At 46.9% G+C, this 64699-nt stretch overlaps 2 protein-coding genes across 3 annotated transcripts; one reads left to right on the top strand and one right to left on the bottom strand.

Moving 5' to 3' along the window:
• Positions 1-4100: 4100 nt before the first annotated feature.
• On the top strand, positions 4101-9162 carry LOC134564453 (adrenodoxin-like). The gene is made up of 4 exons (XM_063423313.1): positions 4101-4487; positions 7581-7705; positions 8125-8254; positions 8499-9162. The coding sequence occupies exons 1-4, from the start codon at positions 4312-4314 to the stop codon at positions 8617-8619; spliced, it is 552 nt and encodes a 183-aa protein (XP_063279383.1). The 5' UTR covers positions 4101-4311; the 3' UTR covers positions 8620-9162.
• Positions 9163-19906: 10744 nt separating this feature from the next.
• On the bottom strand, positions 19907-50788 carry LOC134563846 (rho GTPase-activating protein 20-like). Of its 2 annotated transcripts, none has more exons than XM_063422195.1 (15): positions 50634-50788; positions 36654-36736; positions 34226-34396; positions 33549-33698; positions 32979-33020; positions 32179-32263; positions 31217-31294; positions 30988-31054; positions 29496-29684; positions 27895-28070; positions 27215-27376; positions 26085-26194; positions 24915-25104; positions 24209-24326; positions 19907-23647 (listed from the first exon to the last, which is right to left on the bottom strand). In XM_063422195.1, exons 2-15 carry the CDS (start codon positions 36731-36733, stop codon positions 21915-21917), a joined length of 3351 nt encoding a protein of 1116 aa, XP_063278265.1. In that variant the 5' UTR covers positions 36734-36736; positions 50634-50788; the 3' UTR covers positions 19907-21914. The 2 variants fall into 2 exon arrangements, with proteins under 2 accessions (XP_063278265.1, XP_063278266.1); XM_063422196.1 differs by having other exon boundaries at positions 50638-50786.
• Between the last annotated feature and the right edge of the window lie 13911 nt (positions 50789-64699).

The following is a 64699-nucleotide window of genomic DNA, read 5'->3' as shown; positions in this document are numbered from 1 at the left end:
GCATATTCATATGGAAATTGATGCCACATGTGATGTTAAGGTCTCCCTTGCAGAAAAATAACTTCTGTAAAAAAATCCCCCATCCCTGGAAGTGTTTGAGTCCAGGCTGGATGAGGCCCTGATCAACCTGGTCTGGTGGGTGGCATCGTTGCCCATGGTTAGAGGATTTGAACTAGGTGGTCTTTATCCCTTCCAACCCAAAGCACTCTGTAAAAAAAGGTATGGGCCTCAGTGTATGAAATGCCAGGCTGAGGCTGGCTTTTGTCTTGCAGGTGTGCAGTTTGTGGACAAGGGAGTAGTTTCCTGTGTCTGAACAATGCCTAAGTGAGTATCTAGCTCCAGGTGATGGGTGTCGAAACATTACTAGCAATTCCAAGATGGAGCTTTTCAGGACAAGTGTCAGGATGAGGGGTATAGTGAAAACCAGAAGAAAGAATGAGGAGATATTAGAGAAAAAGTAGTGCTGAAAATGCAAAAAGTAATACTGGATGCTTGTGGAAGTTACTATACCTTCAGCTTCTGGTCAGAATGCACTTGCTCAGAGCAGAAGTTAATACACATCATTCTGGTGAGCAGAGCTAATTTAAAAATTACAAGCCCCCATGATTGCTACATCCTTTAACGAAATGCAGGCTGGGATTGGTCTTGAGTCAACAAGACTGACTGAAGGGGGTGTGAAGTAAACTGCTCTTGAGCTAGGGGGTTATAGTGAAGGCTGTCTACCCACATGCAGCAGTATTGCACTCCCATCCATCTTTGAAGCATCCTTGACTGGATGCTTGAAGGAGAAGCATGTGCAAATGAAGGTCTTGGCTGGGGCACTGTAACTTCTTAGTGGCCTTCACCCAGCCAGGCAGCAGCTGCATTGTCAGAAGTGGCTGCTGTCCAGAAGCCCTGATGTGAATTCATTGTGCTTTCTTGTTGCAATGTCAGCCCACATATGATGGCATGTCTGCCCTCCTGCTTCCAGTGGTGAGAATATGGTTCTTGCTCCTTTTGTTTGTGTCATTCTCAGAGGGTTGCTGAACATCTAGGGAAGATTAGAATGGGGCAGTCTTGTTTGGGAGATGTAGAAACTGAGGCGCATTTACAGTCTTGTCCCCAAGCCCCAGCCTCTGACGCAGTATCTGTGACTTGAGCTCACGTGATGTGCACATTTTGTCCTGGATCTGTGTTCAGTGCATCTCTTTAGAGGCAGAAGAAGCACTCTATGTCTGGGCTTGTAGGCTTGCAAAAAGTCAAACCAGTAGGAGTTGTTCTATTTGCTTTGATTAACAACTTGCTCTGAAACAGGAAAGGTGGTTAATGGTTTTTTAAAATGACAGTGAGAAAGGTGAATTTTAGTTTTGTTCAGTACTTTAGTTCTGTGTCCCTACAGGGGTATTATACATATCTGCTTCCCTATAGGGGTATTTGTGAGGCAGTGGGCTTGGTAGGAGGGGAGGGGTAAGCTGTTCTCACTTTTCCAAGTCACAAAGGCTGCCTTCCGGAAATCTTCATTATTCCTGGGTCTGTTTGCCTTCTGCTCTGACTACAGTACCTGAGACTTCCACCATAGGAACAGCATGAGCTTGCCTCTATCCTCACCTGAACAGCAGTGACTGAGCAGGGCAGTGACTGAGCCAGGGCAGCTTTTCTTGCTGGCAAGAAACTCTAACAGTGGTCAGAGGAGCTGGGTTTGGTATCTCAAAAATCCAAGTATGCTTCTCAGCTTACTTTGGCCTTTGCAGCCCTCCACAGGGCTGCAAAGGTGTTGTATAACTTCTGGTTGGATAACTTCCTTGTGCAGAAATCAGGGCTGAGGTGGAGTTAACAGCAGCTCAAAGGTGTTTTGGATATTAGCATGAGAGCCCCTAGACTGGGGGGAGGGAGGACCACATTGTTTGGTGTGTGGTATAGAAGACATTGGACAATGTATTTCAAGCTAGAAAATCCCTTCCTTACCAGCATGTGCCAACACATGACTGGATGTGTGGGCATAGCTACTGCACTGACAGAGTGTGGCCTGCTGGCAAGAAGCTGGGGAGGTGGGGGACAATGTGCCTGTGCACTGTTGGGAAGTTGGTTTCTACCAAACCAGATGCCACTCTATTTGAAACAGAGCTAAGGGTTCTCTTCAGCTCTGTCTGGGCTGCTCATAAAATATGTGCTGACCTGTGAAGCAAAATTTTGAGGTTCTTGGGGTTTTTTTCAAAGCAATAGTATTTTTTCTTAGTTGGTTTAGTTGGTTGTTTGGTTTGGGTTTTTTGTTGGCTGATTTGTTTTCTTGTGGGATGGGTGGTTATTTGCAAAGCTTTCTATTTTTGTGGCCCTGGCTAAATGACCAATGATTTACTCTGGAAAGGAGATCTTGTTTCTGCCCTTTCTCAGTATTTCTAAAACCTTAAAACAGAATAATCCAAAATCTGATTCTCTCCTGCCCCAGCAGAATCATTCTGCTTTCACCAGGGAGCAGTTGTCCCCTTTGCTGCACCTCATCTCCCTGACTTCCCTCTCTGCATTGGCCTCTCTTCCGTCAGGTGACATTGACCTGTCACTTGCTGTGCTCTGAGTTCCTGGCAGGGAGAAGAGCCAGTGCCAGACAAACACACAAATGTCCTTGCTATGGAAATTGCTGCGCATATATCTAATGTATCACTCTCAACTCAAGGTTTACCGGAGAGATAAGATGCTTTGTGGTTTATATGTGCTGTGGCCCCTCTCCTTGTGTCTCTCATGGCAAGCCTTGCTTTCTTTCCATGGAATTGGCTGAGAGACAGAACTGGGCTGTCTTCTGCCTCTCTGTAGTGCCTGAAAAGCAAAGACAGAACTGGCCAGAGTCTCTCAGCTGCAGAGGCTGCACAGAGTGGTTTTAAGTTTGGGGGTGAGATGGAGCTCAAGAATGTGGCTTTGAAGTCTGAAGCGTTCTGGGCAGCTTGTAGGAGAGAGCAAACTGCCTGGAAAAGTTGACCTGAGAATTTTTTAGTTTGTTTTTAATCCTTTATGCATTGCCCATGAATTTGTCTCCACTGGAGCTGTCTGAGGGGTGGTTTTGAATGCTTCAACACTTGCCTTTGAACTGAAGAATACATTTCTCTCCTGGTTTATGGAAAATACTTACATTCCTTAATGTCTTTGATGCTTTTTTCAGAAAGTTTCCAACCCTTTCCAACCCTTCCAACCTGAAAGCTTTGGGTGGAAAATTTTCATTGTGGGGCAAAAAGCCAAAACTTTCTGGTTATCTTCAGAACTATGAATCCACTGTGTGTGTGTATGTGTTGAGGCAGACATTTTCTATCTTACGCTGTAGTTTTTCCCCTGTACAGATTGATTAGAGAGTCCGGTATCAACAATTTTGGTTATACTGGCTACCAATATGTTACTGCATTTAAAACACTTGATTAAAGCAGACATCCTGCCAAATGGTGAGCTGTTAATTTGGTGCAAGGAACCATTCAGGCTCTTGAGGTGAGAGCTGTTCCCTAACTCCACAGAAATGAGGAACTGAAACTGTCTTTGCTGTTGTATTTTTTGGCCCTCAGGTTCATAGTGATTTACTCTGTAGAGGAGGGTAGACTAAACCAGTGACCGTGTTTCTGGGAATAAATGAAGAGTTTTCTTTTGCAAGGCTTCAAAGCTTAGAAGCATGAAATGAATGACAGTTATCTGCACCTTTATGGTACTTTTCAGAAGAGAGTTTAGCAAATGAGCTAAGTGTGGCTGTTTCTCAGCATCATCAAGTGAAATAAGTGAATATTCACATTTCAGAGATGGGAGCCTGCTGTATTGGGTAAGGCAATGATGTAGCTGGATGCCATCTTGTCAAGAGCAGAATTCATGTGTCTTGCTTTCATTCCATTGCTGTAGGAACTGTGTGCACCCCTCCTCAAGGCAGCAGTCATCGGCACTCCTGCTTCTCTGTTCTTCCAGCCTTCAACTTGCAACTCCTTGTATGACTAGACATCACAGTGATTATTTCTCCTGAAATTGAATTTAGTTCTGGCTCCTAAAAGGGAAGCCTGTAAGGAGAACAAAGTGAGCATTGCTCGGAAACTGGCATGTGGAGGTGATTTTTCACATCTTCCTGTGCTTCAGCCAATTCCCATGCCCTGATGAGCTGGACTGCAGCAAGACCCAAGCACAATCCCTTTGTCCATCATTCCTTCCTGCTTCCCCTCCCTCCTCCCTCCCTCCACCCCCAGGGAGGCTGTCCTAATCTTTTTTTTTTTTTTCCCCCCCATCCTCCCCAGCTGTACGTATAAGTCCTTGATCAAGTTGTCCTTGCATCAAAGGACAGCTCAGGGGGCACGGAGTGGAGCCCACAGCAGCAGGATGGCTCACAGCATCTTGGGGCTCATGCAGCCCTTGCGGAGGGGACTGAACGCGAGCAAAATTCGCCTCATTTTCCTCTGTGGTGGGACTGAGCAGCACCACAGCCCAGCAAAGGGGTGGTCAGAAAGAGGCTTCAGCTCCACACATGGGTTCCAGGATGCCCCTGGGGAATCAAGGTGAGTCAAATGCTATCCAAAGGGACGGGCATGCACCTCAGCCTTGCCCCATGACAGGAAGAGGAGAGAGGCCAGCGAAGCCATGGCCCGTGGATGTGGGGAACAAGACGACCACCTTAGGTGAGCAGATGCTGATGAGAGGAAGATGGTGCCAGGACACAGCCTGAGAGGTGCTGCTTCCTGCCCCTGGAGCTGTGGGGACCTGTCAGAGGTGCTAGTCCTGCCTCCAGAGTTGTGGGGGGGCACAGCTAGTGGTTGGGAGCCACCAGCTCACGAGGGTGACAAAGAGGCACAAGAGTCCTCGGGCCTCTTTCCACGGCAGGACCCACTGCATGCTCCCTGCCAGCCTTTCCTCTCTCTGCTTTAGGGATAGTTCAGGGAGAGATGGTAAAATAAATGCAATTTGTGTATCTCCTAGACTAGTATGATCTGGGTCACAGTTTAATCTGCTAGGCATTGAGAGACAGTTCCAACCAACATCACAGAAAATACAATAAACTATTTTGCTATCTGACCTTAAAGAAAAGTCACAGTGATAACCCTGCTTGGTGGGATTTATGAAGACTCACTATCAATGGGACTTCTTTCTAATTGGTTTGTTGCTTATGAAATTATCTCTGGAAGTACTTTGTAGGCTTCTTGCTGGTTTGTATGGCCTTGGAAAGTATCTTTTAGGGAAAACATTGATGGGGGAAGAACTACTTTCCTGAAATCTCCTTCAACTCCTGTGTCACAAAAGGTTTGAGATTTTATTTTTTAAAAGGTAATAATCAATTGGCATACACTGAATTTGCAAATTTGCAGTACTGAGTTTATCACATCTTGGTAAAATCTTTCCAAACCTCTAATCATGTATCCTGTGACAGAAATGCCATTGTAAAATAGTTCAGACTAAATGAAGCAATAGTCTAACCAATTTTAGTGTGGGGTTTTTTTGTTTTGTTTTGTTTTTGTTTCTGTTTTTTTGTTTTTAATCCTGGTTCAAAATACTTAAACAATATGTGAAAGGATTTTTTTCATTGTTTCAAAAACACCAATAAACAAGTACAAAAGTAAATAAAATAAAAAGCTGCAGACTTTGTTTCCAGCTTTGGGTACCCAAAAGCAAGAGTCTTTCAGAGGAGACTTGAGCCTGGGACTGCTTTGAGTGATATAAAGACAATGAGACCAGTATGCAAGTCAGTCTGTTACTGAACTGAACAGTGAAAACAGGGAGTCATCAGGCTGGGTTTATACCCCCAACAGAGGGACCAATCCTGAGAACACAGCCAAATATCTTAAATGTTCCCTTCAGCCAGCATAGAGGGAAGCTGCTTGAAGGTGCTCTCTGCACCATGGTCAGGAATGGTTGGCACTGTCCATGCGCTTGAGAAGAGTGAACTCTGCAGCCAGGAGTATCCAGAGTCATGCAGGGTGTCTCACAATAGCATCTGTCCTTCCTTGTACCTAACTGGATACCCTGTGTCTGTCCCTGGCTGCAGCTTGTCTGCCTTGGGGGTCACATAACTGGTAGCAACAGCCAAAGCAAGGTTGGAACTCAGAGGAACTGCAGGGAACTGGATTTGTGGGAGGTTGGTGCAGAGATCCTCCTGCAACTAATGTTGGCTAAAGCTCTAGGTGCCTCAAGGATAACAAGAATTAAGTTTTCTGACAATAAATGTGTGGACAGGTTTGGGGATTTTTGGATCCAACAGTCTCTGCAGCCATCTTCCATTATCCAGCTAAAAAATCCATTCAGCTGCAGCACTAAATGGAATTCTATCACTTTACCATTTCTATTGTGTAACAAATTATTTCACCCAAAAAATAAACCAAGTATTGCCTGGAAATATGCCTATTTGACATAGAAGTGGAATAAATCACTCTGATCCATTGAAAAGGACGAGGATTGTTTTATTTTGTTCTGACATTTGAAGACTAGTCTTTAAATTGCGTATTTATGAGGAAATATCTGTAGGTGTCTTTATGAAGGGAACTGTGGTCTATGTTTGTCAGCCTGATGGAAGACAAGCTTCTGCCACTGGAGAATGCCCTGGCATTCTCATTTGTGATCATGGGCACTTGGGCAGTGCCACACCAAGAGTTACTGGGCAAAAGCCCTAACCACTTCCAGGGTGCTGCCTTCTTTCAGTGCAGGAGGTGGGACCTTTGGGTAACTGGGGCCTCATATATATATCTAAGTGAGCATTTGGTATGTAAACGATGAAAAAAACAGTGCTTGCTCATGTGCTTCCTCTGGCAAATATAAGAATCTCAGAATATACTGTGTTGGTGAGAAATCCTGAACACTGCTGTCAGGGTAGCAGCCTTCCCCAGATTGGTGTGAGAGCCTGGTTAGGAGGAGATGAACTGGATGCTGTTTCCCACTCATTTGTAGATGCCCTTTCTGCAAGTTAGCATTAAGAGAAGCTGATGGCCATGTTCCTAACTCTCAGCCAGATTAAATCTTGCAGGCTGTCAAAATAACTAGCAATTTTTCCTGAGCATGGATCACATCAGCTCAGAGGAAGTTATTCAGCCCAATAGCTCTGTAAGCTGGGCCTGGGCATGTCTTGCTGCAGAAAGGCTCTTTGTGATGGAGTAAAGGAAAGGAGAGGGCACTGCACGGAAGAAAAAACAGCAGAAAAGGAACAATCATCAAGTAATCCCCTTGGGAAGGGAAGGGGAAGCAAAACATGAATGATAACAGCCCTTCTTGCTGGATTAGTATATGATCCTGAGCACTTTGCTTGTTGTTGCATCACTCTACTCAGGAATAACATCCCAGGCCTGGGACTTGCATGCTCCCTCTGCCACCCAGCCCAAGCAGGGGCAGCACATGCAGAGAACACACACTAGTTTGTGCACAGACAGACATTTATTCTGTGGGCTCTTTGATAAAGTGGGAAGTATTTTGCAGCAACTCAGATTTGCCTGCTATGAGAACTGGTAATTTGAAATTTTTCTTGTATGCATGGCATAATCCTTCAAAAAAAGTGTTTGCGTGCACATTTCCCCCTAAGTGCCATGCCTCTAGCACTCAGCCAAAAGACCTCATTTGTGGATCTGCAGAAAAGGGTGGACTCCTCTGATTTTTGCAAATTTGTCTTACAGCTCTGAGGATCGGGTGACAGTGCATTTTATAAATCGGGATGGAGAGCGACTTACGACCACAGCCAAAGAAGGGGAGAGTTTGCTGGATGTGGTAGTCAATCACAACTTGGCCATTGATGGATTTGGTAGGTGTTGCAGCAGGATATGCACATGTGCTGTTAGGGCCAGTGGGTACTTGGGAATAGTGCAACAGTACATATGCCACTGTGTTCTGCCAAGACCATAAACACACTTCCCTTCCCCACCAGCTGCCTGCTGGAAGGCTCACATGCTGAGATGGCAATTTAACCTCACCACTGGCGCTCCAGCAGCCTCTGTTAGTGCTTTTGGCTGCATAGAGCTGATGTGAAAACTTGAAAACTGATGGTGATTCTCCCAGAGAAGAGGCAGTCTGGAAATGGCACATCCATCTGTTGTGTTTCCTAGCAGCTCTTTTGACACACTCCAGATCTGTTAAAGGGCCTTTTCTCACACTGTTCCTAGAGATGGTCTCTTTCACCCCTATTTTTCCTGATTTTCTCTCATTCTCTTGTTTCTCCACCAGGTGCCTGTGAAGGAACATTAGCCTGCTCTACCTGTCACCTTATCTTTGACAAAGACACCTTCCAAAAGCTTGATGCCATCTCAGATGAAGAGCTAGACATGCTGGACTTGGCATATGGACTCACTGACACGTAAGATCACAGCAGATCCTCAAGCCTCTGAGGCAGACTCTCACCATGTGGCACCTCTTTCCAAGGGGATGGGGCTTGTTCTGTGTTACAGTTGTGCCTTGAGAGCTGCTTTCTCTTGAGGCGCAGCAGATCTTTAATAGGAACTTTAGTGAAAACCCATGCTGAACAGACACCCCAGTGTGGGTGGGGAGTTTCTCCCTTTAGTTTGGGAACAGAGGAGCCTCACTTCATGTTTTCTTCTCAGATCACGCCTTGGCTGCCAGGTGTGCGTTAAGAAGTCGATGGATGGTGTGACAGTGAGGGTCCCCATGGATGTGTCGGACATGAGGAAGCAGCTGGAGGTTGGAAAGCAAAGCAAACAGTAACTGGAAACGACTGCTGCACAGCTTACATCCTCATTTAGGCGTGTCAGGGTACTTAGCTTTTGGTTAACACTATTGTTTTTTGTGGCTGGCCTCCAGTAGGTCATAAAAGTCTGATTCAGTATAAAAATTCATATTTGGCAAATCTCTTATTTAAACAAGACATCATGTTTAATAGGGTCTCTGGTACGTATTCTAAGTGCTTAAATGCTCTGCTGAATGCAACTGGATTATAGTGTATGGCTTTATATTTCCCTGGGTGGGTGTCAGTAAATATCTCTGCTGTATGAGACTTGCGTTCTCCTTTGAAATTCAAGAATTCTGCTATTCTGAGTAACTGCTGAGAATTTTGCAAGGCTTGGCTCTTTAAATGTGGAGCAGACTTTTCCAGTTTGGGAAACTTAAGAAGAGATTGCTGTTTGCAAGTCAGTGTACTGATGGGCTTGGTAATGTAGGTGACTTGAGTTTGGTCAGCAAGAGCATACTGAAGACATTTGTGTGCTGACAATTCCTGTTAGCAGAAACCACTTCTACAAACTTGAGGTGTTTCGGGTCCCTGAATTGTTCTGTGCTGGGAGCAGCCACTTTCTCTAAATGTTAAATTTTCTCATTGCTGTACTATCCCACATGTCAAATAAAATTCTAATAATGAGCCTTTTAGACCTACAAGATGCACTGTTCTGGTACCATGAGCCTGGCTGGAATAGAATGAGTTGGATGGAAATTTGGTTGGCTGCATTAAGTACAGCACTGCCAGCTGAGCAAAGGAGGCGATTGTCCTGCTGTACTCCGAACTGGTGGGGCCTCACCTGGAATACTGTGTGCAGTTTTGGGCACTGAATATAAAAAACCCATTATTCTGTTAGAGAGGGTCCAGAGCAGGACTGTGAGGATGATGAAAGGTCTGGAGTGGAAGCCTTATGAGGGGTGCCTGAGGTCACTTGGTCTGTGCAGCCTGGAGAAGAGGAGACAGAGGTCGGACCTCATTGGGCTCTTCAACATCTTCACAAGGGGAAACAGAGGGGCGGGTACCAATCTCTTCACTCTCATGACCAGTGACAGGACTTGAGAAACTGGCATGAAGCTGAGTCAGAGTTTAGGTTAGATCTCAGGAAAAGGCTCTTCACCCAGAGTGTGGTTGGACGCTGGAACAGACTCCCCAAGGTAGCAGCACCCAGCCTGTCTGAGTTAAGAATCGTTTGGATAAAACTCCTGGGCACAATTATGGGCTTCTTGGCATGTCCTGCACAGGGCCTGCAGCTGGACTCGACGATCCTGAAGGGCCCCTTCCAGCTCGGGGTATTCTGTGATTTGTGGGATTTCAGTGCGCCCTTGCGGCCTAGGCCGCGGGGGCTGCTCTGGCGGTGCCGTGGCGCCAGGGGGCGCTCGCGGGGCGGCGGCGGCTGCCAGCAGGAGGAGGAGCAGGAGGAGGAGGAGGCAGCAGTGGCGGCGGGGCACGGCGCTGTGCCCGTCCTTCCTCCCTCCGCTCGTCCTGACCGGTGCCTGGGACTGTCTCGGGGAGCCACAATTGCCATTTGTGTCTGACGGTCTCTGTGCACCTCCGTGTCTTCCTACTGCTGGCACTAGCCCTGCCACGCCCACGTGGCCTGGTGTCCCTGTGAGCACAGGCACAGGTGATGAGTGACACTCTGTGAATCCTCTCAATAGGCTTTGTCTTCCTCTCTGATCCTTCGTGCAAAGATCGGTACAAATGTTTATCCATGTCAGGATTTTATCCTTAGCAGAAGGGTACGTGCAGGAGGGATTTCCTGGCATGGGCCAGAACCATGTGCTGTAGGAGGTGATGCAGCAGGGTGGATTTTTGCAGGGTCACAGCCCTCTTCGGGTACCACGGATGTGGTGATATGTATTAAGGCTTCAGGCTTGTGACTGGCATGTGAAAGGGTAGCCCGTTTCTTTGTCATATATCAGAAAAGTCTTCCAGCCTGTGTCTGTTTCTCCCAGTCCTCTTCTCCTCCAACTTGTCCCAGGTTTACTGTAAAAAAGACAAAGAGAATAAGTCTGGATTAAATGAAAGCAGTTGAGCCATTGCCTTCGGCAGCACTTCAAGTCTCTCCCCGTCCTGATGCCACCACTTGCAAAGCTAAGGTGATCTGGAGCTTTGCAGTCCCACTCCTCAGCCCCCACCTTGTTGTGGGCTTGCAGCTGGACCCCAGGCTGCTGCTGGAAGATGCTGGCTCTCTGCACACATCCAGGCAGGATGGCAAGGGAGGGAGCAGCTTCTGGCCTGGCAGGGTTCCTCCTCAGAGTGTAGATGACCTCTGAAGAAAGATTTTCTAGGATAAACTGTGAGCGTTGAAATGCAGGGAGTCAAAGTAGACCATGCTACTCTGGTGGGGCTGTCTGTCCCTCGAAGGTGCCATGGGATAATGGAGAGACCTCTGCACAAAGGAGCTACCTGCAAAGGATGAGGGAGAGTAAGTCTTGTAAGACTGGCTTTCCTGACAGTTGAAACACCAGAAATAGAACTGGAAAGTTTAAAGTAAACTACATCTGCCTCAGGCACTTCCATCACATTTCTGTCGGCCTGCAGGATAAGGAAAGAAATAACATATCCTGAGCAGAAATAAGATGAGGCTGAACTGCATGAGTCTTTTCTCTTCAAGGCAGATGAGCTGGACTTGTTTAGCCTTGGTCTAAATTGGGAGCAGGCGCTGAAGGCTCCTCACTTCCTGGATGGTGACCATGTAATACGACTTCCCAAGAGCCTGTATCCAGTGGAGCACTGAGCAGGGCTTTCAGTATGAGACAGGCCAGTGTGGTCTAAATGATCTGAAAAAGGGCAGAGAAAGAAGGGAAACCCATCTGCATCTAGGGCTATACATTAAGGGAAAATGTGTCCTTTCTGGGGCAGAAAGCCAACTTGTGTCTGTGTATTTGTTATTTTCACGAGCAAGCTGGGGGCTGTGGAACATTTTCAAGGTTGGTCTCTGAGTTGTATTATTGTCTGGCTCATGGAAAAGGAGGGCTGCAAATATTCAAGCCTAGAATTCTGTGTATTCTAGGCCTAGAATACACAGAATGTATAAGCCTAGAATTCAATTCTAGAACTGTGCTACATTTTGTAGGATTTTGTTTTGTTTAAAATAAAGAAAAATGCTATAATACAAAGGTGAGTTAGATCAGCTACCCAGGGAACTGTGCCCACATTAGGCAGCCTAAGATGAGGCAAGGAAATCTGTGTGGTTTTCCCTGCCTCTTCCAGTGCTTCTATGAACGAATCTCTTTCTAAGTTCCTTGTTATCCTTTTAGGTGATGCAAATGGTGAGGTCTTATTCTGCATCTGGTTCAGGTCTTCTTTGTTTGACCTGAGCCCAGCCACTGAGTATACAATCTGTTTGTATGTTTAGAATACAGAATCATCTCCCTCCCAAGAATAGGCAGACTTTTCTGATAATATTTAGTGCTGTTTCACTTCTTGAAAAGACAGGAGTGATGCCTGGGACTGCTGTGCTGTCAGAAAGCTTCTTGCCAGCGTGGCCAGCCTGGCAGAACTTGGGCTGGGAGGTTCCGTCGGTGTGCTCACAGAGAGCCAACGGGCTCTGTCACCGCTGGCCCAGACACAGCGACAGAGTGGTATGGGGTCAGTCTGCAGGCTCACAGGCAGCACTGACTCCCGTGGGTTCTTTGCCTGGCAGGGGCTTATGCGAGCGATGGAGATCCGACGGGCAGTGGGAAGAAAGGAGGAAACAATTTCAGACGAACAGAGGGTTTATTGCAAACACCTCCTCAGCCCGAAACTGCTCCGGGGGGAGAGGGATGCCGGGGGTTTTTGTCCGAAGGATTCGGAGGGGGGACAAAGGGGGTGGCCAGCCGCTGCCAGCCAACCGGGGCAGGTTGCCAGGGGATACAGGTGTAATAGAACATCGCTTGGACTAATCAGGGGAAAAATAGGAGGGATTTACAAAGGCGGGAGACATGACAGGCAGCTAACCGTGTGCCGCATGGCAGGTGCCGGAGTCATGTGAGTTAAACAAAGGAACAATCGAGGGGTGGGATACAGGGAACCCAACAAGTACAAAAGTATAGAAAGCCTAACCGATTAAATTAACACACTGCCACATCTCCCCGTTTTCTTTTTACTAAAAGAACAGAAGTGAGGGGGGTCCGGCAGATGCTCAGAGTCCAGGTAACATTTGGCGAATCGAGGTGGTTGAGCTGGCCACTAATCGTCTGCGAGGCTTTCACAGTCACTTTCTTCTTCAAGCTCCTTTTTAAGCTCCTTCAGCTCGTCTTCAGGAGCTGTGACCTTGGCGAGCCGAGCAGCAGCCGGAGAGGGGGTAGATGTGGAACTTAAAACTAACTTAATTAACGATCTCCTGATTAGTCCGAAAGCAAGACAAACAATTAAAATAATAAACAAAATCAACAGACATGTTTTTAAAATGGACCCGGCCCATCCAGATAAACCCCAACCTTTAAGAATGTAAAGAGCACGGTCGGGAGGCTTAGCATCTTGGGTCCGGGTCTGAAAAACAAAACTGGGGGGCCAAAAATTATTAATTTGGGTCACAGAAATAGGTAAAGGACAGGTCATGGTCCCATTCCCACAGGATGGGAAGAGAGGGTCTGGAGGAGACTCGCCTTCGACGGCGGAATGCCGCCGAAGCCACCTGCGGGACGCTGTCGTCACGCTCCCTCTTCCTTTTAATGAATGGTTTTACCCATTTGGCAGGTATCCATTTGATCCCAGTAGGCGTGAGGACACGGGCGTACCCACGCCCCCACGTCACCAGGTCAAACGGACCCTCCATCTTCCCTGACTCAGGCAATCTCACCAGCACCGGGGGCTTGGGATCGAACTGCCACTCCTTGTTGCACCTAAAGTGTATGGTAATGGGCGGATTGGGATTTTCAAAGGAACAATTTAGAAAATTGATGACATAAAGGGCTCGGGCCAATCTGATTGCCGGCGGTTCCACCTTTAATACCTGTTGCTGTTGTTTAAGGACCCTCTTGATCTCTTGGTGTGTCCTCTCTACGATTGCTTGGCCTGTGGGGGAGTGGGGGATGCCTGTCTTGTGCTCCACTCCCCATTGCTGCAGGAAGCCAGCAAATTCCTTGGATTTGTACGCAGGGCCGTTGTCTGTTTTGATCCCCTTAGGGATGCCCATGAATGAGAAGGCCTGAACAAAGTGTTGGATAACATGTTGGGCCCTCTCACCTGCGTGCGCAGAGGCATAGACAGCGCCAGAGAAGGTATCGACGGAGACGTGAACGTACTTCAGTCTCCCAAATGATGGAATGTGGGTGACATCTGTCTGCCAGAGTTCACAGCTCTCCAACCCGCGAGGGTTGACTCCGGCATGCAGGGTAGGCACAGCGTGGGACTGACAGGAAGGACACGAGCCAACAATCGCCTTAGCTTGTTGACGTGTGAGGTTAAAACGTCTAGCTAAGCTAGGCGCGTTCTGATGGAACAGCTGATGGCTGAGCTTGGCCTGCTCAAAAACGTCAGGCAACGGGGCTATCGCTATAGGGGCAGCAAGAGCGTCAGCCCTCCTGTTACCCTCAGCAATAAACCCAGGCAATTCAGTGTGCGACCTGGTATGCATTACATAAAACGGTTGCTCTCGGTGGGAGACAATTTTGACCAATTTCGAGAGCTGCTCATACAGAGCTGTGTTGGACACCTCTTGTAAAATTGCCTGATCTGCTCTAGATACCACCCCCGCTACGTATGCGGAGTCGGTTACAACATTGAGAGGTCCAGAGAATCTCTCAAGTGCTCTGACGACAGCAGCCAACTCGGCTATTTGAGGTGAACCCTCAACTACTTTAATATCTGCCTCCCACTGCCGAGTTTCAGGGTCCTCCCAAGTCATCACTGACTTATGAGAACTCCCGGACGCGTCAGTAAAAACTGTCATCGCATCGAGAGGTCTCCTGCTCTGGACACTCTTTAAAGCCAATTTAAATGTTACGTCCAAATTAAATAGTTTGTGGGCCGGCCGATGAATTGAAATTTGGCCCGTAAAGGAATCTAGAGCAAATTGAAGTGCTTCATTTTCCTGAAGCAGGTGTTCCAACATGGGTTTGGTCATTTGGCCTGTTGACAATCCAATTGGCATGTGAATACATTCGAAGTCGCACCCTGCCAAATCTTTCATCCGCGTTCTTGCTTTGCGGACGAGCTCAGCCATAAGCTCTTGTGGCTGTGTCATTCTTTTGGGCCGATGGTGGCTGAGAAAGACCCACTCTATAATAAGAAGAGGGTCCTTTCTACCTTGGCCCTTGGTGTTGTGTGCTGATGTTTTTGCACCCGTGTCCCATTGAAAAATGATCCCATGTAGATGTGGCAGCTTACCCAGAATGATGAACCGAAAGGGAAGCTCGGGATCGCATCTGTGTGCCTGTCGTGATGTCATTGCCTGCTGGACCTTCTCCAATGCTGCTTTTGCCTCTGCGGTAAGCACCCTAGGAGAACTGAGCTCCCCTCCCCCTTTCAATAAATTGAAAAGAGGGGCTAGATCCTCGGTGGTCAGACCTAGCCAGGGCCTTACCCAATTCAAGGCACCGCAAAGCTGATGGGCGTCCGCAAGGGTACGGACATTTGTCCGAATTTCCAATTTTTGAGGCACAATGGTCCTCTTACCAATCTCCAGGCCCAGGTACTTCCAGGGTGGCATCATTTGGATCTTATCTTTTTGCAGCTCGAACCCTGCAGCAGCTAACGAATTGGTTACAAGGTCAAGCGCTCGCGTAAGTTCATCTTCGGTCGGCGCGCAAACGAGGATGTCATCCATATAGTGGTGGATGACAACCCCCTCCGTGGCTGCGCGCACAGGGGACAGCAAGGAAGAGACGTACTGCTGACACATCACCGGGGAGGCTTTCAACCCTTGCAGGAGCACCCTCCAGTGATACCTCTTCCTCGGGGCCGCCCGGTTGATGGAAGGAACCGAGAATGCGAAACGCGGGGCATCATCCGGGTGTAGAGGAATTTGGAAAAAGCAATCTTTTATGTCAATTACAGCCAGATTCCAATTTCGTGGCAGCATGGTTGGGAAAGGCATCCCAGGTTGGAGAGACCCCATATCTTCAATTACTTCGTTAATTTGGCGGAGGTCGTGGAGGAGGCGCCATCGTTTTTTGTCACTCTTTCGAATGACAAAAACGGGGGAGTTCCATGGAGAATTGGTCTCCACGATGTGACCTTTAGCTAATTGCTCCTCCACGAGCTCCTCAAGCGCCTGTAATTTCTCTTTTGTTAGCGGCCACTGCTCAACCCAGACTGGTTTATCTGTCGTCCAATTCAGTTTGAGGGTCGGGTGCTTCTCAGCAGCCGCTGCCTGAAAATTTTGCGAGGGGTCGGGAATTTCGATTGTGACCCCCCACTAAGCCATGAGGTCTCTTCCAAGCAGGGTTTCCTTGTAATCTAAAACAGAAGGACGGATGGCAGCCAATTGTCCTTTTGGCCCCGTAATTTTTACCATGTTTCTCGACTGTTTTGCGGATTGGAACCCTCCTACACCTTGGATCTGCCCGTCCACGTCCTCCAGGGGCCAGTGCGACGGCCATTCCGCGGTCGGAATAATCGTCACATCTGCCTCTGTGTGAAAAAGCAGATCTTTATCTATTGATTCATCTCCCAGAGTGAGCGTACATCGCACCAAGGGCTTACGGGTGGAAATGTGATGTACAGCATTTACAGTAAAGGTAAGATGTTCTGGGTCACCATAAGGAATTGCTTGTGCGATGACCTGGCCCTCGGGTAAAAATGTGGGCGGATGAGTGCAGCGCAGCCAGAGAATGAGGGCCCTGGGGTTATTGTGAAGTGTCCCCGGGACTACCTCAATCTCCTGCGGAGTGTATTTGCAATCACCGACGACGATGAACTTACCTTCGCCGGTCATTGGCCACTGATGTAACTTCTTTGGGTCTATGGTCACAAAATGGAAGTCCCTATCCGTCAGGTACAATGGTCTGGTGAGATGCAACCTGTAGGGTTCAAAAAAGGAAGAGGTAGTGAGAATAGGTTTTGCTATATCATGTTCAGGTGTTCTTGAGTCTGGTGTAGAATGTCCATCCAATTGACCCCCTTTGGAGTTCCCTGCCCCGTCCACCCGATTGGGGTCGTCGCGCTGGGTGGACCCGCGCTCCCCTTTCAGTTTTTTTGCTGTGCCTGGGATGGCACCGGTGTTCCTGGAGATGTATTTTGAGTCCTCTGTAGTAAAGGTTTCTTAGGGCAGTTGGCAGTCCAGTGTCCTTCCTCCTTGCAGAAGAAGCAGTGACCAGGGCAATTGCCGAAGGAGGGTCGCCGCCGAGGCGGACGATGTCGAGGCTGTTGGGATGATTCTGCAGCACGCACAGCCTTGGGCGGAAAGGTTGCCTGGGAGGGTGGTGGTGGGTTCCTCCGGGCAAGGAAGGGCACCTTCATCTGGCACACCTGGAGCATGGACTGGAGAGTGCGGGGCAGATCTGGGGGAAGACTCAAAATTGCCTGTTTACACAGGTCGTTAGCATTAACGAAAACAAGCTCCCCTATGATACCTTCCCGTGCACTTTCTGTTTTAACTTGAACTTCCACTGCTCTGGTGAGCCGCTCTACAAAGGCAACAAATGATTCAGAAGGTCCCTGCCTAATGGTGGTATAGGGTGGTGATGGTGTGTCTGGCTGCAAACAAAAGAAAGCCTTGCAGGCTATATTTTTTATAATTGAAAGGACTGCTGAGGGTATTAAGGCTGCCTGGGACTCAGGGGAAACATAGGAACCTTCACCAGCAAGCAGCTCAAGAGAGAGGGGATTGCCCTGTTCATCGATGGCTGGAAAGGGCAACTGAGGCATTGCTTCTCGCAGGGCCTGTTTAAATGCTGCATCCCAGAGCTTAAACTCTGTGCCATTCATCAGGCAAGAGAAAAGCTGCCGGAGGTCTGCTGGAACAACATGGACACCTGCGAGATCAGCAGTGAGGAGGCCACGGAAGTAGGGACTCTCCCTGCCATATTCCTTGTGCGCCTTGCATAAATCCCGAATGATGCTTTGGGAAAAAGCATGCCAATTGGGTTTTGGTGTGTCACCACCATGTGTTCTGCGGTAGGTGACAGGCGCAGCAGAGAGAGTGACCCCCGGCTCACCCTCGCTCATTTCTTCCGGTTCCCAACCATGGGAACCAGAAGAGAGGGCGTGGGAAAATTGCTGGCAAGATGGCGTCCTTCTGGGGCGGGGAGATGGACTCGGCCCTGCCTCAGGGGCGTGTCGAGGGGCAGGGTGAGTGGGCGGGACCTTTGGGGAGGAGGGAGGGGTCCGGGAAGGGGCTATGGGAGGGGCGGAGGGAGGAGCTGAGGGAAGGAAGGGGTTGGAGGGAAGAAAGGGGTTCAGGGGATGGGGGAAGGGTGGCGGCCACGTGGAGGAGTGGGCGCCATTAGGTGGGTCACCGCCGCCATTTTGTGGCCAGTGTGACGCGTTTAAATTAAACTGAACCTTGGGTTTGAAATTCGGGGAAGCAGGGGGAAGGAAAGGTCCTCGGTCAGCTTGGCCACAGCCTTCCGAGGGGTCCCCAGCAGTCTGTCCCAGGCTACTGGGGCTCGGGGGCCGGGAATTTTTCGGAGAGTCTGGGCGGACAACTCTCTGAGTTGCTGCTTTCTTCAAATTTCCCTTTCTCGGGGCAGAGGGGCTGGGATTGGGTTGAAGGGAAACCGGGGCTAGCTGGGGTTCCTGAGAGCTTTTCTGCACTCCCTTTTTTGTCGCTGCCGTCTTTAATTGCAAAATTAAAAAGGCTAATTTCTGTGTGTTCTTTTCCCCGGCGTTACCTAATTGTAACAGTTTCTTTTCCGCCAGCTCCCAAAACCGGGAGCTGTGTACCATCAGCGGGGACGCCGTCGGGTAGTGCAGGAAAAGCCATCGGACCAGCTTTTTTAAACAATCCTTAGAGAACTTAACTTTATTAACTTCTAATAACGCAACACAACTGTAAAACACTCCTTTCTGGGAAGCAGACAGAGAAGCACCCATTCTGCCTGCGTGATTTCTGGAGCTAGCAAACGAAAGACGCAACGAAAAAAAAACCTGCCGCCGCGCGCGTTTTAAAACCGCTGTTTCACGCGCCCGTCCGCTCTGCAAAAAGCCAGCGCACGCGGCGAAACCGAAACTGGCTGGCCGGCGAAAACCCGCGCCTGCCGGCAGCCGCGCTGTGCAAGCTCGCGCTTGCGCACAAAAATAAAAGCTTTAAATCAACCGAGGGAACGAAAAACCGCCGGGGGGGGTGAGCCCGGGACAGGGGCCAAAAAACCCAAATCCCGGGGGCCGCGCGACCTCAGCCAGGGGGGTGCTGTCCCCCACAGGCTGCCAGAAAGGGAAACGCCGTTCCCACTGACCCGCCCCGCGGACTAGGGGGGTCTGCTTACTTACGAACCCCTGGCGTGGTGCTCCAAAGCTGCTCCAGAAGATCCACCGCCGGAGAAGGACCGTCTTCCGGGACGCGGCGGAGACGGCTGCCCTCCTCTTCCCCGGGGAGCGATCCCTCGCGGAGGGCGCTCAAACCCGGGCCGATGTGACGTCCAGGGATTATTTCAGGTGAGCTCAGCTCCTTGCTGAGACGCACCAATCCTGCCCGTGGGCTCCGTAAAGGCGCTGAAAGCCCCTTTCCAGTGCCCCACGTTGGGCGCCACACCTCCGTTGGTGTGCTCACAGAGAGCCAACGGGCTCTGTCACCGCTGGCCCAGACACAGCGACAGAGTGGTATGGGGTCAGTCTGCAGGCTCACAAGCAGTACTGACTCCCGTGGGTTCTTTGCCTGGCAGGGGCTTATGCGAGCGATGGAGATCCGACGGGCAGTGGGAAGAAAGGAGGAAACAATTTCAGACGAACAGAGGGTTTATTGCAAACACCTCCTCAGCCCGAAACTGCTCCGGGGGGAGAGGGGTGCCGGGGGTTTTTGTCCGAAGGATTCGGAGGGGGGACAAAGGGGGTGGCCAGCCGCTGCCAGCCAACCGGGGCAGGTTGCCAGGGGATACAGGTGTAATAGAACATCGCTTGGACTAATCAGGGGAAAAATAGGAGGGATTTACAAAGGCGGGAGACATGACAGGCAGCTAACCGTGTGCCGCATGGCAGGTGCCGGAGTCATGTGAGTTAAACAAAGGAACAATTGAGGGGTGGGATACAGGGAACCCAACAAGTACGAAAGTATAGAAAGCCTAACCGATTAAATTAACACACTGCCACAGGAGGTGAGTGTGTTTCACAGCAGTTCAGTGCAAATGCCACCACCCTGACACGAGGGAGAGGGGAACAAGAGCAAGGGAACAAAAGGTGACAACACCACAATGACAACTTTTGTGTCTTTTATTAAAACAGTTACAACTGTAGCTCTGGAAAAAAAAGACTGTGGATGCTTTGTTGCTGTTCACGTGTGAGGAAAATTATAGTGTTGGTGGAGTCGTGTTATGATTATATACACCTTTCATTATACAAGGTGATCTGGGACAGAGAGTGCCACATCTGAGAGTTAAACACCCTTTGTCTAACAAAACTAACTGTATACACCTTGGAAAGTGGGCTCTGGGCTTCTCCCTGTTTCCCTTGCCCCAGTATTTGATGATCTGAATTTGGACTGCTGGGCCAGGTTCCTGCCACTGACCCTCACAGGCACCTGGCAGATAAGTGGAGGGATCTGACACTGGAGAGTTTACAGAGGTGGTGTTCCCCTCTGTGCAAGGACTGGACCATGGCACCTGTCATGCAGCTCCAGCTCTGGCTATTTGCAGACACTCAGCAAATACTTGCAGGGATACTTATTCCACAAGCACAACCTTTCAGCCATTAGGATTCATATATTTCTCTTTTCCTTCACCCATTCACTGTTCACTGAGTAAAAGGATTGTCTCTCTTACAGATACACCATAGAAAACTCTCATGTAACTTTCAAATGAACCATCCCAAACCTTTTAACCTTTGAGACTTTTCCCTCTGTTTTCTTAAAACAAACTGTCAAACAACAAACTGATGTGGGCTCTCAGCATCTTTTTAGAGCTCAGCTGGCAGTCACAACCCTCTAACAAGCCCCATTACACCTGTGGCACTTCTGAGCATGGCTTTGAGGGATGCTTCAGGAGTTCACTGGCTGCATCTCTTTGGTGGTCCTTACCAGCAGCCTGCTTAGTGCATCCCTGCCTGGAATTCCCCAGACTTAATTCTGCTGGAGCGCACAGGGCCACATACTCTGCTGAGTGGGAACCTGGTGTTTCTCTGAGCCAGCATCGGTGATGAAGCCTGCACAGTTTCAGTGTATGGACTGACAACTTTCTGGCCAGATGTGACTTTGCTTCAGCACCTACGCCACAACATTCCTGACAACTTCCACGACTCCTTGACCTCCTGCTAAAACCAAGCCCCGCTCAAGCCCCTCTCAGCATGATGAGGAATTTGGTCAGTTGCCTCATCCACACTGCCTCTAGAAAGGGCCATCAGCATTGACAGAAAATTTTCAGCATTCGTTAGGACTGAAACTCCTGGCTACTGAGCTACTCCCAGAGGACATAAAACAACATTCACAGCCCTGTCAAAGTGACATTACTAAAATCCTTTATAGCATCTATGTCTCTGTCAAATGCTAACTTTGGGGAAGGTATGAGAAGAAAGAATCATTGCTTAATTAATTCCAGAAAAATGCAATCTTTGGCTTAAAATGTTACACATGCTGTTTGTCAGAGAATGCTGGACTTTGGACTCCGGGCTCCAGCTGCTGACTTTGGAACCCAGCCTCAACCAATAATGGATGTGGGCTGTGAGCTAGACCAGAGCAGACAACAGAGTGAAGCAGCAGTGATTTCTGGAATGAAGGTGAAGGATTTTCTTTGGATGAATGGTTGTGATGAACAGTGTATAATGGTGGGTTTTGTGCAAGTGTAAAGATTTTTAACTAATTTCTATGGAGCATTAACTATCCCTGTTATCCAGTCATTCATGCACATCAGCAGTTGACTGGAGAAAATAAAGCAATGTTTCTCTTTTTCTGCTGTTAAAAAAAAATGGAGTCAGGCCCTGCACAGGTCAGCTAATTCAAGGACAGGGAGGGTCTGGTGGTATTCACTCCACTCCACATCGAGCCAGTGAAGTCTCTTCCATCAGAAAAGGGCATAAAGAAAACACAAGATCAGCCCACACCTCCCACAAAAAATATTGATCCCCATCATTAGATACACATTAGTGTCACTTTACATCAGTTGCCCCATGCAGCCTCCTAAATTCTTCACAGCCTGATCATATATTACAGAATATTTTCTGTTGCATATACACACACACACAAAAAATTAGTTCCTCCACATCGATCGCCTTAGACAAATGTCTCTTCTGCAAACACTGCTGTGTCACGCTCCTCTGTGGCCACCTCTGCCAGAGGCTGGCTCCTGAGCCACTCCACCCTGCTCCGGAGGAGTTCCTTCTCCACTGCTTCCACCTCTGCTGTGGGACAGGGTGTGGTTTCATCGTGCTTAAAATAGTCCCTGATGGTGTTTCGGATCGAGTCAGGGAGGACGATGCGGATGGTGTGGCTGAATGTGTCAAAGCCCTTGCTCTGTGTTGGCGCCTGCGCCATTTCCACTGGTTGTCTCTCCAGCTCCTTGGGAGCAGAGGCACTTTGGGAGCTCACTCTGTGCTCGGCCTGCACTGGTGGCATGGTCGGTTCGTGGTGGTAGCGCCTGGAGCTGGACTGCAGGACCAGGGGGGTGTTCTGCCCATAGAAAACTGTCTGGGGGATGTGGACTCTCACAGTCTGCAAGCTCTTGGATAGGCTCTGGTCTCTGCTGCTGCTGAGTGAGTCTCTGCTGCTGGTGTTTGTCACAGATTTCTCTTCTCCCTCTTGAGACCCCCAAGAGCTTTCTTTATTTGGGGCCACATAAAAGGTTATCTTGGTGCGCTTCAGTCTTTCCTGGCTCAGAGGGCAGTTATCAATGCCTCTGATTTCTACGTTCTTCACTGTCTTCTCTCTGTGCTGCTGGTGGCTGGCCGGTGGGGATGTCTCACTGGATGGGCTGGCAGCTGGGTACTCAGGGCTTTGCTCAAACTCTTTGGTATAATCCTGGCTCCTGAGCCCTGGGCCAGGGCACCCTGAACAACTTAGCTGTCTCTCTTCTTCTTCCCAGTCGATGTCAGTGAATGGGCTTCCCATGGCAGCTCTGCTAACACATGGAAAACGTTTCTGCTCTCCAGAGCGACTGCTCTCTCCAGCCTTGGGTTCATCGTCATGAAAACTGTCTGGACTGCACAGATGTAAAGGCACAGGAGGTGTGAAGGATTTGTGCCACTCTTTTTGGAACCTCTTGGCAGCTGTGGGAGACACAGCATGAAGCCTGGCAGAAGTGCCAAACATGAATGGGAGGGATGAGACATCTGTGGGGCTAATGGCTGATGACTCTGAGCAGTAGGAGAAAGCACTGTCTAAGGAGCTGAGTGAGGAGGCAGACGGGGAGGTGGTGGTAGAGGACAGGCTGGAGAAGCTGGACCTGTTGGACAGACTGGACTTCTGAAGGCTGAGCTGCTTCACCCTGGAGGTGGTCTGAGGTGCTTGCCACAAATTCTGTCTGCCCTTATTAACCCCAGGGTTTAGGCCTTCATCAATCAGCTTCTGGCTCTCCATCTGCAGCTGCCTGAGCCTGTGGATGTAGTCGGTGTGGCTGCTCATGATGGTGGCATCACAGCTGGACTGGCGGGCCACTGGCTCGTGGCTCTGTGCGGGCAGCTGGGAGCTAAGGCAGACGCTGGGCTCTGAGGAGCACCGGTCCCTGGCTGGGCTGAGCGAGCGTATGGAGCCAATGGAACAGAAGGAGCCATCCTCCTCCAGCAGCTCATAGCTGTCTGCACTGGCGTTGGTCTGGGCTTTGCTTTGGTAGCAGGCTGTGATCTCACTGAACAAGTCCCAGTCTTCCTGATCCCCATCAAGTAACAAGCTGCTGGGTGCTTCAAAAAAGGCGTCTGTTTCAGATTCCAGGTGGTGCTTTGGCCCTTCTGGATCACAAGTGGAAAACTCCAGCTCATCAGAGGAATCATCATGCTGAGCCAAGCCTATGTCTGGGGCAGAGGTCACAAATTAATTTGTTGCCATATATGTAATACCTCACAACCAAAACAGGGAAATTATATCAAGCTCATGAAAAAAACAAAGACGATCTATTATTCTCACAGGAAATAATAAAAAAAATCTGGCTTGATGACCAGTTTTCACCACTGGCCTGTATTCAAAGGATAGATAACAGACAAGTCCATCTCTGTCCATACAAACCAGGTGGTTTAGCTTTACACAACTAACCTGGAAAATAAAAATGCTGCTGGGACATGGCAATGATAAGGCTACACTAAATTCATGCAATGGCTAGAGTAGGTTTGACAGCAGCCACAGAGAAAGACAGCCATCCCTGGGGACACATTGGAGTTTCTGCACCTCAGCCCTCTGCTTTCTGCTTTGCTATCTTTTCCTGCCTATGCTTGACAGGCAAAGGGAAAACCAAACCAAACTATTTTTCAATGCTGTTCCTTAGAAGAAACATGAAGGCAAAGCAAACTCTTTTGTCTGAGGACTTTACCCATTAAAAGATTTAAATATTTCCGGAAGATTTACTACCATCAACTTACCCAGAGATTCTGCTGAGTTTTTGGACTTCTTTTTGGCAGGTCTTTGGAACAAGGAAGCAATATCACCCCCAAAAATCTCTCCTGAATTTTCAATCAGAAACTGCACTAACAAGGCCACCTGGCAAAGACAGGAATCCACAGATTTAGTTTCATGAAAACAGAGAATGTAAAATCATACCCAGATCATTCCCATTTTTTTTTACGAAGACGTAATTTCCTTGAGAAGCTGTTAATGATGTGGCAGTGCATCTGTATGAACACCTGAGGCAAGAATGTGAACTATGTGAACTGGTACTGTGAGCCAGGTGTAGCACATTCTATAGCTTTCCTCACTATTGCTTACACCTTATAAACTACAAGCAAGCATTCCTCCTTCCTGATGCACTGTTGTGCTCTTTGCTTACTTTGTCCCAGATGAGAGGGCAGTGCCCAACTTCAGCTGCTCCAATTTTCTTGCACTTGCTTGACCATATAAGAAGTTCATCTGGTGAAGCAATCACTGCTTCCCTTTTTACCCTGGACAGTCTGAGGAGCTAAACCCCTCCCAGCATGGGCAAAGCTTTCACAGAGGAAAGGATGGGGCCTGGATGCCACTCAGCCAGTGCAGTGACTGGCCTTGTGCCTTCCTTTAGACTACAAAAGGCAGTGTCCATAAAAATCAGCGAAAGGGGAACACAGAGGTGAGGCCAAACCCATGGAAGATTACCTTCTTTGTAGACCGGCTTTCCTCTTCAGGCCCAGTGGGACTCGGTAGCCAGAGCATATTGGGTGCTATGCACAGAGCCAGGTTAAAGGCATTCATCTGGTTCACTCCAGAATTCTGCTCAATGTGATGGAGGACTCCAAAGAGGTGTCTGAGTAAGATGAGGTTGGCCTCTGGAAGCTGGTTGACGAGACTATTCAGAAAGTGGGAAAAAAGGAGAACAGTGCTGTTCACAAACATCTGCTCTTTGAATTCCAGAAGTTGCATCTCAAAGCTTTTTCCCCCTCTTGCCCCTTTGTACCCAGCCTGAGACATCCACATTTGATAATAAGGTATAACAATAGTAATAATAATAACAATAATAGGAATAAGAATAATAATCTGTTTCACTCCCCTCGACCAACTCATGTGAGAGCCACAACTCTGCATTCAAATTCCCCACCTGCTCTGGTCACAGAGCTGGAGGGACAAGGGACTTAGGTTCAGAGCATGTGGGAGGGAGCCCACAATGCCTTGACTAAATAGGGACCACCCAGAGGAGACAGGAGACAGCTCCAGGCCAGCAGCACGCCAGGCCACACCACTGCTGTGTCATGTGCTATGGAGAACACGGATAAAGAAGACCCAGGCTAAATTATAAGGTTCAAAAACTTAGGTGAGCCATGGTTGAATAAACAGGATATCCAACAGGAGGCTGATAAACTGCTCATGCTCAGGGCAGCAGTTTCAGGGCAGTAAAGCTGTTTTCAAGGCCCAAGTCTCCACCTTGACAGGGCTTGTTTCTTCTATCTGCCAATATGGTGATCAGCCTCATTTTGTGCACATAAGAATAAAGTTACTGTCCTTAAAGCTCTAATTCTGCTACCATAGATGCATTCTTGGTGGCTGAATTATTATGCTTTTTCAGTTTACTTGTTCTGGCAATTTGAAGCAATCATCAGAAGAGAATTTTAAAATTACTTTTTAGGGGTCAGAAATGTTAAGGATGTTCAAAAAAGACCATTGAAATGAAAATTTTCTGATCTGGCAATTACTGGCAATCTGTAATAGCTCCTCCACTGTGGCCTGGAGCATTGCCAGTAGTCTCCCAGAAAATGAAGGCTATTCTATTCCTAGGGCCATATGATCTCCCTTTTCCCACCAAAAGAAACTTCTACAAAGGCTTTTACAAACCTTTTGATAGCTTCAATCTTATGTGCCCGATTTTCTGTGTCCACAGCTTCCATCCACAGTCCGTGCATGTCTGAGGATAGAACACTGTCAGGTATATTTCGGAGAAAATCCTGAATTAAATATATATATGCAGAGCAGTGTGGTCAGTTTGGAATTCCTGGTTTCAGTTTCACAATGCATATAGTCACTGTTTATTCATATTAATCACAAGATAAAACAAGACACTACACAAACGTGTTTATTCTCCCCACCCATGCCCACCAAGCTCTCTTTCTCAGGCTCTTCTGTGGCAGAACTGCAGGATGAACAGGCAAACCCTCCTGTTTCGCCCCTTCTCCAGAGCAGGGCTGACCTCCAGTCCCACAGAGGACTCAGCCCTGAGGCTCTGCACAGATCTCTCTGAAACAATTCTCAGCTAGGAGGACTGCTGGTTTTTCTTGGGGAGCTATTCAACAGCTCAATGTATGTCTTGTGTTGGGAAGTGCCTGAATATCAGACAATTGCCAGTACAAAATACAGGCTTTTCCTTACTGAAACCCGGATCTTATCACAAACTTCATCCCCCACCACAACCCCTGTGCTTGGATGTAGCAGCTGCTTTCCCTTGTGCTTGCTGGCTGATCAGAGGGTGAAGACTGGGGGTCCGGAGAGCACAGGTCAGCTCCTGTTTTGGGGGTTGCAGAGCAGCTGCCCTCAAATAGCACAAGTCCTCCCAAACTTTCTGCAGCCTCTTCCTTGCATTCAGAAACAACAAAGAACACCTGTGCTGCTGCCACCAAAGAGTTTTATGCATATGCCAGTACAACATCTGTCATGTTATTTCATGGCCACCTTGCAGGTGGACACCACTGTATTTCCTGCTGAGGGTGGTTTGGTACAGGGAGGTGCCAAAGGAAGCTCCTGAGGGAGGCTGAGGAAGTCCTGAGGTGCTGCACATGCGTGCATGGGAAAACCAGGGTCACTGTGTTGGGCAGGTACCTCTGTGTACCCAAACACACCAAGCCGTCAGGTAAAACTGTTCCTTGATGGAAAATGCTTTCTGTTCCCCTGAAATCATCCCTACCCAAAAAGACTCATTGCTTCCTGAAAGAAGCAATGCCCAGACAGCTGAGTTACTTGGCCAAACATACCGTGATGACAGCTGCAGCCACAAAGACTGACTCTCCATCCACCTGAACATCATCTCCAGAATTCAGCTTCTCTTTCAATTCCTTGCAAGTCTTGGCATTGGCAGAACGTCTGAAAATGCCCCTAGTAGAGGGACCTTCGTGGTACAAGAGGAGCAGCATATCCTACGAGAAAACCCAGGTGTACTTTAGAGCCTAATACTTTACTCTCTTGTTAGTGTATATTGTAGATCATGTGTTGTAACATAATTCGCAGAAGACCAAGTCAGTAATGGGAAGAAAACAATACAAGAGATTTATCCGGATCTAACCAGGGACAAGAACCTGACAGCCAAGCTGCAGATACAGTTTATGTGGGCATGCTTATCCCATGACAAGTGTGAGCCCAGGGACTCTTGTAATGAGTGAGTTCTATGCTACATAGCAAGGTAGGATCATTGCCCCTTGTCAGCTGGTGATGACCTGGAGACACTCATTGAAACAGGACAGACATCTGTGAATGAAGTGACAGGGATTACCCAGGAGGGAGTTGTTCCCACCCTTGTTACTGAGCTGAGTCTGGATCACAAGTAAATGATGGTCCTCTTCCCCATTCAGTCCTCATAAATGCTGCAAGTGGCTTTAAATTTTGGGCAAAACACATCAAGTTTATGTCAAGACAAGCAGTCCAGGCTGCTGCTTACCATGATTGGCTTAGGAAGGATTCCGTCAGGACAGACAGAGGACAGGGACAGGCCAAAGAGTTTCCGTGGTGTGGTAGGTGACTGTGAAGGAGGGCTGCCCGTGGGGGTGCTGGTGCTGCGGCGCAGGGCCCAGTCAATCAAGGACTTCTTTCTCTTGGTGTGTTTCTGTAGTGACTCTGGAAGAAAACACAGACCTTCGTTACACAACTGGCTGTCCTCCTGCTGGACAGTGAGTGATCTACAGTGGAGGCAGAGTTCCCAGCAAAACAAGCACTTTCTACCCCCACCTGTTTATTAAATGCATTCTTATGGGGATGGTTAGACAATATACAGCAGTGAAACCACTCATTCATCTCTCAACCATCAGCAAACTCTCAATCACCATTCTTCAAGGAACCTTGCTGTCTCTGCAGTGCAAGGGTGACTTGACTCTTGTGACCAGTGATAGGCCTTGAGAAAATGACATGAAGCTGAGTCAGGGGAGGTTTAGGCTAATCTCAGGAAAAGGTTTTTCACCCAGAGAGTGGCTGAACACTGGAACAGACTCCCAAGGGCAGTGGTCACAGCATCAAGGCTTCCTGAGTTCAAGAAGTGTACGGACAATGCTCTAAGCGGATGGTGGGGTTATGGGTACAGGGCCAGGACTCGATGACGCTGATGGTTCTCTTCCAGCTCAGCATTTCGTATGGTTCTGATGCAATGACTTGCAGTTGAAGACTAACGAAGGACTGAAAGCTAAGTCTTGTGAAAAATGTAGAATGTTAATTCATGTTCGTATAGTTAATGAAATATATTGAAACCTATAAAACTGTATATATATATGTTGTATGAAAGTATAAGTTTCAGGATACCTTGTAACATTTTGTTAAACCAAAATATGAAAAGGCAGGCACCACCCCAAGAGCTCACATTCAGAAATAGACAAAAGGTTTATGGGAAAACCGGCAGTCTCCTTAAGCACCGGGAGGAGATCCATCAAGATAAGGCGGCAGAAACATCAAAACCCCAGCTGACACCCTCACCGAACATCAAGCATCATCATCCATATCTCAGACCATTAATCAGCCAGGAAATCTGCTGAAACCAGAAATTAACACCTTACCGGAGAGAGGGGACTCTTTTCAGCTGAGCCGGAGACACCCATGAATTTGAATAGCTAGCTTGGACACAAAGGGGGAAAATGAGGGAATATGGCCAAGGGCAGAATAAAGTGTATGAAAACCAAGCCCCGAACTGGGCAAATTTGTGAACCTAGGGGGAGGCAGCAGACGGCCATGTTCTGTGTCTCAAGGTTCACCCTTGGCATTTTCCCGGGTAAAAATTGTCAAGTATCTCCGCTGTTAGTGGGTTTACCAAAATTCTGTAATTCGATATTTTGATTAATAAATCAAAATTATTTAATTGGAATATTGTATTAGTATTTATAACAGTCTGAACATTTGCACAGAGAAATTTCATCTCTCTGCAATCTTTTCCTCTTCACATTACATTCAGGTATGAGAGCAACTCTGGGATATGTGTATGATTCCAGAAGAGTTCAGCACTGCACTGGAGAGCAATGAAGTCTCTGTCTGGTTTTACCACACTCCTGCAGCCCCTACCTCTCCTCAGCTGCATTGGAGCTTGGAGTCTGGGTTTCAGGACAAACTGACACTGTTTTTCCTTTGGGAGCTGAGCAAGGAAAGAAGCCTCTGTCCCATCAGCCAGGAGAGTGTTGTTGTTGGTTCTTTGTTGTTGGTCAGCAGAGTCACGGAGACAGCTCAAGGCGATGCTGAAGGGATGCTCGTGCCCTGTTGAGGAGAGTTGTGTAAAGAGCAAGCAAAGATGCAGAGTTATGGTAAAAATTCTTATTGTGATTGCAAAATTCTAGCTTTGGTTATCTCCATGATCAATACCTAGAACTTAACAGACAAAATTCAGTGGTTTATTTTGAAATGTTTCTTCTGTTTCTGAAATCAGCCCTGCAGATCTGTGGCACTCTCCTCCATTGTGATTGTCCTAAAGGCCCTCATATACCCACCTACCCTCCCTCAAGCCTGAGGAGTTTCTATAACCTAAACACACATTGTTAAAAAGGAAAGTTTTCAAATAAAGAGTCTGCAAAGGCATTGATGCAAGTGGCCACAAGGGCTTGTGAGGTCAGTTTAGTATTGGATTAAGGTAGCAGTTCAGAAGATAACAACCCTTATGCAGCAAACTGGATTTTCAGTGAGATACAACATTTTGTGTGGAAAGCAGTTTCATTATTTGTGAACTGAAATGAAAACTTGTGAAATATTTGTGAAATGCAACGAAAACTAAGTACCAAACAAGAAGGATAAACACGTTAGCTTCCTAACTAGTGGCTTATAAGTCAGCAATAGATAATCTAAAAATCTGCTTATTTCAATTGCCAAAGTGCTTTCCTCTAGATCTAACAGACTCTTGCTGAATGACCACCTGACTGCAGCAATTGGTTTGGTTATGACAGAGCCCAAAGACAAAGGGCCTGGGACGTGCCAGGAGATGCTCTGTCTGACAGAGATCAGTGGACGCCTCTATCAGAGACAGTGAAGATAGGCTGAGGCTGCCCCTGACCTCCTGTTCTGTCCATGAGGAGATGTCTGCAAAGCTGAGCAGGAGAGGATGACCAGCCTCCAAGCCTGTAGCCCTGCAAGCTCATATCAGCAGTCAGAGGGATTGAATTAGGCTTTGAGGCATGTCCTACCCCTATATCCCATCTGCTACAAAGAAGGTACATCTTGGGCCAGCCTGAAGATCTCCCATTTATTTGGAGCATCTGCTGAAAAGTGTGATGGGCTCCCACCCAGAAATGCAGATATTTGCTTGGAAGAGGGAGGTAAGTGTGAAGATTTTCAGATATCACCATGCTTTGTTAAATGTGGGTGCTGAGACATAAAAGCCAAGTGACATCTCACAGCAACTTGATGTCACATCTTACATCAGCAAGTGTTGCTACCATTGTTTTTTAAGTGAAGAGTGCAATGTTTATGATATGTTTCTGCCACACATGCTAATATAATTTATCAGTTGTTCCTCTGGTGCCAGCACCATTAAGCACTAAAATAATGCTCAGTATGGGGGGGCTCTTACCAATGAGAGGGTAAGCAGGCTCATCTTTCCCTGAGACCACCCAGAGGTGGTGTTCACTGGTTCTGCCCTGTTGGGTGAGGAACAGAGAAGAGAAGAGAAAAATGCTAGTTAACATTGCCCTCCACTCAGAAAGCAACAGACAGCAAATCTACACTTATCCACACCCACACTATCCTGTGAACCAGATGTTGCCAGCATCCTTAGCTAAGATCTGTCACCTGCCACTTACAGGGAGCCCAAGCTGTAGAAGGGTCTTCTTCATCACACTCTCTGCAGTTTCCACATTGGACACGCTGACTGCAGTAGTCTAGAAAGGCAAACAGAGAAAATGCAGGAAGCTCAGACAAAGATGAGAAGTTTGGTTGCAGTTTCTTGTAAGCTTTGAAATCTGGGGAAAATGTCACATCTCTGTCTCATGACTGTCTTTACTAAATATTCATGGTCGGATGAGCTGTACAAATTTGAACTACACCAAAAAGGATGGTGGCCATACAAAGTGAAAGCTATTCTCCACTACTTCTGTAGTGGGTCTATTGTACCATCCAAAGATTTCATCCAGCAGAAATCACAGGAGGTGTGTGGTGCTCAGATGCTGTGTTTGATCCCATCAATGTTTGGCTGATTACAGTGCCACTGTCTCTCAAAAGGGTGATCATGGAACATGGCAATGCTCATCAACCACGAGTGTCAGGGGTCACTCTTTGAGGGAAGAATACCCAGGAGGCAAATGTGACCCACCAAGCTTGGCACGAAGCCAAGAAATGAGTGCTGGACTGGGACACATTCCAGTAAATTAGTTCAGGTCAGCACACCAGTGACACCATGATCAATATTCTCAATTCATAGCACTGGAAATAGGAATTGACTGTGGCACTCAGCCACAAACTGTCATGAATTTTGAAGTGCAGCAAAAGTAAAAGAGAAAATAAGTCAGACATGAAGAATAATCTTAAAAAATAAGTGCTATTTGGTAAGGATCTGGCTACCTCCTCATTTCTAAAGGCAAGACTCTCCAAGTGTGCTTCCAAGTGAGAAGGATGCAGATACTCAGATGTACACCTTCTAAATCTTTTTAGCTGGGACTTACTTGAATTTGAAGCTGGAATACCAGCACAGCCCTGCATTCCCTCTCCTACTCCACGGACCCCTGTGTCATCTTGATCTGATGAGCAAGTTCTTAGCTTTACTTACAGAAGAACAGTTGTCATCATCCAGCACAACAATTTGAAGGGTCAGATTCTTCAGATACTCATTTTGTTTTACCTCCTTGATATGCCTGAAAATCAAAGAAAAGAGGAAGGGATGTAATTTCCCAACCAAATTCGAGAAGCGCCTTAAAATTTGGATGGGACATCCTCCTTGACACTGTAATAAATACAGATTAATTATGATATATGTGAATGTAATGTTCATAGTGAGGTCACATGCTCTTATTGACTTCTTTATCTACCTGGAGCACAAAGACTAACAATCCTCCACAAGCAGTACCTCAGTGTAGGCAAATGTGTCCTGCATAATAGCTTCCAGTGTTCCTTCAGGATCACTACAGTTCTCCACAAATCAGAAGATTTCTTCCCCTCTTTATATAAACACTTTTGTCTGGGTGTTAGTGAAAGCAACATATAAAACATAAAAAACCCCCTGTAGCCTCTAGATGCAACATAATAAAAAATTTAGTTAAAATTAAAAAATACTGAGGAATCAGTAACACTTGTGACAGTTCCATAGTGATTAGCAAAGTCAACTACCAGCTCCAAAGGAAAAAGGATGCTCCGGCAGTATCATCTTCTGATGGATCCCCCTTTTTCCCAACTGTTAACACCAATTTTGCAGTCTCTTAGGGGCATCTATATTCGGATTTCAAAGATGGATTTTTCAAATGGTACTTAGACACTTAACATGCTGAAAATCAGAGCACAATTTGACAGGCAGATTTCTCTAAGGCCTGTAGAGGAACCACCTGGAAGGAGGATGAAAGGCGGGTCACTTACCACAGTAACGCTGACAGCCATCGTTCCTTCACATCAGCTGAGCTGAAGACAAAAAGGGAGGCAGATCATCAAACAAGTGCTGAGTGGGTAACAGCCCTTGGAAACTCTACCCAATTTCATCTATATATGGCTGCAAGTCAAAGTTGCTTCCTGCAAAGCCCTGGAACAAAAGCACAGTCCTTTCCTTCTTCTGTTCTATTTTAATATATAACAAAAAATAATAATAATAAAAAAAAACCCCAGCAACAAACTGGACCAGGTTTCCTGTCAAACTGGTGAGTGTTCAGATAAGGGACAAATCCACTTCTGTGAAGTTGGTGTTAATTCATCTTGTGGGCTCTCATTATTTTTGCAGTGACCTTTTAATTGCTATTTTCTTTCTCCTAGTATTTCCTTCCCAATGTCTGCTGTTCCTAGAACTATTGCTGCCAGCACAGGTTACCTGGGTTTCAGGGTAAGGAAATGGAAAAGGAAATAGGCCCTTTAGCCTCAGTCATTGTTTCACTTGGCACACAGGAGGCCTGAGTAGCTACTGGGATGCAGAGGGAGGTCTGATGTTGGATAAAGTACCTGAAGGTCACAACATAGTTGGTGATAGGCCAGCCAATGACAAACGAATTCTCGGGACTCATCTTTTTCTCTGTCACTTCGCTGAGACAGGTGCCGGTCCACACTTCACTCAGATGCACTTGCCTTTTCAGCTTCAGGCTGGAGGAGGATCTACAATGGAAATTATTATTTCCTTAGGCCAGAGAATAACATTTAGACCTCCAGAGTCTGATCATACTCCTTTCAAGTCATGCAGATGCATTTAGAGCTCTTAATTTATTATGTGACAGAAGGGGTCAGAGTGAAAGTCAGTTTTGTCCTCCTGCCTCTTGCCCTCATGGTGTATCTTCAAGCAACCTCATATGGAAATGGGCAAAACTGATTGACAATATTTTCCTTCAGACAAGTGGAGTGAAACATTAGTACCAAGAATAATTTGTAAAGGTGAAAGGGGGAAATGCCACATTTTAGATCCACATTTCCAAAGAAGCATTGTTTTGGAGGTTGCTGAGTACTCCACAAATAGATTAGAGCCTCATAGAATCACAGAATGTCATGAGTTGGCAGGTGATGACCTGCATCATCACTGAATCCAACACCTGGCTCTGCACAGGACAGCCCCAAATATCCCACCACGTGCTGAGCCTAGTTTCAACAGCACCTGCTGGGGAAAAGGAATGAGTTGGAATTCCTCTTACTTGGATTTGGCAATGACCAGCACATCACTGAACAAAATCAGATGTCTTTCCTGGGTCTGCAGGCCCACAGTTAGCTGCACTCGCTCATCCAGGATGAAGGTGGACCCTGGGCTGCTGAATACCCCACTTGGCAGCCCATTGTCTGAATGGGAAGAGGAAAGAGTAGTTTCCCTGGAGGGGTAAGAAAAATCACAAGACTTTGTCAAAATAAGAAAAATCACAAGACTTTGTCAGAAGCTTTCCTCAGAAGGATTTGTGATTGGACACAGGCATCTGTTTTGGAGAAGTCTGATAGCCATGTGCTTCTTCCAGCCCCTACTGCTCTCCATTATGACCCACATTTGCCTGCCTCTGCACAATTAACTTTAGCAGCCTCAGACAGACGGAAAACTGCCTAAATGCCCACAGCAAAACTTGTGAGATTAAGCTGCTGAAATAGCAGGTTTTGAGTAATTTCTCACTCAGGTAAAAGACTTCCTGCACATGTGTGTGAGCTATGACTTCAGCATGGAAAGCCCATGGCTCATGGCGTGGCTCAGCTGGGTGTGGTGGGCACTGCCCTTTCTGCGCATGTTTTCCATCCAGGCTGAACAATTTGTCAGCACAAGAATTGCAGCAAAAAGAAAATGAACTGCATGTACTCATCTAATTTCAGACATCTGATTCTGGCTTGCCTGGCTGCCATCCAGCTTGCTGTTTCCACTGAGATTCATATAGGTGCTCACCCTTTCCAAAAATCCCTGAGGGTTTTTGCATGTTGACTACAGTCAGCAAGGCAGCATGGGGATGGAACCAGACCTTCCCTCTATGCTGTCCCCAGCTGGAAGAACTCTGCCAAGTGCAATCTCCTCGCTTGCACCTCAGCACCCCACAGAGCACCTCCTCAGCACTGCTCCGGGCTCAGGTCAGCCGGCACACAGCAGCTCCCACAGCCATTTCTGGGTCTCTGCATGTGGGATGTGCTGCGTGAACGTGGAGGAGTTCCTGTTCATGCAGTGTTTTCATGAGCCTGACTTAATTAGTGACCCTCTGAGACATGGCCTTAGACTAACATAGAAAAACCTCACAGAGATCCTCCTGTCTCTACACATAGACAAAAATGTGTATTTTGCTTGCAGGCAAGGATACTTGCCTTCCCTTCACCCCTCAGCAATTCTGCTCTACCCTCTACTCTGAGGACACTCTACACAAACAAATAAAAAACCACACAAGCTCTAAGTGTAGTATTTTTGACTTTGTTGATCTTAATTTCCACTGGCCTCATAACTGAACTCAGGTGATTTCAGTTAAACCAGCCAGTAGCTGCTTTACTAAAATCCTCCCCCGCTCACCAGAATATCTGTGCTCTGGCAAACAGAAATTCCCTCTTCCCTTCTCCACAGCAACCACCAAGTGAATCCTTGACTTATGCAGCTGTGGGGCTGTAAGTGTGGAGCTTAATCACCTTCAGATATGATATTAAAAGCTTTCCACATCCATCATCTGAGCAATGGTAGCCACAGCATCTTGCAGTCCCAAGCAGTGGATTTCCTTAAGCTGCAGAATTACCCAGCTTTATAAACACAATGGCAGGATAGCAAAAAAAAATTTCACTGATACTTTCATGGCCTAAGCAAAGATGGCATTGGACCAGCTCCCTCCATAGCAATCCATCACAAGAACATTTAAAGCTTCCCTCCCTCATGAGGATATTCTCCAGCCAAATAAAGTCAAGAATTTGTTTCTCTTCCTCACTTTTTTTTCCCTACTGCAATTTGGAGGGGATGGGAGGAAGGAAAAAGAAGTCACATAACTTTGTCAAATGACAACCAAATGAAAATCAGTCCTGCCCTTCATATTAAATGATCCTGTGAGACTGACATGCCCCTCCCCTCATTCCAGAGAAGCAGGCTGTACTGTGCATTGATCACCAATGGTATGATACAAAAGGGATATGCTTCAGGAGGGCTTGTCCAGTTCAAAGTGTCAGTCAGTTCAGCTTTATCTTCTCTTCCGTACAAAGAAAGAAAAAAAATCAAACTAAACAAATCCTTCAGGAAATGTCATTTACAAGACTGCTCTCAGAGCGAGGCAGAGAGGACCATGGTATCCCTTCATCTGTCTCTAGCAGTGACACAGTGCTGCAGGAGGGGATGAGGTCAGGGAGGACTCAGCTCCCACTGGACTGAGGTGCTCAGCTCAGGGCTAACCTAGAACATTTGGTGTTTCAACAGAAGATGTGCATGTGGCTGGCATGTGGCTCCCTGACTGTCTGCTGGCACTCCTGGTGCCTCACACCGCAGGAGCAGAGCATCAGCAGACACTGGATGGAGATGCAGGCTTGGAGGCAGCTTTCTGCTACCTGAGCTGGTAGTAAGGGAAAGCTGCTGTCCCCTGACAGGGACATGGCTGAAAGATCAAACAAGAGTCAGAAAGGTATTTTTTCTACCTGGAATGGGACTTTGATTTGCCAAGAGCTTTAGTAATGGCAGATGAGGTAGATCGTCTTCTTTGGACGATGGGCTTCATTTTCTGGAAGACAAAAAGACATTCATGTCATGCCTGGCTACCTTGGAAGCTGATCTGCTCATTGCACTCTACAAATTTTCTTTTTATCTAGCTAATAATCATGAAACCTCAGCACTGAAAGCCACGATCTGTGCTGTCAGACACTTCCCTTCCCTTCTTGATCATCAAAACACTGGCCAACTCTCACATTTATGTTTTCACAGCCAAATCTCAAAGTATGAAGTTCAAGAAAAACTTTCAAACACTCATGCCATGGAATGGTTTGTTAAGGAAAAGTACAGAAATACAATTTAAAACTGGACCAAAGATATGAAGAGCATATAATACTCTAGGGAATTGTACTTTATCAGCTGGAGGAATGGAGGAGGTTCCTTAGTATGTTTTTTCTCTATTTTCATTTTCCATGACTCACAGGTTCAGCAAACAGGTTCTTACTAGACCCCTCTCCAGGCAGTCTAATCTCAAGACACCTGAGTCTTTTTTAACAGCCACAGCCACCCAAGTCTTGTATAACACAGAACTGGAGTGACTGTAATGGTGAGACCTCAGAATTAGAAATTATAACCATCCAAGTCAACATACATAGAGGTCACAGGTCTTCTTTTATTTGCTAAATAAATTTTGTGCTGGAGAAAGATGAGAGATTTTAGCCTGGGAGAAAAATCCTTACATCAGTGACTCTTGATTAGTAAGCATGGGAAAATCTGTTCCGTGGCTCATTTCTAATTTCAGCATTTGCCTATGTTAGAGCTTTAAGTGCCAGGGAGTTCAGAGCATCTTGAGACTTACTGATCTTTTGACTTCTGAATGTTACAAAATATGAAAAATGCTAAGAATAAAAGAAACCATGATTGCTGGTTCATGAGGGAGAGCTCCTATGGGGAAAGTATGTTGCTTTTGTTAACTGTATACTTTCCAAGGTCTGTGCTGAACAGTGAAAACATTCATTGTATGTGAGCTCACTGGTCCCATCTCTGAGCATGCAAGGCTGTTACAGCTCAGCACCCGATGACAAGATTACCATTCTTGTGATGTCAGAGGAAGGTGTTATCCTTATATCAGTGATAGAAACACAAAGGACAGAGCAATTTCCGTCAATTTGTGTGACTGGTGTTCACCACATTGTGTCTGGTTTTTCAGAGCAAATTGGAAGGCTGACTGGGGCTGGTTTGAAGTACTTGCTTCTGTTTGCCCTCCCTGGAGCTACAGGAGCTCAGCACAGCTGCATGTCTGTCTCTAGGGGTTTGTGTGAGAAAATAAAAGTTGTTGGAAGTGAATTAATGCTGTTCAGAAAGGAAATCCATGGCAGAGGCTGGAGTGGAGTCCAGCTGCCAGGGAAGGGACATCCTCCTCATCTCCCTTTTAGTTTAAAAGACACCTTTTGACTCTGCATCCAAGGACCTGGGAATCCTTGAGCTAGAGCTAGGGCTAGAGCTTGCTACAGCACAGGCTCCTGACTCCATGCCTGATAGGTCCAGAGACCTCCAAAGCACAGATGACCTTGTGAAAAAGAATGTATGATTACATAACTCAAAGCTGGAGCGTGTCTGTAGTGTGATTTAATAAATCAGTTTCCTAATACATGAATATTCAGGTTTGCAGTACCAGTAGTACTCCCTGAGTAGGTTCCCTGGGTACATGCAGATATGCAGACAGAGGCAGATGGACGGCAATTTCTCCCTCATACCCTGCTATGACATTGCCAAGCAAAAATCTGTCTTTGGAAGTTTCACAAGGAGAACTGAATAAAAATAACATCAGCTCAGAAATGCATGTTTTTAAAATAGGAAATCTCTACTAAAACAGAACATCTGGCTTCTGTAAGTGCCTTAATAGGATAAGATGTTCCTACAAACATAATGCAGCAAAGCATCAGTCATGCACTATCTCAAGGTGGGAAGTGAGGATGGGTGTGGATGCCCAGGGGCAAACACCAGCAGCTGCCAGCTGCAGAGGTCACTGATGCAGACAGGGTGAGGTGATGCACTTCTGTGCCAGGGGCATTGCAGATTGCAGCAGTGTCTTCAATGGCGTTGTAATAAACCCCTGCTCATGATAGTATCTTCTGTGCCAAAGAATCCCACAGCACACAATACCTTGCTGTAGGGAAGGCAATCATTTCGGCCTCTCCAAAACCACTATCTTCTGAGGTACAAGTGGTACTAAAGACATACATGAAGGAATTTTAATGTAGGAGGACTACACTACACTACATTTATCTCAGAATAAATTTTAGGGAGTCAGTACTGGTGGATTTCTTCCTCTGACCACTGGGAAGGCTTTCAGACTGTTTCTGAATGGTGGCAGGAATGCCTTCCAAGCAGCCTTGTCTGAGGACCTGTGCTACAGCACCACCTCCAGCAGGCACTGGGCTACCCTAGTCTAACAAAGATAAAACTGTGAGTTTCCAGTGAAATGCTGTGTCTACAGGACACAAGATACTCGCCATACTTGATCTTTCCAAAAAAAATGCTGAGCTCATCAGCTGTCCAGAGGTCCAGCTGCCTGACTCCAAACAGACTCTAGGCAAACAAAAAAACTGCTTTCCAAGACCTCAGCCAAAGTCTCTTTGATCCTAGCCAGTCACGTTCCTTTGGCAGGACATCACTGAGATTACGGAATCCCCTTACTGTAGGTAAGGCAATCATTTTGGCCACTCTAAAACGATCATCTGACTGAAGGAATTCAACACAGCCAATTGCCACAATTTCAGGGTTAACATACTTAATTTGCATATTTAACAGAGGAAAAATAAATTGTTCTGCCTTTGTTTTCAGTAGTCATACAAAGTAAAACAGTTGTTGTGTGCTTCCTCTCTGCTTGGAAGAACCTAGCTGTGTACCTCCTTTTAAACAATTTGAATGTGTATAGGTCATCTCATGTAAGTAATATTTTCTTAAGAGACTGCTGGACCAGGACAGAGTCTCCTAACACCTCGAGTGTTCTCACAGTGGCATACAAATGCACTCTGAATCCAGTATGTTTCTAAGCTCTACAGTTTTATGGTTTTCTTGCAAAAATCCTCCTCCTATCTCACTACACAGCATTACAAGTCCTCTGTCTGATGCTGGAGCCCCCTCACCCTCCTGCCCAAAGGCTGGGCTGGAGCAGAACTGGCTGGGCTCCGAGGGGGTGGCTGGTGGCTCCCAGCCAGGCTCATCTGGCTGCCAGCACCACTGGGCAGCCCTTGCCCTCTAGCATTTCTTGTAGATGAAGAGGGGACCTTGTTGTGCTCAAGCCCATTGGAGCCAGGGAGTGCTTTTCCTGGAGGTCAGCTCTGCTCTCATTCACTGGGCATGGAATCAGAGAACTGCTGAAGGACATGGCGTGATCTCTGTGCTGTTTTGGTGCCATGGAAACAGATACTCATTTGCCCAACATACTCTGGAAGTGCTTGAACACTTCTAACACTCTGGACCATGTTTGTGCATTACTCATCTCTGAGCTGCCGATTTTAGTAGTGTGTTTCTTGGCACTGAGGAGGTTGTGAGTCTGATGCCCTTCATTCCAAATCCATGTATGGTCTATGCTATCGGCTCAGCTGGCCAGCAGCAGTGGGGTTTTTTTTCCCCCACTGACCTCTGCACTTGAATGTTATTCTCCAGATAGTTAAGGTAGGATGGAGCTGAAAAATAGTGACATCTGCTTAGCACAGGGTGGATTTTCCTTCTGACAATAGCTGGTCAAATTTTGCAATGCCTGTGGCGCTGGAATGACACTGTTTGATTTAGCTGCCATTTAGAAATGAAAAAAAAAAGTTTAACAGGGCTATTTTCCGGCAAAACATAAATTGAAATATTTGTTACAAAAACACTGATACACTGTTTCTTTGAAACCACCCTGTGCTTTCTTCAACCCCTGCGTTTCAGGATGGGGTTGCAGCACCCAGCTCACACTTCCAAGGGAAATTTTTCTGCTTCCAATACTCTTAGCTGCCAGGTTCTATTACATCTTTTATGTGGAGCATTAAGCTGTCAGTGTCATTCTCCCCTCGTGAGACAAACAGTCCACTTCCCAGCTGCAAAGATGATGAAAGGTTATCATCTACTCCTCAAAACCAACAAAAAAACCCACACCCCAATTTTTATAATTGTGGACTCAAGAGTCCATTTCATGCTGACATTCATATCTGTCAGGGAGGCTTATGTTGCTAATGACACGGTCAGAGAGAGTAAAACATGGGCCACAATGTCTTTGATTATTTGGAGCATCTCAGATTGTTCAGAGCCTGCACCATCAACATTGTTCTTATTCTTGCATACATGTTGTGAAATGCTATCTTCCTATAAATATTCTCCTCACAGTATCAGCATGTAGTGTCAGAGCAGATAGCAGATCACTGCTCTTAATCAGCAGAGCACAGTTGTCAGTGGTCTACTGGAATAGGGCAAAAGTTACTGTACAAGTGTAGCACATGGCCACTTAGTTCTCAGGCAACATAAAAAAAAATACTTAAGAACCCAGTTAAGAGTAGAGAAACAATTCATCACTTGGACTTGGATCCATCCATGTGAAAACAACTGCTGCTGTTCTATCCAATAATGAGTTTACATTAGCTGAGGAAAGTCTCTTAATGAGATAATGTGGGACACTGCTGCCTCCTGCTCTGTTCATGTGAGAGCTGGATGCTCCCACCATGTACCTACGTCAGACTGCTGTTGCATTTCTAGTTAGAAAATGCCATTAGAGAAGGTTAACAAAACAGAAGGGGAAATTGTTCAATGCATAAAAGGGAACCAGGCATTTGGTTACATGAATGGAAAAACCCTGGGCTTGCCATTGTATGTGGATTTACACTTAAAATGAGTTTAGGGAAAAGTGCACTCACACAGCTGCTGTCTCCTTCACCCCTGCTCCTAGACTTCATCTGCCACTCAGCAAACTGTACAGTTTGAATGTGACCCCTCAAGCTGGAACAGTTTCAGCAGGGGCTCCAGCAGCTGTTGTCTTGCAGCCATTCCCCCTCCCTTCAAATGGGAATTCCATCACAGGGCACCCACTGGGAGTCAGGCCAGCTGTCTGCCCTGAGCCTCATCAGGGTGCTGTGCCAGTCTGCCAGCTTGGTGTTGGCTGAGACTGCCTTGAAAATCTTCACTCCTTCCTACATCGTGCCATCAGCTCCTTGGAAGAAATGTGTTTTCTTCTCAGCCTTGGTTTCCTGCCCAGCTCAGAATAAGATTAAAAATGCTCCACTTCTTCTCCAAGTGTCTCTTAAAGGTGAATGTTTGGAGTTCCAGGACCAAAACAAAAGCCTGGTCTGTGATTTGTTTTCTACACTGGTTTCCCTCTCTTTGCACAGTTCTCAGCCAGGGGAAGAAGATTGGATCATCTCATTTACAAGGACTGGCTGAGGGAGCTGGGCTTGTTCAGCCCTGAGAAGAGACAGCTGAGAGATGACCTCGTCAATGTCTATTAGTACCTGATAGGTACTGATAAGGGAGGGTGTCAGAGGCTGGAGCCAGGCTCTGCTCGGTGGTGCTGAGCAGAAGGACAAGAGGCAATGGGCAGTAATTGGAAGACAAGGAAGTTCCATCTGAAGATGAGGAAGAACTTTACTGTGCAGGTTCTGTGCGCACTGGAACACATTGCCCAGAAAGGGTGTGGAATCTCTCTCTCTGAAGATATTCCAGAACTGTCTGCACACAACCCTGTGCACTGTGCTCTGGGATGGCCCTGCTTGAGCAGGGAGGATGGACCAGAAGCCTTACCCATTCTGTGAATCTGTGAAGATGCCATATATAGCAGAGATACACTCCCATGACCGTGGTCATGACTAGGCATTGCTAACCACCTTCCTCCCAGCTCACTGCCAGCCAGGCAGGCTAGCATGATATGGAGAAGGGAGAAGGCTCCAAAATGAAGCAGGCCCAGCAAAAAACTTGCTCTGTATGAACCATGGTTTGATGTGGACTCAGAGCTAAGAAACTTGGGTGTAAATATTTATCTGAGCCATTTTATACAACTTCATCTTCCTGTCATATTTCACTAACTGCTTCCCTCTCCCTTACTGCTAGTACACAACTCCAAACAAATGAAAACATTTCTTAAAATATGCAGAGCCTGGTGGCAGTAAATCAGTTTGCAAGGACACACTTTGAAATATTTCCTTTTCCTTCCAAGAAATGGAACCTTGCTGGTTTATTTTAAAGTGTCCCATGTAAGCAAGACTGGGAGAAACAATTCTTGTCTGCCAAGGGCCAAGTGGGTTTTCCACTTGGAGATGGAAAGGGATGTGGCTGGGGATTAACTTAATTCACACTAATCTGTTCCATGCCATATTTTTTCCCTCTTCCATGGATTTCTTGTGCCTTCCTTGGGGTCTGGAGCAATGCCAACAGTGCATGACAATGAGAGAGGATGTTCTGCAAAGCATGGAGGGGACTGTCACCACGCAGAGCACCAGTCTTCCTGACTGAGGCAGGTCTTTCTGAGCAGCTGATGTAATGGGGATATTCTTAAATGGCACTGGGCTGGAACCCAAATAAGGACACTTGGAACTTGTCATGCCTTGGGGCTGTGTTTCTGGCTACTAAACACAGCCTCGCCTTGTCCACCACCAGCAATGCCCATGCCTGGAGAACAGCACAAATCTCTGGTCCCAAGATACAGCACTGCTCAGGGTCCCAAAGCAGAGCAAAACTCTCAACTGTCACTCAAAGACAGGCACCTGAAAAGGGGCCCAAAAGCTTTAAGCAGGAAGCTTAAAAGCTTTCATCCATCAGCTGTGCCTCTGTAAAAGACGTGGTGCCCACCTGCAGCTCTGTGCTCCCTCACTGAGGTCCCAGAACTGGACAGAGAGGTGAAAACTGATGAATACAAGAATAAAAAAATACCCTTCTGTTTCCAAGCCTCAACCCTGATATAGTGTTGGTGGACAGAATCTCCAAAAATTATGGGCAACCTCTGCTGAGAACATCCTCAGGTGATCTTTTCTCTGCAAATCTTAAGTTTCAGCAAGAGAGGGGTGTTTATGTATTCTGGGATAACAAACAAACAAACAAACCCCAAAACAAACAAACAACCCCAAAAAAACACTTCATGAAAAATACTTACTGCTGGTGAGGATGATTCTTAGTCATCACCTGCAGTAGGAATAGGCCCTGGACATCCAAAGGATGCACTCAAAGTATTTTTTGCATCAATATCAATTTGAAAAACTTTGAACAACACAAATGCAAGTGTCTCCTCTGTCACTAGCACAGCACAGCAAATTGCTAATTGATGGAAATTGAAGAGATCAATAAATATTGATGTTGATTCAGAAATACTTCGGAATTTTAAACATTTGCCCTGGCAAGACATGAACAGCTGCTAGAGGAAGCATTTCCTTCCCTCTTCTAGTATTGGCATAGGAGATTGAAAGCAGTGAGAAATATAAAACCTTGTTTTGCAAAATTTCTTCACCTTTTCTTGGAGGTCCAGACAGTTTTGTCACAATTTTGATGTCCAGGGCCAAGTAAATTTGAAATATGTGTCAACAATGGATTAGACCAAACAGCTGGCCAAACCTGTTGGGATTTTCCTGAAGTGCTTCTTCCCATGGTGAAAACCCATCACAACAGATTGCCCCTACACATTTTGGTATCATTTTATATCAGGACTCTTTCCTCATTCCTTTTCTTCCTTTGAACCAATGCTGAAAGACACCCCAGGAACATCTCACGAGGAATTCTTGCCTCTATACCTCAGAAGAAAACCTCTACACAGCTCTACATGCAAATATGGTCTCTGGCCTTAAGCTGAGACATGCTCTGATGATGAGTATGATATCAGTAATTAAGAGGTGACTACAGATACTACTCACATGGGAAATCAGAGGGATCACACTTTTATAAAATCCTTTGGACCATTTAAATTAGGCTGGTACTGTGGGGTAGAAGTTTCTGTTGTGAAGTTTTATATACATAATAGTGGAAGGGAACTTGCTGGGTTTCACAGTATAAAAATTCATCAATGAAGCCAAAGTAAATTAAGAATCATGTTCTTTCTTTAAAAATGCAAATAAACAGTCCACTGAATTGAACTTTGGCAAAATAAAAAACTTGCAGAGCAGCCAAACCTGAGGAACAGAAAAATGTAACACATTCCTTAGTGTATTTAAAATAACTCTTTTTTCCCCCGCCTCTTGGTTCAAAACCCCTCCTCCTGCCATATTAAAAAATAAAAACTCATCGACAGCTGGGTCTGCTCAGCTGTAGAATTACTTCAGCCTTTCCATGCAGAGCTTCTGAGCATGAGTATGGTGATCCAGACCCTGCTAGGGCTCAGATTAACTCGCAGTGCTTGAAATGCCATGTCTGTGACAAAGGAAAATACAAACTGCACAAGGAAGAGAAAGTGCAAACCACAAGCAGTTTATGAGGAACAAATGCTCCAGTTCTCCCGAGCAGACAGTGCAGCTCCACGTAACACTTGTTCAAATCCTCCCCTCTCCCAGACACACACCCAGGGCAAGACCAATGTGCCAGTGGCCCACAACACCCCTGGGAGAGTGACCAGAGACTCACCACCCTCAGGAACTGCCTAGGACTTTGTCCAGGGATGGGAGGCTGGTTTCCAAGCTTCCCTCAGCCCTAATTCAAACTTGCCTGAATTGTGCTCCCCAGGGAAGGTCCCAAGTTCCCCTCACATGACCGATGCTGCTACAGGCAGAGGGGCAGTGATGACCCCAGTCCCTCCACCAGGACACTGCCAGCAGCCTTCAGTGCCTGTGAGCTTAAGCACTGAGTGAATGTTGCTTCATGTTGAGTGATGGTGCTTCTCATCTGTTTACAATGCTTAAATCATTTTATTTGCAGCTTGGCCAGAGAAGGGACTTTGAGAAGAGGCAGCTCTGTGCATCTGGATTTCATTAGAGTTGAACATTAATCCCTTTATGCCTTACAAGCATCCCGTTAGCATTATACAGACTCGGCGGTTGTTAAATGGCATTCGCAGAGCTGGCTGGCTGAAAAATGGGTTAATCAACAGCATCTCTGCTAGCACAGACACCATGAAAGGCATTTTCCTCCTTCTGCTGCTTGCTCATCTGCCTGTCAGCGTCAGCGTGGGCACACTCATGGTAGCATTTACTGTCAAACTACTTCTCAAATGCCAGGATAGGTTTGTGCTGAATTGCAGGATTTAATTACACAGAATTCTGGTGTTGATGGAAATGAAAAATAGACATCCTAGCCTCAAATGAGGATCCAAACATCATGAATTTCAGTGAAGCTGTGAGTTTGAAGTTACATGAACTGGGCAAACAAAAGTAGATTTTGGCTTTAACATTCTCACTTTTTTTGCCAGTTTTTGGAGTTGCAGGAAGGCATTAAGGGTTGAGCTGTGATAGAGGCCAAGAGAGAGACATTGCTCAGAAGCTGAGGAAAGGTCAAGAAAGAGAAGGCAGGAGGGAGCAGGGTTACGTGAGCTGAGCCCATGTGAAACAGAAGGTGCAAAGGAGAGGTTTGAAAACACAGCCTGAAGAGCTGCCAGTCGGCTGAAAAAGGGAAGCAGAGAGGCTGATCAGAGCTGATGAGGAGCTTGAAGATCAAATAGCCTGGAGGCCATGGGAGAATTTGCCAAGGTTAGCAAAGAAATGTGCACATTCTTTTACTAAAAAGAATGCTATGAAGCAATGCAAATCAGGCTATGTGGCCTTAAAGAACACATCCCATTCTTTGATGGCATGAGAGGTGGAAAAATACAAACAGTGGAATCGCTACTATGCACATAAAGTTCCTTACACAAGGCTGTTATAATTATTCCACAGGAGCAACTGCTGCAAGCCACTGCAGAAACTCAGATGAGCCAAGGAAAAGAAACAACAAAGCCAGAAAATCTTCTTCCCTTGAAGGCAGTAATAAAATGCCACTGTTCTGCAGGGGATGGAGGTGGTGAGAGTGGGTATATCATCCCCTGGCAACCAGAGTAAGGCTAAAGCAGAGTAATGACCCCTCATGCCCCATGCAAGGGCACAGGCTGGGGTTGTGGGGGTCAGATCTGTGTGACAGAGGGGCAGCACGGAGGCACAGAGGCATGGGGGTTCACCTGCCCCCAGCAGCACCTGAAGAGTAGCCATGGGGCTTTTTGGATATGTTCTCTGTGCCTCCATTTCCAGTACAGCCTGAAGGGGCAGGCAATGGAAAACTTCAGGAAACCTTCCATTTAAAGACAGTTATTCTATTCATGTATTATTCCCTGCTTTAATTTCTCAGAGTATTTCTTTTTCACTTTTGCCTTAACATCTACTGTGTGGAAACTGTATCGGCTGAAAGTAGGCGAAATACAGGACATACTGTGGGGTAGAGATGATCCAAAGGCCTTTTGTGCCCCATTTCCCATTACTTGGGCTTAATATGTTTATGCATAAACTAATACCTCCAGTCATGAGTATTTTCAGGGGCCTTTGGTAAACACTTTACAATTTGGCACAGTCTTTCTGATATTGAGGTGTTCAGAGCAATAAACAATGATCCAGCAAGATTTACAGAAGAGCTACATGGAATTTATATTTGCCATTACTTAGCTGTTAGTACCTACTAGTTTTACTAATTATCAGGAGGAATAGTTTCCTCAGGCTGAACAGTAGCTTCTTCATGAGCAATCCCTACACAAGGACATGTGCACGTACACATCTGCATACACACATAATACGTGCACAAAGCTCTTTGGATTATAAATTTCCCAATAAATGTAGCAGACAACTTCAAAACTAAACCAAAACAAGCCTTTAAATAGGAATTACAAAAAATAAGTTTTAAATCACAAAAACATCCTGTTTTTCTTCAGTTTCTCTCTCACATGCCACAAACTGGGCTCCACCCTAGCTGTTTTCCAAGGGGCTAACTATGGGTGCCTGGTTTTGGAAACTCTCATGTCCTTATCTGTCCTGCCATTTGCTCTGTGGGAACATGAGGAGAGCAGTACTGTGCACAAGCAATGAAGGGCTGATCCCTAGTATATGGGCACTGACCACCCATCCCTGTGCCAGTTCCTCTTCCCACAGCTCTAAGACCCCTCAGGAGGAAATGCAGAGAAAAGGAAGATAGAAGTGGGTTTTACTGGTCTTTAGCTTTGTTTTAAACCATGGTGACTGTCACACTTCTGGCCTCTGGATGAAGTGGAGAAGGTGCTGTTCAGGACTTTTTGTTTGCTCTGTTAGATGTCAGCACTCACAGTGCTGACACTGCCTTGAGGAGATGCCAGTCCCTCACCGGCAGCACACAGAGGGGTGGGGAGCTGCCAGGGCAGGTTTCCTGACTTAGCTGGGAAACCATCCATGTAGCCCAGTGTGCACCACTGCACCACACTTCAGCACGGCCCCTGGGTGACCTCTGCATGCCAGCTCCCAGTGTGACACAGTGGGGTGTCCCCTGAGCAGTGCTGCCAAGAGGCTGCTGAGGGGTTCATTTGAGACAGGTGCGCTGTGACACAGGTGTGACCGCACACAGGTGATGCAGGACACAGGTGAGCAACAGCCTGAGTGGCTGAGTGCTGCTGGGGGCATTCTCAGAGGTGTTTGTATTCAGATCTGCTGGGAGCTCTTTCTCCAGCAGGAGCTGAATGGTGTCACTGGCAAGAGTGGAGGAGTGAGTAGTATATGGATGGAGGCAAACAGAGCAAATACAGGAATCTGGGGTGTTTAGGAGTGTGCTGGTGTGACTGAGGGGTGGTGAGCCTGGGGCAGGCAGGAAGATGGAGAATGGTGTGCTAATGTAATGCTGTCCACGATGGACTAGGAAAGGATCCACAAGGGTCTCTGTATCAGAGCTGGAAATCAGAATCTTAGGCACTGCAAGCAGGAGAAGGTCTGAGATCCCTCATCACTGGTCATGAAGCATCCGCTACATCTTCAAGTTAATTAAGAGAAACCATATTCATGGTACATTCCTCATCATCTCCCACACCTGTGAAGTAAAACCAGTCTAACTACACAGGTGATTGAATCACGTCCCCTGGTTACAACCTAAAGGAGTTCCAGCCCCTGGAGCTAGCTCCTCTGCAAAGAGAAGGCCACTTCCCAAGTCTGGGGCCAGCCCAGTTAAACTATAGTTAAGGAAGGTGGAGCACCAAGAAGCATAAGGAATCACCTAGACCAGAGCCATGTCAAGTGATCTACATGTGGGTTCAGCCAAAACCTAAGGTGCAACAGCACTTACAGACAGGTAAAAAGAAAGGAACTGTGTCCAGTGCTGTTGCTTCAAAGATGAGAACCCAGAGACTACAGGGGAGACACACACTATCTTTATGTATCCATGCCTATCCAAAATCAGGCTGTACAACCATCCAAAGTGTGGTATGATGCTTGAGAGACCTGAGGCTACTGACTCTTGGAAAATATAAATCTTTTTAAACAGACAAACTCTTATTATTTTCCTTATGGAAGGAATCTATGTTAATTTTTAAGATCTCACTAGAGGGCGTTAAATAGATGGGCTATAACCAAGCTGTTGCCTGTACAGGCAGTGACATCTTGGAGAAAACTGGTCAGCTGCGGGCTCGGGGGTAGCTTTGAAAGGACTGTGCTTACCCAAACAGCCTCCTGAACACCTCTCTCTGGTTCACAGACTGAATACCGTACGTCTCTTTAGCTGTTCTCTGGAAAACAACAGTCCAGGGGCCCAGGGAAGTTCACCCAGGAAATGGGTGTGAGCCAGGTCTCAGCCAGGCATTGGCATCTGTGTCACGACCAGGTACATTCCCATTTGTATAGAACCCATCAAGTACCATTAATGAGCTGAAAGTCATGCTGGACAAACTGATGACCAGGTCCCTGCAGTGCCTGGTCCTGCTTTGTGCATCTGGGGAGCACAATCTATATAGAGCTCTGTGCTCCTGCAGAAGCAGGTGTTCATGGCCGCACTGCTCAGGCTGTGCAAGTGGGACCCTGGCTATGATGCTGAGGCAAAAGCACTCTGTTAAAGGTCCGCATTTTCCATTGTCTCCAGATAATGCGGAGTTACCACATCGCAGCAACACTCTAGGTGACACAAAGGCGTCAATAGGCAGGGGTCTGCTTAGGAAAACGAATGTTAAGGAAGGTTCTAAATATGGAAGACCATCAGAAGGTAAAGGGAAATCCAGCCACCTGTGTCCTAGGTAGGGCTCATAGGTAAGAACTGCAAGTGGCTCTAAAGAGCTGGAAGCAAAAGCTGCAATGAACCATCAGAAGGATTTCGCTGGCTGTGGGCACATTCCAGGCCCTGGCAATCATTACAAGTATTACAACTAGCTGCACATTTTTACTATTTTTTTTTAACAGAACTTGCTATTTATCCCAGTGGAAACTCCCTGCAAAGAAAATTGTTCCACTCAGCTACTGTTTGTGTTGGATGATTCATTTGAGAATTTCAAGCTGGCATTTTGAGAAATGCTTACAATTTTCCCTCTTATTTTCCATCATTTCAGGCTAACCTTATGCTAATACAGTATTTCGTTGTTTGTTCTGTTGAGTTGAAAGATCACCAAGGGCAGCTGCGGTTCCGTGAAGCCCGGGCAGCCCTGCCTGGCCGCAGCGGTGCCGCCAGCTGCCCTCAGCAGCTGCTGCCGGGGAGGCAAAGGGACGAGGCAGCGATGGCAGGGTACCGCTCCTGTCCCTCTATCCCGACACGGGCGCACAGAGCGCACCCCCGACGGCTCCCCCGGGTCAGCGGCGGGATGCAGCGGCGGCTCTGCGAACGCGCTTCACGGCAGCGGCGCTCCCAGAGCCCCGCCTGATTCCCGTCCCGACCGCCGGCACCACCCCGGCCCCGCACACCCCCGGACCCCGCGTCCGCCTCCCCCCGCCCGCCCGTCCAGCGCCTCCCGATCCGCCTCCGCGGAGCCTCCCGGCGCTGGAGGGCTCCTGCACCGACCCGCAGCGCAGCCACCCGGCGGTGGCGAGCCCGCCCCGGTCCCGTCCGCGGCGCTGCCCCGGTACCTGCCCGGCTCCGCGCGGAGCCCGCGGCGCAGCTCGGGGCGCGGCCGCGCTGTCATGCCCGCGGCAGGGGCGCGGCGGGGCCCATGGCCGGTGCCCGGTGGCTGCCGGCGGCGGCGGCCCCAGCGCTCGGTGCCGAAGCGGCGGAGGCGAGTGGGCGCGGGCAGGGGCGGGCCGGGGCCGGGCGGGGCCAGGCCGGGCGGGGCCGCGGCGCCCCCGCCCCGAGCACGGCCCCGACGGCCGCACGGCCGAGCCCCGGGGCCCCGCGGAGCACCTTCGGGCACGGGGAGGGGTTCTGAGGCCGCCCGCAGCAGCCTCTGCCCCAGCTTGCGGTGGCCGTGATGACCGCGGTGGGCGCTGCCCAGGAGCCCGGAGCTGACATGGAGAAAGAGCGACCCAGAAAGTGACGCTACGAGATCGATTTTCTGGGCAAAGGCGGTGGGAGAGCCAAGCAGGGACAGGAGCCGGGGCAGCTGGGCACTCTGTTCGCCACTCTAGGACTCTTAAGGCTCCTCTCGTGGGGATTTTTGCCATACCAGAGAGTGCAGAGTGGGGTGTAACAGCCCTCAGAGACTGGCCCGAGCTCCTGCTGCGCTCCATTTCTGGTGCTGCCTAGAGTGGGGTCTGCCCGGGGGCTGTCTGCGATGCTGGGGCTTCTAGCACCAGTTATCACAAAGAAGCAATAGGGGCCCGAGTGCATTCCCTTTCTGCCTCCTCGTCACCCCGCCAGGGTTTTAGTTGTTGTGTAGGAAGTTTCCTTTAGAAAGTTTTCTATCGGCACTGCAGGGAAATTTTCTGTCTATGGAGAAGTCTGTTTGTGTTGAGAAAGAAGCCTCTTGAGAGACTATTCCAAGGTAAACACATACCAAGGGCACACACTTTCACAGTTCAGTCACTTTAAGAAATATCTGTGCTACAAAACCCTCTCTGGAGATGTGCTGAAAGGGATGTATGACATGAGAAAAATGTACTCTAATCCACATTAAGCTATTTTGATCTCTTTCACGTCACAGCTTCAGTCCCGCAAACTACCTAAAGTGTTAAATAAATGGAAATCTTAGAAAACGAGAGTGCAGCACATCTCAGTCACACAGATTGTCCTGGAAGGTCAAAAGATTTTTTAAAAAATATGAAGAAATGTGAGGAATACTGTATTTGCCATCTGGTACTCAGTATCTCATCTTTGTTTTCTCTCTGCATGCGAGATTTGACAAGTTGTGAAATTTTGGAGATGACATCTCCTCTGTCTCTAAACAACCCTTACAAGTACTTTACTTTACAAGTACTTTACAACCCTTACTTATGTAAGATACATAAGAGACATTTTCGGAAAATTAAAGAGAGCCCCCTCCCCCCTATAAATGTACTTTGCCTTTAAAAAGACAAAATAAAGCAGCCAGTCCCCTCCTTCCCTTCCTCCTTCCCGCCTACTCCCCCGCTCCCCCCTCGCCTCCCCAGACACATTCATGGAGTATTCCAAACTATGCAGTCCCTCCCCATCCTCCCCATCAGCTCTCATTCTCCTGGGAAATACCTCAGGAGGCATTTCCTGTAAGCTAAAAGGTACCACTGGGACGGGCTAATTTAAGGCTGCAGTCAGGACTAGTGCCTCTTTTCATCCATATTTTTCCATGTCTAGTGTCCACAGTCTCAATATGGTTCTGCTTACTGCTGTGGCAACAATACAATAATTAAAACGGCACAGCCTTTTCCAAAGGATTCCCATGGATAAAATTTTTTGATCTTTTCCTTCCAAAGTACCTCTTTCCTAATCTATGAGCAGAAAAGGTTTTCTCTGCAGTTGTAAGTTCCTCTGAATTCTGAGTTTAACAACACTCATTATACTAAATAAAAATGTTTTAGAGTGTCTAAGCTTATTACATGCCCACTGGTAGCTGGGTGGATTTCAGCTGTGTTCCTTTATCTCTGCTGCATGGGCAAGGGGATTCAGGATATCTGTGTGCCATAGGTCAGAAAAATGTGTCAAGAACAATGGGAACGTTTCCCCTAAATTTTTGAGCAAACCTAAACAGAGAATAATCTTCCCTCCTCTTTGCCTCCTGCCCAAGAAACATCCATGAATGATCAGTTTCTGAGGAACAGTGAGTCTTCATAAAAGAAGAATCATAAATAGCCCACTGTGTTTTCAAAATAGTTTTTTTATGGTACCACTGCAGCCATGTAGGGAATCAGATATGGAGAAAGGAAATAGTTGTATTGGGCTGCAGTACAATGCTCAGGCACTCTTTCCGAGGAGCAGAATTAGTGCTGTGGAATTTAGAAAGGTCATCTCTGCTTGTGTTGGCTTTGCTTGTGACTTTGTTGCTCCACTCCATCATCTGTGTATCTTTCTGAATCACTGCAATGCTGGGTTTGTTTTTATTTCCTTTTTGAAATCTGAATACGCATCAAGCATGTTTTAAAGCTACAATTGCTCCAAGCCAGCTAAATTGGCTGCAAGCCTGGATATTATAGGGAGGAATTCAGTCTTGGAAATTTGACAACACCAGTGGTCTTTAGGTCCCTGGTGTTTTTCGAAGGGGCCCTGAATGTCACTGCTCCACTGAAACAGCCTTTTCTAACAGGTAAGCCCATTAGTAAACAGATCAAAACCAATTTGTTACAACTGTAGCTCTTAGAGTTAAAAAGTCTTATTAAAAAAAGAATGCAGCACCCTCCAAAAACTAAAACCCTAACAGTTTGGAATTTGTTTTCAAAAGGGCATTCAAAATAAATTCCTTGACAGCTGTTACTCCAAAACATTGGCTTTAGAGAAATGCAAACTGTGCATTATCCCATGAAAGGCATCATAGAGGGACCCAATTCCCCACCTTTGGCTCCATTTACATTAGAAAATGAAGAACAAGCCAAGGAATTCCGCTCCAATGCAATTGTTTCCTTTGCTGGTTACAGATTTGTTTCAGAACATAGTGCAAGCAGGAAAGGGCTTGGAAAACTCCGCTTGTTTATGGGACAGAGCTGGAAACTTTGCTGCTGTCAGATCTCCATGACGCTGTTGTGGGAGCAGCGATGAGGTCTCTGTCTGACAGAGCCACTCAGACAGACCAGGGCTGAATAGAAAGAAAAATATTATCAACCAGTAGGAATACCTTGTTTTATTTTTTGGAGTTATTGCTTGATAGTGAAGAGAAACTATTTGAAAGAGTCTACCAACACACAGGATCAACAAATAATTCCACCACGCTCCTGGGTTTGCTCGCCGTACTACAGTGCTGCAAACACATAGCATGACTCAGGGTTTGCCATGCTACTGACACTACTACCTGTGCATGTAATGCTCTGATGTCCAGTGGCCCTAATTAGATTAACAAATGTGGGAACTAATCAAGACATTTCAGCTCTTGTGCTGAGCACTGTCATGTAGGAAATTTTCCATGCTTCATCAAGTCTGTTCCTGCACTGTCAGTGAGCTGAAACCAGGGAGGACCTTGCTTTTCTAACCCTAACCCTGACCCTGACCCTGACCCTGACCCTGACCCTGACCCTGACCCTGACCCTGACCCTAACTCTAACCCTTCAAGCCCTAAGTCATGGGTTGCATCTGAGAGCTGGAGTTTGGGTTATCTGGGGCATGGGTCAGATCTGTAAAAAAAAATCTGTGTTCCTGTGCCATGACTTGGATGGTAACCTTTGATGTGTGAAGGTCAGCCATGACATCCTCCCTGCACTGTGTCATTTGACACAGTTGCCCAGGCTTAATCTTTTTCTCAAGCCAAAGGTTGAGCTGGCCCCTGCTATAGAAGTAATACATCCTATAGTCGTTGTGACCTCCTCTCCCTGATTTACATGGTGTTTCCTTTAGCAAGGCTTGCTGGCATCCTGTTTGCCTGGTTCCTTTGTGTGTTGTAGCTTCATTCTAGGCTGAAAATACCATCAGGGTTTCTCCACAATTATTTGGTCTGTCTGAAGAGCATGAAGACTGCTAAAAAGAATATGCTTCTAAATGGCAGACACTCCTTTTTCTTTCCTCCTTCAGGGAAAATGTCAATTTTATAACAGGATTTCTTGCCACAGTCCTCTGAACCCCACATCAGGTATGCATTTCCCATGCCACTGTTGCCAGTCATTGCCCTCGCTTACCCTCAGCCTGAGGTCCTTTACCTCTCATGGCTGACTCGGTGCTTTGTGAAAGATATTTTTCCCAATTAGCAATATGATCCCTCACTGCCTGCGTAGTATTCGTTAGAGTGGGATGACCCATAGTTTTGGTGCTAGGTCAGGAAAAAATAGTATTTACAACACATGCAGATTCTCCCCCAGGTACATCCTTCCTCTCTCCCCCAGCTTGGGGCTGTGTTCCTGTTTGCAGTACAAACACAGAGCGTGTCTTGCTGCAGGATTAGAAAACACCTCTCTCCTGTTTGGGCCAAAGTTATTTGGCCAAAGTGTTGCTGCTTTCGTGACCTCATATTTTGCATTTCCATGCACACACGACCAGCCAGTTCCAGTGGGGTTAAACCATCATTTAGTTGTAAATATCCATGCAAAAATCCACAATCCAATGAAATTGGTGGGATAAATCCTTGGTTGCCCCCTGTTCTCCTATTTCAATCAAACTTTAATCACATGAGTAAACCCAGTGAGACTAGGCCATGATTTAATCAGTGTGATAATTAGGTTTTGCCTTGTTTCTGATTCAGAGTCCTGCAGACTCAGAGGAGAGAGCCTCTGAATTAGCAAAGCTGTATTTTCTCAACAGTTTTGCAGAGATGTGTGAGGGACCGGAAAGGGAAAGAGCTGGAGAACAGGTCTTAAAATCTTCAATAGTAATGGCATGAGGAAGGCTCTCTTCCCATGTCTGTTCTTGTCATTGCCTGTCTGGAAATAGCTTGACACAAAGCTGGTTTGAAAGGGCAGGAATGTCTGTTTGCACTGGGAATGCTTAATTGTCGGTAGAATAGAAGATTAGAACTCAGGGATGAAATTCCCAGCGGAAAAGAGTCCCAGCTCTCTGCTCTCATACACTGGGTCTTGTTGAGGCAGCTGAAAGGCAGGAGTTCCCTGGATGCTGGGAGACCTGTGACTTCCTTTTTTTCCTGAACAAAGGCCAGGTCGCTCAAGAATTCTGCTTTGTGAAGGTGATGTTGAAGTCTTCTTCATGCAAACTACCCCGGTGTTGGAGTCCAGGGCATCCCTCTGGTCAGGGACCCTGTCAAAGGGGCCTGGGACCCAGGCAGGGGTGTTTGGAACATGTACAGGGGGGTTTGGGATCTGCACAAGGGGCTTGGAGACCTTGGCACAGAGCCCAGGAGGACACAGTCTTTGACTTCAGTCCATGGGAAAGACTACCTACATTGCAGGAGGAAATACAAGTCACAAGGGTGAGAAACAGATAGTAGTTAGTTTATCACTGGGGGTGAATGTAGTTTTTGGTGTGTGGGCTTGAGAAGACAAAATGGAGGATTCGGGATGTGGTCCTGTCCTCCCGGTTCTTCTTCTTGTCTGACATTTCTGCTGTGAAGGTGGCACATTTGGATAGGGTCAGAGTAGATATGACCTGTCTAGCACAGGTGATAGGTATTGGTAATTAATTGTAAATAATAGACACGTAACATGTAGTATAAGACGTGAAGACCCTTCCTGCCAGGAGGAGTCAGTGTGTGCCCCTGCTGCAGCATGGAGCTCTGCAGGGCACGGGAAGAACTTAAGAGATAAGATATAACAAACAAGGAGCAAGACCTTGAGAAACCTGAAACCTGAAGACTCTGCGTTTTTCTTTGTGTCTGGCTCGGGACTCCTCAAACGGGAAAGACATCCTATCATTCCAATCTCGGGGTGGTCAACCCGAGACCCCAGCAGAAACACTGAGGCAGCAATGACTTGTCCCATACAGTGACGCAGAATAAGCCTTGGTAAGATCCATTGCAAAACTCTAACAGGGGCCCCAAAGCACACTCAGGGGAAACTTTCAAGCACTGGTAATAATTTCCGTCCAGGTTCCACCCTCCTGTCTCACTGCAATGTAACATCATTGCAGCCAGAGATTTAGTGGTGTTGGATTAAGTCCAGGTTTCAGGCCTGGTCCTGAATTCTGCCTTTCATCTCTCCTTGATAGAGGCATGTTTAAAAAAGCACAGCCTCTGTATTGGTACAGAGGGGAGGATTGCACAGTGGGGGCTTGGATTTGTTTCTTTTCACTTTCCTTGAACTTGAAAATACCTACTGGGATTCTATACCAACAAAACCCCCTTTCTTACGACGAACCACGCATGGGAAATATGAAGTCAAATTCTCGATGGAAGAAACTCAGGATGACAGCAAATGTTACAGTGTGACCTGACCTTGGTGGTGTCTGGCATCTGTTGTAACAGTACATTGAAACAGGGTCATTTCAAGAGAAAACACTCTAAATTTTGGCAGGCTCAAAGAGTCATTCTATGGCCCTATGTGACAAAGCTATTGAAATATATTTTAAACAGGTGATTAAAGTTGCGTATTTTCTGGAATCATTTAAAAGGAGTTGCTGTGGTTGTTAGAGTACAATCTATCTCCTCAAAGGCAGTTTGTTTAGCTCAGGAGATCCCGTCAGATGCTGTCAGTGCCCGAGGGAGGCTGGAGTCAGAGGTTTGTGCTGCTTGGTCTGGATGTTCAGCAGCTGCTGAAAATCTGAGTGTGCTAAAAAGGGGCTTTTGCTGCTCTGTGTCCTCCAAGGGCTGCAGGCAGTTGGAAGTCCCAAGCCCCAGGTGCTAGCTGAGAGCCCCAAGTACCATCAGTGCACATTGTACTGGCTGTGAACTCACACATAATTTTATCTTGCGGTTCAATTGTGTCACAGAGCTGCTCCTCATCATTAATGGACATTAGAGCTCCTCCCTATGCCCACACCAGCTTGTGGTTGCTGGTTCTTTGTGGCTGGCCATTTATGGGAAAATATGTGCTTTTGAGAGTATGAGTTTTTGCCATGGAAGCACTCTGCCTATGCAGACAGGGTTGCTTTTCTTGCCAGCTTCCAGCCTTAGTGTACATGATTTAGCCTTTGGAAAAGAAGGTAATCAGCACATCCCACGTGTGTTTGGAGAGGAAGGCACAGCAGCTTGTGAAAACGATCCAGTGCATGCGTTGAGCACCAAGAATGTCAGCAGGCAGAGCACTGAGGGCTCTGCAGGGGCAACCCACAGCTCTTTGCAGTCATTGTTGAGAGCAGTTCTGAGCAACAATCACCAAACAGCCATGACTGTGAGGAGCACAGTGTTCATCCTGGAAAACTGGGCCCCCAGGAGCACCTTCCTTCCTGTTCAAACGGATTAGTTGTGAGGAGCTCAGCAAAGTCCACATGGCTTACCCAAAAATTATTTTAACCTGAAATAAGAGAAATGAGACCTAGGAATAGTCCCCCAGTCTGGGATCCGGCATCAGGAACTCCACAGGAGACGTCTGTATGCGTGGCACAGGTTACAACTGATGGGCTGAGTTCACTCAGGCTGTGAGCTGTGTGCTGGGGCATCTGAGCCGTGAGAGAAACTGAGCTGTGAGATAAACAGAACCAACAGGTTGGCTGTGGCTGCACACCCATATCTCCCAAGATGTGCACATACGATTTAATGTGAGACACATGATGTGTGTTTGTAACTGCATGGCCGCAGCATGTGTTTTTGGAGGGGTGTATTTACAGATGTTTTTGACCCACTTAAAATATCCTTGACAAGAAGCAGTTCTGTGAATCTGAACCAAGCCAAACACACCTCTGAGGTCATTACTGCCATGAGGTCACCACACAGGCACAGTGCTCAGGACCACTGAAGGATCCGGGTGTTTGTTTGTTTGTTTGTTTTGTGTGGTTTTTTTTTTTGTTTTGTTTTGTTTTGTTTTGTTTTACTTTTTTCTCCTATTTGAAGCTGATCCAGGGCAATTGTATCACCAGCCCACCAAAGGAACACACTGAAACCCTTTACAAACCAGAGCCATAGCAACAGGGTGTGGAGATGGCATGCAGGGCCTAAGACAAAGTGTGTGTTGCTGTGGTGTGATTCTTCAGAAAGACTCCAAACTCATGAAGTCAGTGTACATATCAGATTACCATGATCCTCTGGAATTCTAAGCAGAGCCTCCCACTAGGTCACTATTTCTATGTTTTCACTTTCTGAAGGATATTTATGAAGAAGCTTGATTTTTTTTCCTCTACTTTGTCTTCAAATCTGTTAATTTTATTTATCAACCTCTTTGGCCCATGCCAGCTGCTTTTCAGGAACCTGGCTTAGAGAGAGGTCTGATTTCAAATGTCACTTGCTAGCACCCCAGGGTTTTAGGGGTCAGCTGCATATTGGTCTAAGCCATGTGGGTCAGGCAGTCTCCAAAAGAAGCCTTTTTTTTTTTAAGCAGAAGAAGCAAAATCTTGAACTGCAAAATGTTGAAGTTGTAGGGAGGAGTGTAGTTGGAAAGTTAATGCCATGAAGGATGAAGCTTTTGTTTTCCCTGTGGTAACACTGATTTGTGTGGATACTTTTTGTAAGAAGAAGATGGCTCAGTGACTCAAAAATCAGGAGAAACCTTTCTGGAGAGGTTGTTCTCTAATGACCCTCAGACCCAACACTACAGCAATTCTGAAGCCTCTCTGTGTGCTCAAGAGAGCTTTGAAAAGATGCTGTTTGTTTGCTTGAAGGGATGGACAGCTCTTGCTGAACCCTGGCACCCTACTCAGACTCTTATACCACAGTTTTTCTTCTTCAGACAAGGACATTGGATATAGAGGGTTAAGAGGGTAAAATAAGGCTGTAGTTGATGGGGTTGAAAAGGTGGTCAGAGCATCTGGGATGGAGTGTTCTGTTTGGCAGCGCAGAGCAGGCGCTGCATCCTGCTCCATGCCACCCACAGACTTTCTGTCTCTCCTCTCTGTTTGCAATCCTCTCACACACAGCCATACATAGCCTCTTTTGTCTTGTTCCCACTCCCTTGACACCACCCACCCACCCACTCACGCATCCACACTCTCCCAGATACTTTCTTCTGGTCTGGTTTTCTTGCAGATGCCTCCCCTCTGGACACTGTCTTTCACAACATCCCCTCCTGCCTGGCACTAGCACCCTCCCTTTCCAGACCATATGCAGAGCAGAGGCATTTCCTTTCATTGTCCAGGCAGCCCCTGCAGCCCCACCCAGCTCCCGTCCATTCCCTGCAGTAACACATTCAGGGTGGAAGTAGTCCTGCTCAGAGCAGCCACACAGACAACACAGGAGAGCTGTCTTCACCCCAAATTGCTTCTACTTGTAGACTACGACTTCCTGCCTGTGGTCGCAGAGGAAGAGGCTAACTCAGACTTGGAATATGTGGTGGCAAGATGCCCTGTGCTGCTCAAAGGCTGTGAGAATGTTTGCAAAGCACCTCTGTGCTCTGTTCTGCAAGAACAAACCCGGCACAGGCAGCTTCAACAAGGAGTTCTCCAACAGACGCTTTCCTGGGACATCCACCTAGTCTGCAAAAATGCACGAGCAAGATGGGAATCAGAATGACATGACAATGTCTTTACGGGTGGTAAAGCACTTAATCTTGTTGAGGGTGATGGAAAAAGGGCTGGAGAGGACCAGTGATGACCATCTGAGACCACCAGTTTGTATTACACAGGTCACAGGCAGAACAGCTTCAGTGCAGTCAGAGAAATAACACTAGCTTGTGCATGCCAAGGAACTGATCCTAAAAGGTAAATCTTAGTAGAAGTAGGTGACAAAAAAAATTCATTAGAAATAAGATCATAATCAGGATCCTGCCCATGTAATCCATTTTTTCCTTAGAAAAGCAAATTTCGAGGCAACAGAGCATTTCTGTATTGTGATAAGCTGCAGCCTATAGCACCACACTGGACTAGAGGAGATTTCCAGCAGAGTCTCTGAGCTCTTTCCTCAGAATTCCCAATAAGGAGCTCCTGTGCCAGTCATAAGCTGGGAGCACTTCAGGCTCTCCACCACGGTCCACTCATGAATGGCCAAACATAAACTGGAGTCCACTATTTAATACAGAGCTTGTTAGCCCTTTCACAGCAAATCTGTTTTTCCTTACTCCTCCTCACCTCCAAAATTCCCAGACCCTGCCACTGCACTGCCAGCTCCATACAGAGCCCAGAGGAATATGTTACAAGACACCAGCCCCTTGCTTTATCTTCAGTGTTGGTGTATTTTGCTAGCAGGGTGCACCTTGCCCGTGAAGGATCAGTGATGCTGCATAGGGCCAAGGATCCAGTGAAATCAGTGCAGCAGTATGCTAGAAGCTGCTAGTGAAGCATAGCCTGATCCCAAAGTCATCAGACTCTGGCATGGAAAGGACAAATGATCCCCTGATAGTCACTGGGAGCTGGCTCAGTGAAATATATGTGCCATTTTGCTGGGATGAAGTTGGGATAAGATCTGCAAGCACCATGCAAACCCTGTGTTGGTGCCGCTGCTGCTGGGAAACCAGCTTATGCCAGTTTAAAGAGAATCTGAAAGTAAAATACAGGCAAAATGACAGAAAGAAGTCATCTTGTGGTGGTCAGTGCCAGGGCTGGGAATGTAAAAGCCCCGGCTGCTGACCCCTCACCCAGGGCAGCAGTCACTCTCTCTTGCCTGCTGTAGACATGCAGAAGCAAATGCAAATGCAGCAGAGAAGTCACAGAACCTGAAGTCTCCACATTGTATCTAGAACCTCTTCCTCTCCTCATTTGGCTGGAGACATTTGGCAAGGGATATTGTTACAGCCCTTCCTGAACTGGGAGACAGCAGCAGCAGCAAAGGGCACTGAATCCACCACCCCTAACCCTTGATACACCACGTCTGTCTGAGAGTGGTGAGGACCATGGGCATGTGGCAAACCTGATTGTTGCCTGGAGAGGGTTTCAATAGAGAAACCTCATACTGGGATCACTTCTGGGACATTAACGTCTCTTCCAGCTGCGTAGAGCAGGAGGAATAGTCATAGGCTTTGAGAGATGCTCAGTGTGCTTTCTGAAATGTCTGACAACCCCAGTCCAGTTGGAATTACTGACTCTCCTTGCTAGGGAAGTCATTGCCAGAACTTTGTTCAAAGTTTAACTAATTAGGCTTTTAATTACTTTGTGTTATATGTAAGATGAAACCCTGTTAGCAAGGACTTTTGCCACACAGACAGACGAGAAGCCAATATTTTTCCAACCAAAACTAATGAATCTGATGAAAATTTGGTGAAATTTTCCAAGTACTCAGGTGTAAAACTTCCCAGTGCCTAGACCTCACTTCATCTTACGGCTTGCCAGACTTGGTTCGCAATACTTTCCTTTCCATTCCATGTTTTGAGGTGTTAATAACTGAATTGAGGACTCTTGTTCTTGTGTTCCATTGTTTTATATAATTTCTACTACTAAAAATATAATTACAAGAGGTCACAAAAACACTTGTAGTCTGACTGGGCATAATTCCATTAAAATTCATTAAAGACACCACGTCCAGGTGAATTAGAGCCTTCTGGTTTGTGTTGTAATGGAATTATGTGCTTTTGCATGCTTAAAAAGAGCAAAGCTATCTCTTTATGGTCCCTCCCATCTCATATCAAGATATATTTAGGTTTAATTGTAAAGTGCTTCACAATTCTTGGGTGTAAAGTTCCAAGTGTCAAGTACCACACTGCTACAATTATCAGTTTGGGCCCCTATTAAAGATGCTGTGATGTGCATCCTTCTTAGAGAGGGGAATCTTCTCATGAGGATGAACTTGTGTCAATCTTTTCTTTTGGTGTGTTGGATTCCAGACTTCCCTTCCACATCTGACATATGGGTTTTATTGTTCAACTGGTTTTCTTCTTGCACAAGGTCCTGGCTGAAGCACATGGAAAGAGAGGAGGGCAGACATTCGTCTCCGTATATGTTTGAGCTTTTCTGTCTTCTTGCTATGTGGTCCCAGGAACACAGGGAGGTCCCTGCATATTTATAAGCTCTTTGTTTCCCAGTTTCCAAGGCCAGATGACACATTCTGGTGTCTTGCGGCTGTTTTACCTCTAGGCTCTGAATTTGTTACAAACAGAGCTGAGATGCCCTCACCAAGGCACTGTGCAGCTGAGGAACTTCTTGTTGGTAACCCCTGTGGGAATACAGCAAGTTGCCGCAGAAAAAGAGGCAGAGGAGATCCTGGCAAGGCACTTTGCTTGCACTCATCTTGGCAGAGGGCGCTATTCTCATCACCTGCACACGAGATCTGGTACTGAGCACCCTGGCCACCGTCACAGCACAGGTCATGGATTTGTTGGGGACACCCAAGGTCACTGGACTGCATCTAAGTGCACAGATGCCTTCCACTGGGATTTGGACTTGATCCTTTGTGCCTTTCTTCACAAAACAAATTGTCAGATGATTCCTGGTTTTGGCATCACCTTTATTATTGAACAGTTTATTACTGACTGGATCGATATAATACGTCAGTGTTATATTTTACATAAGCACAAGTCATGAGGTGGTCCCTCAATCTCATGCAAGGAGAGAAGAGTTAATAGAAGAGTCAGGAGTAGAAGAGTCAGAGTCCATTCAGTTGTTGGCCATGCCTTTTCTCATTCTATTTGAGAAAAATGCTGCAAACCATGTATGGTCAAGAAGGTAAGCTTATAGTGTATATGTGGATGAGGTTTCTACTAATGTCCAGGAAGTAGAAGAAAGTATCTATTTGTCAGCACGAGGTCTTGACTGAGACTGTGAAGTTATTGTGAATTAAAAAAAAAAAAGAAGAATCTTTTTTTAGGGAACAATAAGATCCACGATCTACAGGGCACAAGAATCCTCATTTATCTTTCAGTCAAACCTGCAATGTGTTTTATATCAGAGAATGGATTAACTAGGTTATATGCTTCTCTGAAATGAAAACAGCAGGAGTTCAAGGTCCAGGAAGCTGAAATGCTGAGAAGTGGGTGCAAAAGGAGCCAGGGCACACTCCTGGGGTAGCAGTGTTCCCCCTGAGCTCTGGGGAGGGCACCCTGGGCTGTGCTTGGCAGAGGGTGCAGCACACATGTGCACGGGCACATGCTGCCCTGCCTGCCCACAGTGATTCCAATGGCCAGTCCTCCCTGAAAGAGCTTATTTAACATCTAGGTGGGAGCACAAAGGAGGCATGGAAGTGAACGCAGTAAAGCCAGGCTTTCAGCTTTCCACCCCTTAAAGGATGAAAACATAAGGGAAGGTGTCACAAGTCAATTTGCTTTGGCAGAGAAAGGGGGAAAGAAACCCTGTGGGCTGGCTGGGGGCCAGAGGGTTTGTGCTGGCTGCAGTCAGGGTGATGCTGTGCCGAGGAACAGAGCAAGGTCTGTGTGTGGGGCTGGTGACCCAGCTCTGAGCACTGGGGAGGGCTGAAGATTCTGCAGGATGAGGGCAAGGACACAGCTGCTGGTATCATCTGAGGTCCTGGCCTGTGTCCTGTCATCCTGCGGGGAATTTCTTTCCTTGCTCCAGGATGTGTGTGTGCCCTGTCTGTGTTTGTGTGTGTGTGTGTTGAAATGGGGGGGGGTGGAGGAGAAAAGAAAAGCCACCATTCAAGCTAAATAACCTCCTTGGCATTACCCTTCACCTTCCTGGCTTTTTCTGCCCAGGTGGACAAAGGAACTCTCTGAGGGATGAGCAAAGGAAGATCCCATTTCTCCATGCAGGGAAGCACATAGGCTTCTTTGCATGGCAGTTTTTAGGGAGACCTCAGTTTGTGTCAGTCTCTTGTGTCTCTCTCACTCTGTTTATGAATTTCCACATTCTGGACAGTCCTGAAAGAGCCTGAACACCAAACTTGCCAACCTGGAGGAGATAGTCAAGGTTTTAATCTAAACTGGAAGTGAAAGGTGCATCTGTTGAGGCTCTTTAATCAGTAGAGTATGATCATGGTGTTGAGAGTTCAGTCCATGTCAAACCCTCCCCACCTCACACTTCTGGCAATAATTCCGCCTCTGCTCACTGACACATCTGTTTGCAGATGATCTTATTTTGGTGGGGTGATGGAGACCAAAACAGAAAACAGGACAGATCTTATTTTAAAGGACGTGGAAATTCTGCTCTCATCTAACAAGCTGTATCTATCTCCTAACCTGTAGTTCTTGTTTTTAAGTCCTACATATGGAAATTGTTACTCTGAGTTATTACA

The sequence above is a fragment of the Prinia subflava genome, chromosome Z (assembly GCF_021018805.1).
Source record: "Prinia subflava isolate CZ2003 ecotype Zambia chromosome Z, Cam_Psub_1.2, whole genome shotgun sequence".
NCBI lineage: Eukaryota > Metazoa > Chordata > Aves > Passeriformes > Cisticolidae > Prinia > Prinia subflava.
The sequence above is the reverse complement of the archived record's forward strand: the minus strand, read 5'-3'. Positions and strand labels throughout refer to the sequence as shown.

What these genes read in the sequence shown, in the direction of transcription:
- LOC134564453 (XM_063423313.1), top strand. Translation starts at nt 4,312, where the DNA reads ATGGCTCACAGCATCTTGGGGCTCATGCAGCCCTTGCGGAGGGGACTG. An exon ending in GATGCCCCTGGGGAATCAAG is followed by an intron (nt 4,488 to 7,580) that starts GTGAGTCAAATG and finishes TTTGTCTTACAG; the next exon opens with CTCTGAGGATCGGGTGACAG. An exon ending in GCATATGGACTCACTGACAC is followed by an intron (nt 8,255 to 8,498) that starts GTAAGATCACAG and finishes TTTTCTTCTCAG; the next exon opens with ATCACGCCTTGGCTGCCAGG.
- LOC134563846 (XM_063422195.1), bottom strand. Translation starts at nt 36,733, where the DNA reads ATGAAGCCCATCGTCCAAAGAAGACGATCTACCTCATCTGCCATTACT. An exon ending in AAATCAAAGTCCCATTCCAG is followed by an intron (nt 34,397 to 36,653) that starts GTAGAAAAAATA and finishes TTACCCCTCCAG; the next exon opens with GGAAACTACTCTTTCCTCTT. An exon ending in AACTATGTTGTGACCTTCAG is followed by an intron (nt 33,021 to 33,548) that starts GTACTTTATCCA and finishes TTTTGTCTTCAG; the next exon opens with CTCAGCTGATGTGAAGGAAC.